The following is a 72,089-nucleotide window of genomic DNA, read 5'->3' on the forward strand; positions in this document are numbered from 1 at the left end:
CGACGGACCAATCACAGCCAAGGAGGGGGATTTAAACTAACGGTGACTGCACTGCAGACGCCATTCCGGTCTGGAATAGCGTGCAGTGCGGTCACCGTACCCCCCTGCCGCCATACTGACCAGAACCTTGCTCCATACTTGCTCCATACTTACCTGATCGCTGCTTCATCACTGCTTCCTGGATCCTGTTGCTACTTGTGCCTTCCTGTGAAATTGTGCTGCTGCAGTGTACTAGCTAGATAGAGAGAGAGATAGATAGAGAGATAGAGAGAGATAGAGAGAGATAGAGAGAGATAGAGAGAGATAGAGAGAGATAGAGAGAGATAGTGTCAGAGAGTGCTATATTTTGTGCTGCTGCAGTGTGATATAGTTATAGATAGAGAGAGAGAGATAGAGAGAGAGAGATAGATAGAGAGGCCTAGTGACAGAGTGCTATATTTTGTGCTGCTGCAGTGTGATAGTTATAGAGAGATAGAGAGAGATAGAGAGAGAGAGATAGAGAGAGAGATAGTGTCAGAGAGTGCTATATTTTGTGCTGCTGCAGTGTGATATAGTTATAGATAGAGAGAGATAGAGAGAGAGAGATAGATAGAGAGGCCTAGTGACAGAGTGCTATATTTTGTGCTGCTGCAGTGTGATAGTTATAGAGAGATAGAGAGAGATAGAGAGAGAGAGATAGAGAGAGATAGTGACAGATTGTGCTATATATTTTTGATATAACTGACTGCTGCCCCCTCCTTTTGTGCTGATCAGTATAAATTAACTGATCAGCAACTTTTTGGGGGCGCAGGTTTTTTTTTATATATAGATATACCTGTCAGTGCTGCTGCTGCAGTGTCATAGAGTGATAGATAGTGAGAGATAGAGAGATAGAGAGAGATAGTGACTGAGAGTGATAGAGAGTGCTAAATTTTGTGTCTGCTGCCCCCGCCTTTTGTGCTGATCACTATATCTGAGGTGATCAGCAACTTTTTTGGGGGTACAGAGGTTTTTTTTTTTTTATATATACCTGTCAGTTGCACCAAAGGTTGTGCACCTGCTGCACCTCACTGGTAATCAGTGTCGCATCACTGATCACCTTTTTTTTTTTTTGTGAGTGCTGTGGGGTCTTTTTTTAATTTTTTTTTTACACACACTGTGATTTTGTGGGTGTCCTGTGGCCGCTGTGCGCTGATCAGTGACGTACATCACTGATCATCTTTTTCGGCACAGGGTTGATCTATATTTTTTTTTTTTTATCAAATTCCTGTTGCCTTTGAGCGCTGTTCAGTGACAGACGTTACTGACCAACATCTGTGCTCAATTTTTGGCGCAGGACCTTTTTTTTTTTTTAACCCCTTAAATTTTTTATTTTTAACCCCTTCATTTTTTTTTTTTTTATTGGTATAAAGTATTTTTTTTTTTTCTGCACCACATACACACTACACACTACATACCCCCCGGATTGAAATAAAGTTTGTACCCCCCCCCTACACTATACACGTGTTGAAACATTTCACTACCAGTAACACAAAAATAAAAATGGCATCCCAAATGTCCTCCCAAATGTCCTCCCAAATGTCCTCCCAGTCATCCAGGAGAATGTATTCAGCGGAGGAGGCATATGCCATGCTTGCTTCTGACTCTGACACAGCCAGTGATGCAAGCGGGGAATTTGAAGGATTCGCCTTAAGCTCCTCTTCCTCCTCTGGTGATGAGGGACCCCCTCAAAGACGCCCCCGTAGAGCAGCTGAGACCCCCCCCCCCAACAATTGATCTCGTATGGACCCCACCACCAGACAATTTTGAGCCCCAGGTTCCTGAGTTTTTGGCCATGCCAGGAATCCAATTTGATTCCACAGGTCTCAGAGAAATTGACTTTTTCAAATTATTTTTCTCTGATGATTTTATAAATTTAATGGTGGACCAAACTAATTTATATGCCCAGCAGTTTATTGCTCAAAACCCCACGTCATCATTTGCTAGGTGGACCCCTGTAGATGCAGTAGAGATGATGACGTTTTGGGGTCTGGTGTTTCATATGGGCATAGTAAAAAAGCCAGAAATTAGGCAATATTGGAGTACAGATGTTCTGTACAGTACTCCATTTTACCGTATGGCCATGCCCCGGGCTCGATTTGAGACAATTCTTAAATTTATACATTACACCGATAATGCACAGTGCCCACCCAGAGATGATCCCACCTTTGACCGGCTATTCAAAGTCAGGCCGGTCATTGATCATTTCAGTGCCAAATTTGAAGAGGTGTACATCCCTGAAAAATTTATTTGTATCGACGAGTCCCTTATACATTTTAAAGGAAGGGTTAAATTCCGCCAGTACCTTCCCAGTAAGAGGGCAAGGTATGGCATAAAAATGTATAAACTGTGTGAAAGCACCTCAGGGTACACTCACAGGTTTAGGGTTTATGAAGGGAAGGATTCAAGAATTGAACCGCCAGAATGCCCCCCCTCCCTCGTAGGTGTTAGTGGGAAAATTGTCTGGGATTTAGTGCACCCCTTCCTGGATAAAGGTTATCACCTCTATGTGGATAACTTTTACACCAGCATCCCCCTGTTTAAGGCCCTTGGTTCAAGAGGTACAGCAGCTTGCGGTACTGTGCGCAAGAACCAAAGAGGCCTCCCAAAAACGCACATTGCCCAAGTAATGAGAAGGGGTGAAAGCAGGGGAATATGCAACGAAAATATGTTGTTGGTCAAATATAAGGACAAGAGGGATGTCCTTATACTGACAACAATTCACGGAGACAGTACCACCTCCGTCCCTGTACGAGGTACCAGTACCCACACCTCAAAACCTAATTGTATCCTGGATTACAATAGGTACATGGGCGGAGTGGATCTTTCAGATCAGGTACTGAAGCCGTACAGTGCCCTGCGGAAAACAAAAATCTGGTACAAGAAGGTGGCCGTGTATATCATCCAGATGGCACTGTATAACGCTTACGTGCTATTCCGTTCTACCGGCCAGAGGGGGACATTTATGCACTTTCAAGAGGAAGTCATAAAGGGCCTAATATTTGGGAACCAGCAGGCAGAGGGCCCCAGTACTTCTAGTACTGGCCCCCGTATTGTACCAGGGCAGCATTTTCCTGATGAAATCCCCTCCACTGGAAAAAAGGGCAGGACACAAAAAAGGTGCAAAGTTTGCTATAAAAAGGGAATAAGAAAGCAAACTATTTTCCAGTGTGACACTTGCCCCGACAAACCCGGCCTATGTATAAAGGAGTGTTTTAAAATATACCACACATCTATGGAATATTAGGTTCATAATTTCACCGTGCTTCGGGGGTCTTGCTAATGCCACATAGCACCCACCATTCATTCCACCAGAATCTGAGCCGCAAAATCCAAAAATCACTCCTTCCCTTCTGAGTCCTGCCATGCACCCAACTGGTATTTTTTGGTCACATGTGAGGCATTGCCGTACTCGGGAGAAATTGGGGCACAGATTTTGGGGTGCTTTGTCTCCTTCATTCCTTGTGAAAATGAAAAATTTTGAGCCAGAACTGCATTTTTGTGTAAAAAAATGTAATTTTTCATGTTCACTGCCCACTTGTATCAAAATTGGTGAAACCCCTGGGGGTTTGAAATGTACACTATACCCCTAGATGAATTCCCTGAGGGGTGTAGTTTGCAAAATGGGGTCACTTGTGGGGGGGTTCCACTGTATTGGTGCTTGGGGGGTCTTGCTAATGCGACATAGCACCCACCATCATTCCACCAGAATTTGTGCTGCAAAATCCAAATATCACTCCTTCCCTTCTGAGTCCTGCCACTTTTTGGTCACACATGAGGCATTGCCGTACTCGGGAGAAATTGGGGCACAGATTTTGGGGTGCTTTGTCTCCTTCATTCCTTCTGAAAATGAAAAATTTTGAGCCAGAACTGCATTTTTGTGTAAAAAAATGTAATTTTTCATTTTCACTGCCCACTTGTATCAAAATTGGTGAAACCCCTGGGGGTTTGAAATGTACACTATACCCCTAGATGAATTCCCTGAGGGGTGTAGTTTGCAAAATGGGGTGACTTGTGGGGGGGTACCACTGTATTGGTGCAACATAGCACCCACCATTCATTCCACCAGAATCTGTGCTGCAAAATCCAAAAATCACTCCTTCCCTTCTGAGTCCTGCCATGCACCCAACTGGTATTTTTTGGTCACATGTGAGGCATTGCCGTACTCGGGAGAAATTGGGGCACAGATTTTGGGGTGCTTTTTCTCCTTCATACCTTCTGAAAATGAAAAATTTTGAGCCAGAACTGCATTTTTGTGTAAAAAATGTAATTTTTCTTTTTCACTGCCCACTTGTATCAAAATTGGTGAAACCCCTGGGGGTTTGAAATGTACACTATACCCCTAGATGAATTCCCTGAGGGGTGTAGTTTGCAAAATGGGGTCACTTGTGGGGGGGTTCCACTGTATTGGTGCTTGGGGGGTCTTGCTAATGCGACATAGCACCCACCAAAATTCCACCAGAATCTGAGCTGCAAAATCCAAAAATCACTCCTTCCCTTTTGAGTCCTGCCATGCACCCAACTGGTATTTTTTGGTCACATGTGAGGCATTGCCGTACTCGGGAGAAATTGGGGCACAGATTTTGGGGTGCTTTGTCTCCTTCATTCCTTGTGAAAATGAAAAATTTTGAGCCAGAACTGCATTTTTGTGTAAAAAATGTAATTTTTCATGTTCACTGCCCACTTGTATCAAAATTGGTGAAACCCCTGGGGGTTTGAAATGTACACTATACCCCTAGATGAATTCCCTGAGGGGTGTAGTTTGCAAAATGGGGTCACTTGTGGGGGGGTTCCACTGTATTGGTGCTTGGGGGGTCTTGCTAATGCAACATAGCACCCACCAAAATTCCACCAGAATCTGAGCTGCAAAATCCAAAAATCACTCCTTCCCTTCTGAGTCCTGCCATGCACCCAACTGGTATTTTTTGGTCACATGTGAGGCATTGCCGTACTCGGGAGAAATTGGGGCACAGATTTTGGGGTGCTTTGTCTCCTTCATACCTTCTGAAAATGAAAAATTTTGAGCCAGAACTGCATTTTTGTGTAAAAAAATGTAATTTTTCATTTTCACTGCCCACTTGTATCAAAATTGGTGAAACCCCTGGGGGTTTGAAATGTACACTATACCCCTAGATGAATTCCCTGAGGGGTGTACTTTGCAAAATGGGGTGACTTGTGGGGGGGTTCCACTGTATTGGTGCAACATAGCACCCACCATTCATTCCACCAAAATCTGTGCTGCAAAATCCAAAAATCACTCCTTCCGTTCTGAGTCCTGCCATGCACCCAACTGGTATTTTTTGGTCACATGTGAGGCATTGCCGTACTCGGGAGAAATTGGGGCACAGATTTTGGGGTGCTTTTTCTCCTTCATACCTTCTGAAAATGAAAAATTTCGAGCCAGAACTGCATTTTTGTGTAAAAAAATGTAATTTTTCATTTTCACTGCCCACTTGTATCAAAATTGGTGAAACCCCTGGGGGTTTGAAATGTACACTATACCCCTAGATGAATTCCCTGAGGGGTGTAGTTTGCAAAATGGGGTGACTTGTGGGGGGGTTCCACTGTATTGGTGCTTGGGGGGTCTTGCTAATGCGACATAGCACCCACCAAAATTCCACCAGAATCTGAGCTGCAAAATCCAAAAATCACTCCTTCCGTTCTGAGTCCTGCCATGCACCCAACTGGTATTTTTTGGTCACATGTGAGGCATTGCCGTACTCGGGAGAAATTGGGGCACAGATTTTGGGGTGCTTTTTCTCCTTCATACCTTCTGGAAATGAAAAATTTCGAGCCAGAACTGCATTTTTGTGTAAAAAATGTAATTTTTCATTTTCACTGCCCACTTGTATCAAAATTGGTGAAACCCCTGGGGGTTTGAAATGTACACTATACCCCTAGATGAATTCCCTGAGGGGTGTAGTTTTCAAAATGGGGTGACTTGTGGGGGGGTTCCACTGTATTGGTGCTTGGGGGGTCTTGCTAATGCGACATAGCACCCACCAAAATTCCACCAGAATCTGAGCCGCAAAATCCAAAAATCACTCCTTCCGTTCTGAGTCCTGCCATGCACCCAACTGGTATTTTTTGGTCACATGTGAGGCATTTCCGTACTCGGGAGAAATTGGGGCACATATTTTGGGGTGCTTTTTCTCCTTCATACCTTCTGAAAATGAAAAATTTTGAGCCAGAACTGCATTTTTGTGTAAAAAATGTAATTTTTCATTTTCACTGCCCACTTGTATCAAAATTGGTGAAACCCCTGGGGGTTTGAAATGTACACTATACCCCTAGATGAATTCCCTGAGGGGTGTACTTTGCAAAATGGGGTGACTTGTGGGGGGGTTCCACTGTATTGGTGCAACATAGCACCCACCATTCATTCCACCAGAATCTGTGCTGCAAAATCCAAAAATCACTCCTTCCCTTCTGAGTCCTGCCATGCACCCAACTGGTATTTTTTGGTCACATGTGAGGCATTGCCGTACTCGGGAGAAATTGGGGCACAGATTTTGGGGTGCTTTTTCTCCTTCATACCTTCTGGAAATGAAAAATTTCGAGCCAGAACTGCATTTTTGTGTAAAAAATGTAATTTTTCATTTTCACTGCCCACTTGTATCAAAATTGGTGAAACCCCTGGGGGTTTGAAATGTACACTATACCCCTAGATGAATTCCCTGAGGGGTGTAGTTTTCAAAATGGGGTGACTTGTGGGGGGGTTCCACTGTATTGGTGCTTGGGGGGTCTTGCTAATGCGACATAGCACCCACCAAAATTCCACCAGAATCTGAGCCGCAAAATCCAAAAATCACTCCTTCCGTTCTGAGTCCTGCCATGCACCCAACTGGTATTTTTTGGTCACATGTGAGGCATTTCCGTACTCGGGAGAAATTGGGGCACATATTTCGGGGTGCTTTTTCTCCTTCATACCTTCTGAAAATGAAAAATTTTGAGCCAGAACTGCATTTTTGTGTAAAAAAATGTAATTTTTCATTTTCACTGCCCACTTGTATCAAAATTGGTGAAACCCCTGGGGGTTTGAAATGTACACTATACCCCTAGATGAATTCCCTGAGGGGTGTACTTTGCAAAATGGGGTGACTTGTGGGGGGGTTCCACTGTATTGGTGCAACATAGCACCCACCATTCATTCCACCAGAATCTGTGCTGCAAAATCCAAAAATCACTCCTTCCCTTCTGAGTCCTGCCATGCACCCAACTGGTATTTTTTGGTCACATGTGAGGCATTGCCGTACTCGGGAGAAATTGGGGCACAGATTTTGGGGTGCTTTTTCTCCTTCATACCTTCTGAAAATGAAAAATTTCGAGCCAGAACTGCATTTTTGTGTAAAAAATGTAATTTTTCATTTTCACTGCCCACTTGTATCAAAATTGGTGAAACCCCTGGGGGTTTGAAATGTACACTATACCCCTAGATGAATTCCCTGAGGGGTGTAGTTTTCAAAATGGGGTGACTTGTGGGGGGGTTCCACTGTATTGGTGCTTGGGGGGTCTTGCTAATGCGACATAGCACCCACCAAAATTCCACCAGAATCTGAGCCGCAAAATCCAAAAATCACTCCTTCCGTTCTGAGTCCTGCCATGCACCCAACTGGTATTTTTTGGTCACATGTGAGGCATTTCCGTACTCGGGAGAAATTGGGGCACATATTTTGGGGTGCTTTTTCTCCTTCATACCTTCTGAAAATGAAAAATTTTGAGCCAGAACTGCATTTTTGTGTAAAAAATGTAATTTTTCATTTTCACTGCCCACTTGTATCAAAATTGGTGAAACCCCTGGGGGTTTGAAATGTACACTATACCCCTAGATGAATTCCCTGAGGGGTGTACTTTGCAAAATGGGGTGACTTGTGGGGGGGTTCCACTGTATTGGTGCAACATAGCACCCACCATTCATTCCACCAGAATCTGTGCTGCAAAATCCAAAAATCACTCCTTCCCTTCTGAGTCCTGCCATGCACCCAACTGGTATTTTTTGGTCACATGTGAGGCATTGCCGTACTCGGGAGAAATTGGGGCACAGATTTTGGGGTGCTTTTTCTCCTTCATACCTTCTGGAAATGAAAAATTTCGAGCCAGAACTGCATTTTTGTGTAAAAAATGTAATTTTTCATTTTCACTGCCCACTTGTATCAAAATTGGTGAAACCCCTGGGGGTTTGAAATGTACACTATACCCCTAGATGAATTCCCTGAGGGGTGTAGTTTTCAAAATGGGGTGACTTGTGGGGGGGTTCCACTGTATTGGTGCTTGGGGGGTCTTGCTAATGCGACATAGCACCCACCAAAATTCCACCAGAATCTGAGCCGCAAAATCCAAAAATCACTCCTTCCGTTCTGAGTCCTGCCATGCACCCAACTGGTATTTTTTGGTCACATGTGAGGCATTTCCGTACTCGGGAGAAATTGGGGCACATATTTCGGGGTGCTTTTTCTCCTTCATACCTTCTGAAAATGAAAAATTTTGAGCCAGAACTGCATTTTTGTGTAAAAAAATGTAATTTTTCATTTTCACTGCCCACTTGTATCAAAATTGGTGAAACCCCTGGGGGTTTGAAATGTACACTATACCCCTAGATGAATTCCCTGAGGGGTGTACTTTGCAAAATGGGGTGACTTGTGGGGGGTTCCACTGTATTGGTGCAACATAGCACCCACCATTCATTCCACCAGAATCTGTGCTGCAAAATCCAAAAATCACTCCTTCCCTTCTGAGTCCTGCCATGCACCCAACTGGTATTTTTTGGTCACATGTGAGGCATTGCCGTACTCGGGAGAAATTGGGGCACAGATTTTGGGGTGCTTTTTCTCCTTCATACCTTCTGAAAATGAAAAATTTTGAGCCAGAACTGCATTTTTGTGTAAAAAAATGTAATTTTTCATTTCCACTGCCCACTTGTATCAAAATTGGTGAAACCCCTGGGGGTTTGAAATGTACACTATACCCCTAGATGAATTCCCTGAGGGGTGTAGTTTGCAAAATGGGGTGACTTGTGGGGGGGTTCCACTGTATTGGTGCTTGGGGGGTCTTGCTAATGCGACATAGCACCCACCAAAATTCCACCAGAATCTGAGCTGCAAAATCCAAAAATCACTCCTTCCCTTCTGAGTCCTGCCATGCACCCAACTGGTATTTTTTGGTCACATGTGAGGCATTGCCGTACTCGGGAGAAATTGGGGCACAGATTTTGGGGTGCTTTGTCTCCTTCATACCTTCTGAAAATGACAAATTTGGAGCCAGAACTGCATTTTTGTGTAAAAAAAATAATTTTTCATTTTCACTGCCCAGTTGTACCACAATTGGTGAAACCCCTGGGGGTTTGAAATGTACACTATACCCCTAGATGAATTCCCTGAGGGGTGTAGTTTGCAAAATGGGGTCACTTGTGGGGGGGTTCCTAACTTTTAGCATCTTATGGTGCCTTGAAACCTACATGGTGCCTAAAAAATAATCTCATAAAAAGGAGGCTCCAAAATCAAGTAGGTGCTCCTTCTATTATGAAGCCTGTGGTTTGGTCACCGTGCACACTAGGGCCACATATAGGATATTTATGAAAACAAAAGAATTGGGGGAATCAATTTTTAGTCACATTTCTCTAGTAAAATGTACTGTGTTCCTTATAAAAATGTATTAAAATTGCAAATCTGCAAAAAAAAAAGAAATTTTGAAATTTCACCTACACTTTGTTTTAATTCCTGTGAAACACCTAAAGGGTTAACAAACTTCCAAAATGCTGTTTTGAATACTGTGAGGGGTGCAGTTTTTGAAATGGCATCATTTATGGGGGTGTCTCACATACAAGTCCCTCAAAGTCACATCAGAACTGAACTGGTCCCTAAAAAAATCAGTGTTTGAAATTTTCTTGAAAATTTGAGAATTTGCTATTCATATTGTAAGCCTCCTAGTGTCCCAAAAAATTAAAAGGAAGTTGAAATAATGATGTCAACATAAAGTAGACATATGGTCTATGTTAGTTATTCACTATTTTGAGTGGTAAGATTATTTGTCTCACAAGCAGAAAATTTAACATTTTGCAAATCGCTAAATTTTCCATTTTTTCACGATATTTTGGTATTTTTCACAAAAAACACAGACTGTATCGACCCAAATTTACCACTAATTTGAAGTACAATGTGTCATGAAAAAACAATCTCAAAACCACTGGGATAAGTAAAAGCAAAAAAAAGTTATCCCCACTTAAGTGAGACATGTCAGATTTGAAAAAAAGGGCTCTGTCAGGAACGCAAAAACTGGCTCTGTCAGGAAGGGGTTAACAAATGATACCATAGTCCAGTACTAATCTAACATTTAGGTATTGGGTCTATAATAACCACAATGCAAATGTCCAACAATATCTCTGAACAGTGCAAGAGCAGACATTCCCCCATAGAGTCTCTCATACCACTTACCTCCTCAGTGTAACTGCCGGGTGTACGCCATTCCGCACATGGGAGTGCAGCGTGTATGCAGCTATTGCACATCCGTCTTTATCCCCGGCTGTGGAACGCATCGCGTGTCTCATGGAACGCATGTGTCATTTCCGCTTTTGCTCCGCCGGTAAGCTATTACACTTCCGTACTTATCCCCGGCTGTGGAACGCATTGCGTGTCTCATGGACCGCATGTGTCATTTACTGCTTTTACTACGCCGGTCACATGATCGCCCACTATTCATGTACCTATTTCTATTGGGCAGCAATAGCTTACTCTGCAAAAGACATGCCATAACTTCATCTACTATTAAACACTATTGCAAAAGTGTACCACAGCACCATCTCAGGTCACTTGTGTTTCTACAACACTATAGGGTAATTTGTATTGCTGCTAACACCCGGTCATAAAGTTATCCTATTTTTTAAAATAGTCTCTATGGGTAACTGTCGTCTCATGCACTGCACAATGAAAAATACAGTACCATAATTCCCAATGACACAACACATGCCAAACAAGAAAATATACAAAAAATACTATACATAAAGATCTTTTATATATACATGCATTACACAGTTTATATTCATTATTGTGTCACCGTTCAGTCTCCCCAGTATATTCTAACAACCTAGCCTATAGAAATACTGATAGTAAAGTATTTTCATTAAGACCTTTTGGTGCAACAGTCTCCAATTTAGCTATCCATCGCGCCTCACATTGTAGCATGCTCGCCCTCGGCCCCCCCCCCTCTCAGACGGGGGTTCCCAATCAATAATCATATACTGTAAAGCAGATATTTGTTGGTTAGATTTAACAAAATGGATGGCCACAGGTTTATCTGACGTGCCGACACTCACAGGATGCAGAGAAATATATTGCCGGGTGCCCTCCAAAGGTGCATCCGCAGGACGCTGATGTCCTAAGATACTTGCAGAGTGTGGCGGCATTCCAGTCATAAAAAAAAATACTGAAAGCCAAAACTTGGTAGACAACATTTCAGCACCTTTTGGCCCTTATTCAGATCTGATCGCAGTACAACTATGTTGGGAAAATATGCACTACAGGTGGGGCAGATGTAACATGTGCAGAGAGAGGTACATTTGGGTGGGATGTGTTGAAACTGAAATCTAAATTGCAGTGTAAAAATAATGCAGCTAGTATTCATATGCATGTCATTTATCTGTGACTGCAGTGCTATTCTCTTACTAAATATTTCTTTTTATTTATTTTTATATAGTTTGGTTTCTATGTTTTAGCTCATGGAGAGCTGGAAAATAGGTACCTTGTGCAGAGGCGGCCCCAGCCAATTTGATGCTCTATTTGAGATTTTGGCTAGTTTTGCCTATGCCTATGGCTGCCTCTGACCTTGTGTTATGGTTTCTAAAGGTGCGCAATGTATTGGACTACTATCCTTTATACAGCATACACTGTTACAATAAAGAAGGATACCCCATTAGCTGGTTTGGCCAGGGCTATCCTACTAGCTCCGATGGCGGCATCCTTTCCCCTGATAATCGCTGTTACTGAGCATTATGATTTGCGTGATTGTGGCACGTGAAGCATAATCCCTAAATTTATGCCCTATCCTATGTGTTTTCGCACATGTGTGATCGTGGGGCCATTTTCATGCCAATAAAAATGGCCGCTAATTGGGTACCCACGATTCATTGTGGTAACCAATTAGTGGCCATATTTATTGGCCAAAGCAATATGATGCAATAACTACATACCCTCCAACATGACCCATTCCATTAGGTACAAAATGCTCTGTTCCTGGACTTCCCTGCCAGTGGCAGTTACAGATGTGAGCCTGCAGCATAGTCCAATATTCAAAAAGGGGAGCCACACCAGCTGCCATCCCAAACATCACTGAGAGTTGATGTGACCCCCCCCTCTTTGAATATTGGACTGTGCTGTAGGCTCACATCTGTAACTGTCACTGGCAGGGAAGTCCAGGAACAGAGCATTTTGTACCTAATGGGATGGGTCATGGTGGAGGGTATGTAACTAGTGAGCGACACAGGGAAGTGTGAAGGCCATTAAGATCATCATGCTGCCATGCCAATTGCACTTGCCATTTGGAGCGCACCTCGGGAATATCCTAATTCTGATCCTGATTCTGCTGTATGTGAGTTGAAGTACCGCAAGTGACCACTAGAGGCCACTCGACGGACCAAATTACTCCTTTGTGTGCTAAAAGAGGTCATAACAGAAAGTGAAAGCTATTTTTGAAGGACACTGGTCTGTTTCAAACATGATAGACCTAGAAAGAGGGAGCTGTGAAGACAGAGATTGGAGGTAGGGGCAGAAAGGGACTGGGGTGGGTAGTTTGTGGGCTAAAAACGATCACAGCTCAAAGTGAAAGTACATTGCAGAAGCCATCATATTGACAGGCCTTTAATTAGTACAACATAAAATATGAGTCTTATGTACTAAGCCATTGAGAGAGATAAAGTGGACAGAGATAAAGTACTAGCCAATCAGCTCCTAACTGCCATGTTACAGGCTGTGTTTTGAAAAATGATGGTAAGGAGCTGATTGGTTGGCACTATATCTCTCTCGACTTTATCTCTCTCCAAGTACATAAGCCTGTCAGTAACAGCTGGAGCTCTGAAGCTGGTTTCTACTGATGGATGTAATCTTGTGTCTCACCTTAGATTATCAGACATAGAGCATCACATTCATGCAGCTGAAAAGGTCCCAATAGCTGTCCAAGTATATGCCAGGACATGTAATTTTCCCCATCTGTTCACAGGGCACATAATATACTTTTTCTGCATGAGACCTGTTTGTGTCCACAGGAGACTGACAGATTTGACAGGAAAAAACTTTCCTGTCAGAGACTGACAGCAGCTGTACTCTCTCCCATGCCTCTGGCTCCAGTACTCCGAGTCTCACGACAGCCGTGACATGCAAAGCCCATTTCACTCTCCCTGAGAGGCTGGGACTCGTGCAGGCAATATGGAGGCCGCCCCTACCTTCAGCTCTCTCCTTCTTCGGGGACCACCTGAGCCTGCCACTCAGTTACAAGCTCTGCCCCTGTGTCACACGAGGAGCTTCTGCTGCATGAGGTCTGGGACGACTATGTAAGTAATTCTATAATGGCTACTTGACGAGTAGCACCTGATAAGTGTGTGTATATACTGTATTGTTTGTATATACTGTATGTGTGTGTGTGTAGTCTGGACTGTACTTTACTGTGTGTGTGTATATCAGGGTTGTCAACCCTCCCGGAATGGCCGGGAGGCTCCCAAAAATCGACAGGGGCAGGGCTAATATGCAAATCACGCATATTTAGCCCCACCCCCTCATTGGAGACCCAGGATTTGCATTACTGGGGGCAGGGACTGATGATGTCTCCATCAGGCCCAGCCCCCAGAAGTGATGCTGACAGTCTCCTCTCCGGGGTTCTCCCGAAGAGGAGACTGTAAAAGTCGGCAACCCTGATGTATGTGATGCATGTACAGTATACAGTATGTGTGTGAATGTACATGGAGCTACCAAGGGTGTGTGGTGTCTCAAGTACAGGTGAGAGGGGAGCCAGGGCTGGGCTATTTTCCTATCTGTGTGCTGGCAATGGATCAGGCAGGCAAGCGTCTGATGTATGATGCTGACACTGCTTCTGTCCTACGTCACCCAAATCTAGAAAAAAAGTGCTCCCTTACCCACCGTAAGGGAGCACTTTTTTTCTAGATTTGGGTGATGAAGCTGGCACCTCTGGAGGGGAAGGGGAGAATGTGTGTTCCTGCCCTATGTTCCCTCCTTCTAAGGGGGGTTGTGCTGTCTCTACTCTATTCTCCCCCCTTCTAAGGGGAGTTGTTATGTTACTGCCCTCTACATCACCCCTTCCCTCTGGTGTAGACTGTCTAGAACAGGCATGTCCAACCTGCGGCCCTCCAGATGTGCTAAAACTACACATCCCAGCATGCCTTGGCTATTAGGGAATGCTAGAATGATGGCAATGCATGCTGGGATGTGTAGTTTTAGCACATCTGGAGGGCCGCATGTTGGACATGCCTGGTCTAGAAGATCCCTGCAGCTGTATACATGGCAGTAGTACAGCTGTTGGAGCGGACTGCAAAAGGATTTTGCTCTCCCTTTGGCAATGAGCAATTTCATTCTCCCTTGGCAACAAGCTATTTTAGTACCCCTTGGCAACAAGCAATTTCAGCCCCCCCTGGCAATGAGCTTTATGTGTAATGGGTATTACACAGTACCCAAAAATGTGCAATGGCCATTACGGTGTGTGGTCTAATGCTAGGTCGTGCCCCCTTTTTGCAGCGCAAGAGCCTTGCCTACTATAAATCGGGGGAGGGGCGCAAAACATGCCCTTGGTCTGGGCACCGTGGCACCTAGCTGCACCGCTGACAGTATATGTACTGTATGTATGTAGAGTGTACTGTGTGTACAAATGTGTGTATGTATGTATGTACTGTATGTACTGTGGTGTGTGTATATGTGTACTGTGGTGTGTGTGTGTGTGAATGTATATATGTGTACTGTGGCGTGTGTGTATGATATATATATATATATATATATATATATATATATATTATCCAGGATGGTCCAGCACTGCCACAGCATACATACAATCCAGAAAAGAATGCCGCACATATATATATATACTGTATATATGTGGTGTGTGTGTATTGTGTACATATGTGGTGGGGTGTGTAGTGTGTGTGTGTGTGTACTGTATGTGGTGTGTATATACAGTATGTGTAGTGTGTACTGTGTTTGTGTATATGTGGCAGCAGTGGATTTGTGTGTACCATGTGTATGTATGTATGTATGCATTGACAGATTCAGGGGGGGGGGGGCACCGGGGTACTTGCCCCCTCTGTCATTTCAACAACGCTTTCCAACGAGCCCAGCCCTGTGTCTCTAGCCCCCGGGGAACCGGACAATGTCCCAGTTTATGAAGCGTATTGTGAATTTTAGCTTAATCTGAGGTGGCATTATGTTAATTCTGTCTCAATACGTGTAGCATTATGTGAATTTTGGCACAATCCATGTGGCATTATGTGAATTTTGGCTCGATCCGTGTGGCATTGTGTGAATTTTGGCTCAATCCGTGTGGCATTATGTGAATTTTGGCTCAATCTGTATGGCATTTTATGAATTTTGGCTCAATCCGTGTGGCATTATGGGCCTTATTTTGGTTCATTCTTTCTGACAAAATCCTTCTTAGATGGACAAAACCATGTGCACTGCAGGGGGGGGCAGATGTAACATGTGCAGAGAGAATTAGATTTGGGTGAGTAATTTTGTTTCTGTGCAGGGAAAATACAGACTGCTTTATTTTTACACTGCAATATAGATCTCACTTTGAAGTAAAACCCCACACAAATCTAATTCTCTCTGCACATGTTACATCTGCCCCACCTGCAGTGCACATGGTTTTGCCCATCTAAGAAGGATTTTGTCAGAAAGAATGAACCAAAATAAGGCCCCATGTGAATTTTGGCTCAATCCATGTGGCATTATGTGAATTTTCACACAATCCATGTGGCATTATGTGAATTTTGGCTCAATCCATTTGGCATTGTGTGAATTTTGGCTCAATCTGTGTGTTATTGTGTGAATTTTGGCTCAATCCGTGTGGCATTATGTGAATTTTGACACAATCCATGTGGCATTATTTGAATTTTGGCTCAATCCATGTGGCATTATGTGAATTTGGGCTCATTCCATTTGGCATCATGTGTAAGGGGCAAGTATAATGGGGTCTAGTGTTTTGTTGCATAATGTGTAGAAGTTGTATATGGTGTGGTACACTACACTAAAGGACACCCCCCTGTTGAGTGGCCACACCCCCTTTTCCTAGGGGGTGTGGCCCCTTTTGCTTCACTGTTGTCACCATGGTGGGCCTGTGTACTTTAAATGCCAGGGCCTATTTTTAATCTCATTTCCACCCTCTCTCTGCCAATCTCTTAGCATGTACACTGGCACTACTAACACCGCCCTCCCCCATCCAAACCCTCTTTTATCATGGTGCCTCCCCTGTCATTTTATCCTGGATCCGCCCCTGTATGTATGTATGTATGTATGTATGTATGTCTATATATATATATATATATATATATATATATATAATTGTGCAAAAACGCTGGCACTCAACTCCAGAAGGAAACTTATTGCCCGGTGCCTTCAGTATAAGTACAGGCAATGCTGTCCCATGTAGATAATAGGAGAAGACTGCGTCACTCGGGACTGGTTCAGTAACAAACAACTCATAGCCAGACAATGGTTAAGTTGACGTTTCAGCCCTCAGGCTTTTTGTTTTGATAAAAGCCTGAGGGCTGAAACGTCAACTTAACCATTGTCTGGCTATGAGTTGTTTGTTACTGAACCAGTCCCGAGTGACGCAGTCTTCTCCTATTTTTTATATATATATATATATATATATATAGCAATATGGGATCCGGCACTCCCTTCAATCAGTAATAAATGCTGTGGTGCCTTCCAAAGCCCTTTGTGGGGGCAACATACCAGTGAGGTGGGCGGCACTCAATCAGTCTCAGACTCCAACTTGTAATAAAACAGCCTTTATTCATCCAACGGCGTTTCGAGGTAACAACCCCCGTTTTCAAGGACAGACAATCAAAATGCATCAAAGAAACATATATATACATAAAATTCCCGCCACCAACCCCCAGAACTAGCGTGGAACCGCCCCGCTCACCTGTCCAGACAATCACCACAGAGTCTGTCATTGCTGGCAACCATCGTGCAGAGGTGCAGCACCACAAAGCCTCCCCACGGAACCTGAATACTGCATAATAGTTCCGGGTCCTGCGCTGTCCAGTGCACACTTCCGGGGTTTCAGCCACATGATACAGACCAGCCAATGGCTATGTCCTTACAGGGAGCTTGTAGCGTTTGCCAGGCGATCTGAAGCAAAATATATACAAAGAAAAAACGTCAAAACATTTAAACCAATGATCAATCTAAAATAATTAAAAAGACATGATAAATGCTGCTGTAAACCACTGTTATCATAAATGTGTGCTGTAATACAAAACTTTCAGCATATAAATACCATCAAAAACGGACCTCTATTTAAATTGCTGACATAATTAAATTTCATAATAATAATCTTGTTGGTTGCAATATCACAGCTACATGGGTCAAAGAACATATATGAACAAGGGAACAAAGTCACATAATAGTATAACAAATACCTAGCATGAATAAATATGAATAATCCTGTGAAAAAAACACACGAAAAAATCATGAAAAACTCATGCACACAAAAATCTTAACAAAGTTACAGCTACAAAGGCACAGCTGATTCATAGTGAAAACACATTAAGATAGTTCATCAAAGGTGATGAATGAAACACAAGTCTATACCACAATTGCTCATAGGAAACACTGTAGTCCCAAATTCTCGTTTAAGCCATTGGGGGCCACTGTCCCCAAATAATGGATCCAGCGGCTTTCTTTCATCAACAGTACCTTGTGTATTGGCACAGATCTTGAGGAGCTGCAATTTTAAAATTGATATTTGCTGCTGCATTGCTGTTTATCATCAGACATTTATATATACATCCTAAATGGCTGCTAGCCAAGCAATGGACACTGCATTAGAGTTTATGCAATTGGATGTACGCAATTTGCTCTGCTTCAGTGAATCTGAGGCCGAAGCTGTGCTGTCCAAGCAGCGATTGGATGAAGATTTGCCTAATTTGTCACCAGAGGTTTTATACAGGCAATTGTTGAAATTAAGACAGAAGGAGTGTGATTACTTGTATCACAGTGTGACGCTCTCTGAATACTACCGTTTGCAACAAATTCCGCGGGGCTTCCGCATTAAAAACATGCCCACGATTGGACGATACAGTATTAATTTTTGTAAAAGGTGGTGCGCTGTCTTGAATAAATGCTCTATGGACCTCCTCCTTTTGGTTATTGAAGAGGCTACGCGGGAGCAAAATGATTATAAGGAGAAGGTTGCTGAGTTTGAAAAATCCTATAAACATGTCTTTATTGAGGAAACTGACACCAATTGGTTATCCAAACTCCAATTGGAAATGGATAAGTACAAAAGGGATCTTGTTGCCTTTAAGCGTGAGAAAATGAAGAAAGTGCAACAAGATTATGACCAGCGACAAGTGTACGGTTGGCTATCCTCGACACAACAACGTGATAATCCTCGACCAAGCTCCAGACGCCGCCCGAGGCGCTTTCAACATCTCAATTTGGGTTCAAGCACATCGCAGAGTGATAGCGAGGCATCTGGTTCCCAATTACCCTCTGGTTCAGGCCCTTTAGGCACATCCACAAGAGCCATGATCACAAAAGGCAAAGGCGTGCTACTCGAAGGGCTGGACAAAACAAAAGGCAGATACCATCAAAGACCCCCGAACAAGGGCAAGAAATAGTCTTCAACCTTTCGTCAACTATATTAACAAAAGATGAACAAGATGTCCTGGCTTTGGGCTTAGCGTTTGTTCCCACCACCAAATATGATGCCTTTCAATGGAAGGTCGATACCTATAAACTTCACAGAAATTTGCGTTTAAAGGATCACTTTGGACGTTTCAAGTCACCCCCCAAACAACCTGATGTTGAGCAGAATAAGATACCCCCGCAATTGAAAAAGGTGTCCGCAACTTCTAAATTTGATCCTCCATCGATGAATCCATCTATCAAGACTTTTTCACGTCTGATGGATCAATTAGGTGAGCAACCTTTATCTCTTAGACCCCGTGATAATCTGAGCCCTGGCCAAAGGGCAGCCCTTAAAGATTTGTCCATGCGAAAGGACATTGTGATAAGAGGGGCGGATAAAGGGGGCGCTGTCATTGTGCAGGACACTGTTACATATAGACTGGAATGTCTTAGGCAGCTGGACGATATCTCCACCTATACTAGGTTGTTGCGAGACCCTACTAATGATTATAAGAAAGAGTTGGGGGAGTTATTGTCTAAATTTGTTGTTGAAGGTCACATTTCCAGTGATATCTGCAAAGCTTTGACTGTGGAATTTCCTAGGTCACCACTGTTTTATACTATTCCAAAAATACATAAAGATGTGAGCAAACCCCCTGGTAGACCCATCATCTCTGCCAGGGGGTCTTTGTTCCATCCTTTATCTGTGTACCTAGATAGCCTATTGAATCCATGTGTTCAAGGTATGTCATCTTATTTGCAGGATACCACCGATTTGTTAAGAACGCTACGGGGTGCAGAAGATGGCACAGCCATGGTTGATTTCCAATGTATTGCCACCGCTGACGTGACCAGCCTATACACCTGCATCCCCCATGATGCAGGTGTTAGGGCAGTCGGGGCATTCTTGGAAAACAACCCTCACTATAATGGTCCGCCAATACATGTGTTTTTGCAATTATTACATTTGATTTTGACCAAAAATTATTTTCTGTTTGAAGGTAAATTTTATTTACAAATAGCTGGGTGTGCAATGGGGTCCTCGGTGGCCCCAGCATATGCAAATGTATTTATGCACCACATTGAACAGCAGATGTTCTACATCAATGGCCAGTTGCGTTCTGAGATTATAGTGTATAAACGGTTCATCGACGATCTGTTGATTGTTTGGCGTGGTGAACAGGAATGTCTTGGTGACCTGATAGAAATGCACAATGTGTCGACGAGTGTGGTGAAATTCACATACGATGTTGACAAAACATCGGTCCATTTTTTGGATGTGTCTATCAAGGTTAATGATGGACATTTTATTACATCTTTGTTCACTAAGAAAACTGATAGGAACACACTCCTGCGCAATGAGAGCCACCATCCAGCTCCTTTGCGTAGGGGTTTGCCCTATTCTCAGTTGATAAGGGCTAGAAGAATCACTTCAGACCCCAATCAGGTTGACTCTACTCTTGATTCTATAGTCACTAAATTCCAACAGAGGGGATATCCTCTGACTGAGTTATTGTCAGCAAAAGAAAAGGCACTGTCGATTCCACGTGAGAAACTACTCAGTTACAAACCTAAAGAACCATTGGGGAATAAGGTCATCCCATGGGTGAATAGGTACTCCACTCATTCTATACGTAACACCAAACAAGTAAAGGGGTACTGGCCAATAATATCTTCTGATACAGATCTCCCTTTATTGTTTAAATCTAAGATCATGCCTAGTTTCACACGAGGACGTAATATTAAAGATACAGTTGTGAAATATGACATCACAGGTTGGGACAAGAATGAAAGGAGTCATTTCCTGACTAGGAGGAATGGATGTTACCGGTGCTTAGGGTGCACTACTTGCAGTGCCATGAGCACGGGAGGTTCATTCAGTCATCCTCAGTCAGGAAAGAGGGTCCCTATCAATTTCCCACTAACTTGTAGTTCATCTTATATTGTATATCTTTTAACTTGCCCTTGTGGCTTAAGTTATGTGGGAAAAACCCAACGGACCTTTAAAGAACGAATGGCTGCACATAGATCAAGTATACGCATTGCTTTGGAACAGGGGTGTGCAGAACAACCAGTCCCCCGACACTGTTTAAAGATGCGACACAGTGTAGCCAGTATAAAGTCTATCATAATAGACCACGTCCCTGCCAATCTCAGAGGTGGTGATAGGAACAAGGTACTGTTGATGAAAGAAAGCCGCTGGATCCATTATTTGGGGACAGTGGCCCCCAATGGCTTAAACGAGAATTTGGGACTACAGTGTTTCCTATGAGCAATTGTGGTATAGACTTGTGTTTCATTCATCACCTTTGATGAACTATCTTAATGTGTTTTCACTATGAATCAGCTGTGCCTTTGTAGCTGTAACTTTGTTAAGATTTTTGTGTGCATGAGTTTTTCATGATTTTTTCGTGTGTTTTTTTCACAGGATTATTCATATTTATTCATGCTAGGTATTTGTTATACTATTATGTGACTTTGTTCCCTTGTTCATATATGTTCTTTGACCCATGTAGCTGTGATATTGCAACCAACAAGATTATTATTATGAAATTTAATTATGTCAGCAATTTAAATAGAGGTCCGTTTTTGATGGTATTTATATGCTGAAAGTTTTGTATTACAGCACACATTTATGATAACAGTGGTTTACAGCAGCATTTATCATGTCTTTTTAATTATTTTAGATTGATCATTGGTTTAAATGTTTTGACGTTTTTTCTTTGTATATATTTTGCTTCAGATCGCCTGGCAAACGCTACAAGCTCCCTGTAAGGACATAGCCATTGGCTGGTCTGTATCATGTGGCTGAAACCCCGGAAGTGTGCACTGGACAGCGCAGGACCCGGAACTATTATGCAGTATTCAGGTTCCGTGGGGAGGCTTTGTGGTGCTGCACCTCTGCACGATGGTTGCCAGCAATGACAGACTCTGTGGTGATTGTCTGGACAGGTGAGCGGGGCGGTTCCACGCTAGTTCTGGGGGTTGGTGGCGGGAATTTTATGTATATATATGTTTCTTTGATGCATTTTGATTGTCTGTCCTTGAAAACGGGGGTTGTTACCTCGAAACGCCGTTGGATGAATAAAGGCTGTTTTATTACAAGTTGGAGTCTGAGACTGATTGAGTGCCGCCCACCTCACTGGTATATATATATATATATATATATATATATATATATATATATATATATATATATGTGGTTTCAAATGTGTACTTTATGTGTGTGTGGTGTATACTGCTATATGTGGTGGTGTGTGTACTGTCTATTTTTAGTGTGTACTGTGTGTTGTGGTGGTACAGTATGCAGGGTTTAAAATGTGCCAGAACAACTCAAACAGTTGCGTATGTTGTATTTGGTTCCACTGTCGCCAGCTTACCTTTCCCATCCATCTATTTGTAACGGAGTTGGGACATTTATTTGGCATGCATTATTATGCGTATAAGTGGTACTGCTACTGTGAGGATTTATTATGTGTATAAGTGGAAATACTACTGTGGGCATTTATTTTGTGTAGAAGTGGTACTGCTACCGTGGGCACTTATGTGTATAAATGGTACTGCTAATGTGTGTATTTATTATGTGTAGAAGTGGTACTGCTACCGTGGGCACTGTGTATAAATGGCACTGCTAATGTGGGCATTTATTATGTGTATAATAGTACTGCTACCATGGGCACTTATTATGTGTGTAAGTAATACTGCTACTGTGGGCATTTATTATGTGTATAAGTGGAAATACTACTGTGTGCATTTATTAAGTGTATAAGTGGTACTGCTACCGTGGGCACTTATGTGTATAAATGGTACTGCTAATGTGGGCATTTATTATGTGTATAATGGTACTGCTACCATGGGCACTTACTATGTGTATCAGTGGTCGAAGTGGAAATTTTGAAGTGGGGGTATGGAAATTTTGAAGTGGGGGTATGGAAAAGTAAAGAGTGAATATAGTGCGCACCTTCGGACACCCCCCTGTCCATCAACGTCCCCTGCCAGACTGCCCCGTTGTACAGGGGTATTACAAAAGCACAATATGCGCTGCTGAGTGATCTTCAGATTAAAGTGGCGGTATGGCATACCCCCGTATACCGCCCCACTTCGACCACTGATGTGTATAAGTAATACTGCTAATGTGGGCATTTATTATGTGTATAATGGTACTGCTACCGTGGACACTTATTATGTGCATAAGTGTTGCTGCTACTGTGGGCATTTATTATGAGTAAGCGCCACTACTACTGTGTCAGCGGCATGACTAGCACAGACATAATAACGCATGTAAGAGGCACTGCTACCTCACGCATAAATATGTGTATAATTATATGTATAAGTGGCACTGCTACTGTGGGCATTGTGTGCAAGGGGCACTGCTGTGTTGCATATTGAGAATATGGTTCAGTACGTGTGTATGGCGTGCAGTGTTACATTAGACAGTGTGGGGGTGAGGCCCTTTGTAAATTTCAGCTTCAGGAAAATGTGGACCTTAATCTGGCACTGTTGCCAGGGGTTAGATTGATATCCAATTTATTAACATTTATAATGTCATTATGCCAACAATTAACATGTTGACACTGAAATTGTTGACATTCGGTATCAGAATATCATTAATGTTAAAGTTTATCCCTAACGCTAACCCTTAAACCATTTTTCTGTAAATATTTATATGTTCCAGGTGTTGACATTCAGGTATGCACTTAATGAATGTAGACACTGTCAACAATCTGACTGCATAGTGAAAAGCACATACATAATATAATCTGCCAGGGTACAAATGAAATGTTTCAGTGGGATGAGTTGTGTAGATTTATTTATTTACTTATTAACAGTTTCTTATATAGTGCATTCATATTCCGCAGCACATTACAGAGAACATTTGAACATTCACAGCAGACCCTGCCCCAGTGAAGCTTACAATCTATATTCCCTACCACATGTACACACACACACACACACACACAAATTCTAGGGTTTATTTTGTTGGGAGCCTACAAGTATATTTTTGGATTGTGGGAGGAAACAGGTAAGGAAACCCATGCAAGCCCAGGGAGAATATACAAACTCCGCACAGTTAGGACCATGGTGGGTATCGAACCCATGACCTCAGTGCTGTGAGGCAGAATTGCTAACCATTACACTGTCCATGATGCCCGTGAATGGTGATGTTTTTATTTATATGGAGTACGTGCACAATTGCACTGCGTTTCGCAATGAAGTGGACAAGTAGATTTAATTTTGAACAGTGGAAATAGTTTAATTGCTTACTGGAAATCACAGTAATTATATCATTATTGGGCATAGTCATAAAATTGTAGAAAGGTGGAATTTACAGGGAAGATCTTCTTGTTTTTATTATTCAGTAGCCACCTTTGCATGCACTGGAAACTGGGTGTGCCTTTAAATGCACTTTGGGGATAATTCAGACCCGCTTTCACTGACTTTTGTTTCTGAAGGGGAAAAACAATCATTTGATGGTCGACGATCATCGCATGATTTCTGTCCCCTTCAGCTGCATGCGAGTGTACATGTGGTGTCAGGGGCTGGCTGGCAACTTTCAGCCTGGGGGGCAACACAAGCAAGTGGCCCACCACCATCACCATCGTTTCACCACCCTACCCTCTTCCCGCTATCTAGTATGCAGCAATTATTAAACAATCAATCCGCCCACACACACCCGAAACAGGGACAGCGCGCGGCGAAGGTGCGCTGCAAAATTTTACACTGTAATGCCCATTCCACATAAAGCCAACACCGTAATGCCCATTAAACATGCCACACACCATAATGCCAATTAAGCTTAATGCCACACGCTGTAATGCCAATTAAACAATGCCCATTACACATAATGCCATCACCGCAATGCCCATTACACATAATGCCACAAACCGTAATGCCAATTAAACAATGCCCATTACACATAATGCCAACACCGCAATGCCCATTACACATATTGCCACACACTGTAATGCCAATTAAACAATGCCCATTACACATAATGCCGATGGTATGTTATGTAATATGAACTGCATGATAAATGCCACTGCTCCATTTTCCCGGGGATGTTTGCAGCGCCGCTGGTGCTGATGCAGGACACCGGAGTGCAAGTATGGAAAATAGAATAGATGCAGGATGTGCGGTGTGGGGCTGGATACAGTGCAGTATAAAGAGCAGATAGTATACAATGTGGGATACAGCGCAGATTAGTTATTGGGCCTGATTCACACCTGATCGCATGGCTGCTAATTTTTCAGAGTCCATCAATCAGGTATACGCCGCCCGCCAAAGTGAAATATATAAAATGGGAAGTAAAACACATCCAGGAAATTACAGACCCGTAAGTCTGACATTAATAGTGGGTAATTTGCTGGAGGGTAATGTAAGTGACAGCATTCAGGAGTACTTAAGATTATCAGTGGGAACCAGCATGGATTTCTGAGGGATAGGTCATGCCAAACGAATTTCATTAGCTTCTATGTGGAGGTGAGTAAAAAATCCCTCACCCCCGAGGGGAGAAGTCGCACGTGACCTACTCGGGAGGCAGGAGCACATGTGATATAACGCAGGCTGTCCTTTTCCATGTGATATATTGCAAGTGTTCCCACCAAGTGCTGTCGGGGGCTGTCCAATCCTACAGCATGTGCCGCACTAGCGATCTGGGGGCACCGATTCGATGCATACGGGACCGTGCATCAAAGTGGAGCTGATTGAAAACACTTGTGATTTGCCTGATTTCATCCGATTACTCGGCCGATGCCTCAGAACCGGGTGACACCTGACAAAATTACAGTAGTGTATGGCCACCTTAAGAGGGGATATGGTTAATGTATAAGAATACATAAAGGGTAAATACAGTGATCTGATTACCAGAAGGACTGTACACAGGACACGCGGTCACCTATAAGGTTAGAGGAGAGGAAGTTTCTCACCCAACGCAGGAAGGGATTCTTTACAGTAAGTGCAGTTATGGTATTGAATACTCTGCCAGAGATGGTTGTGATGGCAGATTTAATTGATACATTTAAATATGGGTTAGACAATTTTTTTACTTTGGGTCATTGGCAGTGGTGGCTCTTACCCTTGCGGAGGAGGGGGGCTGCTGTGATGTGGGCCCCCTCCTCTGCTGCCGCCGCCAATGCGGTGCTCCGCACTGCTGCCGGTCCCAGCCACCAGTCCCCTGCACGGGGCCAGTGCATGAAATTCATACATGCTGTGCATGCGCTGGCCCAAACCTCCATGGGCTGCCTTTGCAGCAGCTACGGGTACGGCGCATGCACAGAGGGAGGGAACACCTCCCAATGGGACTGCCTTGAGTAACTGGCAGGTCGGACTTGCAATAGGAAGTCACTGCCAGTCACAGTGAAGCCAGTGCAGTCTCACAGACTGCATCTGGCTTCACACAGTGGCAGATTTTATCTGGGGGGGGGGGGGGCTGCAGCCCTGCAGCCCATAGGTAAAACTCACCACTGGTCATTGGGTTTTAATGAATAGACAGTAACATCATCCTCTTCTTTTACACCGCAGGAGATTAATTATAGGTTACACTTGATGGACTATTGTCTTTATATAACCTCACATACTATGTTACATCCCGCACCGTGCAAGCCGGATGCCGGACAGGGTCCCTACAGTCAGGATCCCGACAGTCATTTACCGACGTCAGGATCCTGACTGTCAAAACACAGACAGCCGGGTTCCCGATGGCCACAGGCTATTCTCCCTTGTGGGGGTCCACGACCCCCATAGAGGGAGTATAGAATTGGTGTCGAGCACAGCAAGCCCGCAAGGGGCTTTGTTGCAGTCGCCATGCTCTCTGAGTCCAGCCAGTCGGGATCCCGACTGTCGGAACCATATACTACACACATGCAATTCTGCAAATTGCTTAGCATGGCTTGTGAAAATATTGCAGGCCTGCAATCCACCATCGAATGATTTTTGCACTGTGTGCAGTTTGTGCGTAGCCCAGGACCTATTGGGAGGCTGTAATACAGAAAGACAGGCTGTTTGGGGCCGGGGGTGAGGTCACACGACTTCCCCTAAAATACTTGGGCACACCTGTGTCGTTTCCTGACACTCCCAATAAATGGATGGTTACCACCCACAAACTCTGGCTTCCTGTCAATCACCTTCGATATGGCCAGCCTTTAGAAAGAGTAGCAGGCTTTTATCACAGGATGGCCTCGCGCATAATCGACAATCCCCCAGCCTGCGAATTTGCAGCTCCGAATTAGGCCCAAAGTGCAGGGCATTACTGTGTAAGGCATAATAGACCTGATTCAGACCTGATCGCTGTTGTGTCGCTGCCCAGTTAGAGTTTAATCCCACCCAATAATTGCATACTGTATCTCCAGGAGGGACAAAATGCTCTGTTCCTAGGCTTCCTTGCCAGTGGCAGTTGCAGAGGCAGGGGTGTAGCACAGTCCAAAATTCAAATAGGGGAGCTGCACCAGCTGACAGTGAGTCCCGGCTGGTGATGTTTGGCAGTGCTTGCGGTGGCAGTTGGTATGGCTCCCCTATTTGTATTATGGACTGCGCTACAGCCCCACCACTACAATTGTCACTAGCAAGGAGTCCATGTACAGAGCATTGTGTCCCTCTGGAATGGGTCATGTTGGGAGGTATGTAATTGTGTGGAGCAATACTGTGTGGGCATAATGTGTGTGGGCATTACTATGCCGGGCAAAATGTGTGGGCATAATGTGCAGGGCAATACTTTGTGGGGCATAATTTTGGGGTCATTGCTATGTAGGATATAGGGCCTGATTCAGCATGGATTGCTAATTGGAGAAGTTGCAGATGACTGTAAAGTAAATAGCCGCTGCCCAGATAGATATTCCGCCCAATACAAGTCTGCAAACTATCCATCCGCAGATCTATAGGCAATTTCTGAACCATCAAAAAGCATTTTGCCACCTGTGCAAATGTGAGTAGCTCTGAGGCTTCACAGAGTGATGATGTCACAGAGCACTGATGTCACATGACATTACTGATCTCACAGTCTGTACCGTTTGGCTTGGTGCTCATTTCTCTCTGGCTTGGTGCTCCTTGCTCAAGTTCTTTGTGAAGATGGGTTGCGGTCTCAGTAAATGCTGTGGTGACGACGATGATGTGTACTGCGCTGCACCTGCGATAGCCCAGAATGCCGACATCTGCGATAGTGACGGCGAGTTCTCCATTGAAGATCAGGGATACATCTTATGGAAGATAATTTCCTCACGGCCAGCGTTCAGCAGAAGGCATAAGCTCCATAGGTTTAAACCTGTACTTACCCCCATATATGAGGAGGAGGAGCCGGAGGCATCTGATTTGGAATGTGATGACAGCGGAGGAGATAGTGTTGGCACAGGGAGTGGCACAGTGGCACCTGGCACCAGGAATGCAGAACGGGATGATTATGACCCTGATGACATTATCATTTTGATGCTTATTGTAACCTGGATAGTCAGGATGTATATATATTTCTTTACTACTGCTGGTCGGTGGTGAGAAGGACAGTATTGCACACTAATTCTTCACAAGAACCGGATGGAAGAAGAAGTTCTTTGTGAAGATGTGTTGCACTGTACCTGCATGTATATATGTATATATGTATATAATTTGTAAATATTGTACATAGTTATAGATAGATTATCTATCTATCTATCTATCTATCTATCTATCTATTTATCTATCTATCTATCTATCTATCTATCTATCTATAGATATCACTAACTATCTATGTACAGTATAAACATTGTACAATAAACCCCTGTAAAATAACGGAACGTGCGTGTGCGTGTGTGCGTGTGACACAACCCTGGCGCATGCACTGCTGGTGCACACCTACACACATCCGGCAAGTGTTGCTAATTACGCCAGCAATTGTGCTGACTTTGTTAACTGTTTTACAGCTGCAAAATTTTATTCAGAGACTCTGACTCCGAATTAGCTGCATAGTGTTGTATAGTTATTGGTACTGATACCACAACGCCATAAGATGCTGCTAATGCTGAACACAAATCCTGTTACTTACAAAGTGTAATGAGATTGTGTGTAACAAGGTGTAATATCCCCCTACTGTACATTACTGTGGGTATAAGATGTCACCCTAGAGGTCTGTGCCCTGTATAATAGACAAGGCCTAGAGAACTGACCATGGTCACATCTCCCCGGCCAATGCTAATATCTATGTAATTTATACAAAAGTGTTCATTACCTTGATCAGTAGCCGTACATTATGTGCAGGGCGCTCCTCAGTAACTTATTACACTTAAGGTGACCATACACTAGTAAGATTTATCGTCAGATCTGGCTGGTTGGAACAAAACATGGTTATGGATGAGTGACAGTTTGTCAGTTTTCCAGCATTTCCAAGCAAATGGTCAAATGTCATTTGCTCTCATCCATAACCATGTTTTTGTTCCAACCAGCCAGATCTGAAGATAAATCTGCATGTGCAGTGCCAGATTAAGGTCTAAATGGGCCTGGAGCTGAAAATTATCAAGGGCCTATTATGCGCAATTATAGGGGTTGTGGCCAGCACCTAATCATGTGGGGTGTGTGACCAGTGTTCTGGTTGGGTGGTCTGCTCATGGGTGTGTCTCTATTTGTGTAAATACTTTCAACTAATTATATATATATATATATATATATATATATACATATATATATATATATATACATACATACATACATACATACATACATACATACATACATACATACATACATACAAGGAGAAGGCCGGCACTCCGCTTCTTGTGGTAGAGATTACTTGCCTAGGTGCCATCCAAGGCACAGTATTCTGTCCGGAAACATATGGATTAATAAAAATTCTGACACTTACAGGATGCAGAGAGATATATTGCCGGGTGCCCTCCAAAGGTGCATCCGCAGGACGCTGATGTCCTAAGATACTTGCAGAGTGAGACGGCATTCCTGTCATAAAAAATACTGAAAGCCAAAACTTGGTAGACAACATTTTAGCACCTTTTGGCCCTTATTCAGATCTGATTGCAGTACAAATTTGTTTGGAAAATGGGCAAAACCATGTGCACTGCAGGTGGGCAGATGTAACATGTGCAGAGAGAGTTAAATTTACGTGAAGTGTGTTGAAATTGAAATCTAAATTGCAGTGTAAAAATAATGCAGCCAGAATTTACCCTGCACAGAAACAAAATAACTCACACAAATCTAACTCTCTTTACACATCTTTACATCTGCCCCACCTGTAGTGCACATGGTTTTGCCCACTTTCCAAACAAATTTGTACTGCGATCAGATCTGAATAAAGGCCTTTATGCAGGGTTGCCTGCCCTCCTGGAATGGCCGGGAGTCTCCCAAAAATCGCGTCCCCTCCCGGCCCCCCGGAAAGGTGGGCAACCCTCCCGAATTTGCGGCATTTACATGCCGCATTCCGCGGGTCTCAGAGGAGGGGCGGAGCTAAATGTCACAATCGCATCATTTTAGCCTCGCCCCCACCACGGAGAAATGTGAATTAGGCTATTTACCATCCTGGGGGCAGGGCTTAATGACATCAAGCTCAAGCCCCCGAACGGCTGCTGAAAGTCTCAACTCCGGGCTTCTCCCGGAGAGTAGAATCTAAAAGTCTCAACCCTGCCTTTATGTGGTCACCTACGTTTACCACATAACATACATTATACAAATTATACAAATTAGGCAACACTATAGTAACCCCCTTATATAAGTCCCATGAAACTGAGCCATTTGGTTCCAGAGAAATCTACCCTCCAAGAGAATAAACAGCCATGAAATAACTTTTTAGAAATAGAAAAATCAGTTTACCCGCAATATCTCTGGAACCAATTAACCCAGCCTGATATAAGATTGAAGGCTCAGCGATTTGGGTTCGAATAAGATTCACTTCACAAGCTTCTGTGATGCCAGGGGGGAACTGGCAGCCCTCGGAACTGGGTGAGGGTCGGAATTAGCGGGTCCCATGTTATCCTATGGGGAAAGGATATTGGAAAGCCTCAGTCCTCATCTACAAAATGGGCCTGTATGGAGAGTGGGCCTGGAGCTGTAGCTCCATCAGGCCCATTGTTAATCCGGCCCTAGGTTGGGGCCAGGGTTCTCACCAGAGAACCCTGGCCCTGATTGTTCGCTCAGCATATAGTGATGTGTAGAGCTGTGCGCTGAGCAATGTGAGCGTTCTGAGTGGTCTAGCATCGCTCAGAACGCTTTCTGTCCAGCGGCATTCCATGTGCATGGGGCTTGACTTCAGGGGAATAAAAATTATATAAACATCTAAACATATATATATATATAGAGAACAAAAAATGTGTATATAGAGAGCGCTGAATGAGAACCTCCACCTTAGTGTGTTATACAATAGTGGGTACAAATTTCGTTTAGACTTATAAAACGATTTTATTAAAACATATTGTAGTCAGATTTTACTAAAACATATTGTAGTCAATGTCAGACAATATCAATGGTACATTTGTGGTACATAGATAACAAATGAGTCGGGACCCAACGCGTTTCGTCGCTGTACGACTTCCTCAGGGGTAGTTGACTCAATTTTATTTGGACTTTAGAGGATATATGTGGAGTTTTTAGAAAAACTTTTGTTTGACGTTATGGTGACGTCCTTGGATGCCGGAAATAAAGATCCTGCAGAAGGGCTGATTGGTTGTCCAAAAAACGTAATGCGTACCGGAGGTGTAACTCTCGATCCTATCCTGTGTCTGACTGCAGTCAGACACAGGATAGGATCGAGAGTTACACCTCCGGTACGCATTACGTTTTTTGGACAACCAATCAGCCCTTCTGCAGGATCTTTATTTCCGGCATCCAAGGACGTCACCATAACGTCAAACAAAAGTTTTTCTAAAAACTCCACATATATCCTCTAAAGTCCAAATAAAATTGAGTCAACTACCCCTGAGGAAGTCGTACAGCGACGAAACGCGTTGGGTCCCGACTCATTTGTTATCTATGTACCACAAATGTACCATTGATATTGTCTGACATTGACTACAATATGTTTTAGTAAAATCTGACTACAATATGTTTTAATAAAATCGTTTTATAAGTCTAAACGAAATTTGTACCCACTATTGTATAACACACTAAGGTGGAGGTTCTCATTCAGCGCTCTCTATATACACATTTTTTGTTCTCTATCTATCGATACTGGCCTCCACTAACAGGGAGGTCTTATAGAGTAGCTGCTTACAATAGCGCAAACGAAGGTCTTCGTTCTATATATATATATATATATATAAACAAATAAACGCAAGTAAACATTGGTGGCACAGTGGAAAAAAAATACTTACCAAGTCCTGATGGTGGGAGAGGCAGCGTGGATTCAGGACGGCTTCCTCCAGCGGCTTCAGGATGGATTCCTTCTCACTTTGCTACAAACTATTATACAGAAAAATTTACAACTATGTTAGCTCCAAAATTAAAGCAGTCAGCAATGTCAAACATATAAGCGTTGGTGATATAGCGTTCCCCCACCCCCCCAAACATTTTAACATTGGTGGTATAGGGGTCCCCCCAAACATGTAGGCATTGATGATATAGGGGTCCCCCACCCCCCAAACATATTAATGTTGGTGGTATAGGGGTCATCCCCCAAATGCAAGCGTTGGTGGCACAGTGGGAAGAGAAAAAAAATACTTACCAAAAGTCTTCACCGGGACGTCCTTCTCCACTCCAACAGCAGCGCTTTATGAAGAGTCTCCGGCGGCTCCCAGGGTCACTTTGTGCGGCGTCATGGGGGCTCTGGGCAGCTTCCGGCGCTGGTCTGATCACTCAGAAGGCCACCACACATGAAGAGATGTGTGGGCCTTCTGAGCGAGTCTAACAAGTGGGGCCATGCCTCCCTGTCACTGGGCAAAGCAATAGTCAGCCACTTTCTGAGTGATTATGTACAATCGCTCAAAAAGTGGCTGAATATCGCTCAATGTATAGGGCCCATTTGTCAAGGAGAAAACAGCAGCGAGGGATCTGAAAAGATAACAGCTGGGTTCTCTAGGAAATTACTGTGGGACAATTGTAATCAGGAGATATCAGTGATATCTCTTAAATTACACAGTTATTGAATGACCCTGAAACTTTTTATACAAATATATATGAAAAAGATAATTTTCACCTACTTTTGTAGAAATTAAAATATAATGAATAGACCCCTAAAATACCTTTTTCCCTAATCCTGGAATATACTGACTCAGAGTATCCCATAATTGAAAGAGGGGAATACTCTATTGCAAAAATAGAATTATGACTACACTGCAGAATACATTAAGAGACCCACCTTGGGGAACCCATATGTGAAGGGGGTGGATCACCTTTTTCACATTATGTGGGCCATTATTATCTTGTGATCATCTGTAAACAACCAAAAAATATCACTCTGATTTTCAAATCATGGTAGAGACATTGAAGTGAAGTTTGTGCCATTTTAAAAAATCCACTCAGGGGCACACTCCTTTGAAAGTGAGGCATCCTATTTAACAAAATCAAATTAATTGAGAGAGTGCACTGTTTTGATTGTAAAGATTATAATTTAATAAAATCTTAATTATACCATTTATTAATTAAACAGTCAATATACAACATATAATTGAAATAAAATAAAACCATTACACAGATACTGCAATATACCCACAACTGGATGTCACTCTGAATGACCAATGTCCATATTAAAAATGACTGAGTTATTAAACAATTTGTCCGTAAAGCTCTTACCCACTTGTGTGGTAGATGGTGGGTCAAATATACTCGCGGGGAGCTGTTAGTGGTTCAACGGTAAGTAATGAAAAAATAATAGAATGAATAGTATGGATGAATTGAGATAATAGATATAACGAAATAATATGAAGAACCTGGCCAGTTGAGTGCAGTTGGAGATTCTCCCAAGCCGTAGGATGGAAACACAGGCTGACTCGTTGAGATGTAAATCACGAGAGGGGGGCAGTTCAGCTGATGATCTTATTAGAAGTCACTACAACCGTTGTAGCACTTGAGGTGAGCGCTGATGCCGGGAGTGAACTGCATACAGCCGCACAGCAGGAGAGAAAGGGGCGATGCTGCCTAGATGAAAGGCGTCTGTCTCTTCAATCGGTGTAGCGCTGCTGGAGACCAGCATTGGCGCCGGGAGTGACCTGGATTCAGCCGCTTTTCTCCCTCCAAACATCCAAGCTGCTTCCCAAGGACCTCCTGTATGGCAGATGGTAAAGGGATCTCCGCAGGCAACAAAGGGTCCAACTTGAATTTTTGGGAAATGCAGGGGAACAGGCAGTGGTGGGTAGAAAACAGGCATGGATTTCCCAGACTTTACATGTTTCTCAGTCCTTCACATCTGACGGTTTCCTCACAAAATAGATTTCTTAAGCAGCTATTTCCAGGACAAAAAAACAAAAACAAATAAATACTATAAAGAGTGTTAAGGAGTCTACAGATTATCTTGCCTTTAATTAACTTGGGTTTACCATAATTTGAAATGTCTACTTTTGAAACTTCAAGTATTATAATCTTGGTGCTATTTTATTTCGGCACTATTCTGCCTATACCTACTGTAGGTAATTTCCTGTGTTGTGTGTGTTATATAGTGTATTGCATTTCTACTTGTTATTCCGTTGTTTTTCTCTATTCAGTGTGCTTGAATGAATAAGAGTTAACCTTTATTTTCAAGTACTTTATAATAAACCACAAAAGAAAGAAAAGAGTAAAACATTGTCCTCAAAATGAATGCAATGTTGATTAAAATTAGCTTCATTAATGCAAAATGTTAATAATGGGTTATGTTATCTAATGTAATACTTATTCATAACAGCATGTGTTAATTATACCACATCTCTATAAGATGGCAAAAAGAAAAAGTAATTAACTAAATCAAATAGAATAATAAGGTCATGTCGGTGCCAAAACATATCAGTACTGAACAAATATCAAAATCCAGATTATGTAGATACCTTTGAACAATAAATGCTGTAATTTTAAACCTAAAAATGGATGAATAAGAAAATTAAATTGTAGTAAAATATAACTGAATGTATATTTTGTGACGAGGATCACAAACAAGGGCACTCAGATGAAGACTTTGATGTTTATTTTAAACAGCAGGACAAAGCATCTCAGGTTAAATCCATATGCAGTCATTATTACAGGTAGTAGCATCACACAGGCAATCTTAGCATAACATACTCTTGTAAGGCTCCAATAATTCCTACCATTAGCCCATACACCCCAGCCTTTCGCTTAGACCAGGGGTTCCCAATCTTTTTTAAATTCCGGCACCCTACAATATCAGAATTTTTTCACGGCACCCCTAGGCCAAAAAAACAAACAAAACAAAATTAAAAACAGAATGCATATAAAATTAAGTAGATTGGGATTATATGTGATTCCTAGGGTTAGTTATGTAGTAAAGGGCAGGATTTTCTTCTGTTTGTACACATTTTATTATTGGCAGCCACCAGCACTGGTTTTGCCCATAAATATATAACCATAAATAAATTGTATTGGTCCAGGACCACCAACTCGGGGCACCCCTGGAAGTGTACCGAGGCACCCCAGGGAGCCACGGCACACAGTTTGGGAACCACTGGCTTAGACGGTTAAACCACCATCAAGAGCAAGCTGACTCTGCCCTGAAAATCCTTATATCAGGAAATCCCAGGTGCTGCTGATTACACACCTGGGATTCTGCTACTGCTCCCAAAACCTGGCCTGAATCCTCCACATTACTTTTATGTGGGGAGATACTGTCTCTGCCACACTCCTCCCCTTGCTTCAACCACCCTGGTGAAGCTACACAATTTTCAGGTGAGCTCTCTGCCTTGCCAACCCCTACTTGTGTCATCCGCCCAGGTACACAGCCCTCCACCACTTTCCAGAGGTCACCCAGCTTACCTTATTCCTCCTCCCCTAGCTTCACAATAGGGTTGCTTGGAAAATCAGGACCAACAAACCTCCTGGAAAGGGCATCGGCATTGAGGTGCTGTTTCCCCAGATGATGCCTCACCTCAAACTTAAATGGCTGTAAGTCTGAAAACCAATGGGTCACACGAGCATTCACCTCTTTTTATACTTTCACTGTAAGGGTGCATGGTCTGTGACCAACAAAAACTCTCATCCCAACAAATAATGTCACAATAATGGCACAATTCTCAGAGTTGGCGGTAAACCTGTGTGCCTGAAGAGACTTTAAAACGACTTCTACCTTTGGTAGGTGTGACTCCCATTCAGAGCTAAAAAAAACAATGTCATCTAAATATGAAGCTACATATTCCCTGTGGGGCCATAACAACTTCATAGCTCTCACTTTTATCATTGTAATGACTACTGGCTACATTTTCTACCAACTTATCAACCCGGGGCATGGGGTAAGAATTAAACTGAGACACTTGATTTAGTTTATGGAAATCATTCCAGAAACGTAATGCACCTGAAGGCTTAGGTACTAAAAAATTGGGTTACTCCACATCTCTTCCGTCTCCTGCTTTACCGCTGCCCACTTTGCTTCGGGTATGTGATATGGCCTTTGTTTAATGACAACTTAATGACGCTGAAACACCTAGCCGCTCGGAAGGAGGTTCGTCGACTGCGGTCACCACTGAATGACAGGAGGGTACTGGGGTGTATAAGTATAACATCTCCGATGCCCTGTCCGCTCTGAAATCAGCAGGCAAGCGTATATACACACAAACACACACACACACACATAGGCTTTATAAGTGTAGTACAAAAAGGGTAATTTAATAATGTGGTGATTTTTTTATGTTATAATGATATTGATAAAAAAAATATATTGGGGCTGATGTAAATTTGTTGGAAAAAATTGTTTCATTAATAAAAAGTAATATAATAAAAAAGATCTGTATTTGCAGAGCGATACACACTTCAAGATGGTTTCAGCTCCACATTGTCCATCTCTTTATCTTTAGTATATGTGTACTTGTACAATGGTGGGTGCAAATGATATGCTTACCAGCAGGAAATTATACAGGTTTTTGAATCTCTGTGTTGACTTAATTGTTCTCCTTTCACATTGAAGCTTAGGCTCTGACTTGTGTCTGATTAGGAATACTGAACACAGGTCTGGATGATCACAGGTGGCCACCATTCACACAGGATGCTTGGAGATGACATCACCTCCAAGTGCTCCAGAGCCTGCATATCAGCAGCATTTTAGGCCTGACCAAGGTCATGTTTGACCCCTGATCTGCCTTTCATAATGCAGATGACTTGGGTCTGACTCAGGTATACCCTGGTCATCACCAAGTCGCAGACCTGGGATGCACGACGTGTCATTCCTATCCCACCAAGGCAGGACCCGGGTTGTGCTGGCCTGCCCCTGGAATAACCAGGGTTCTGAGCTAGTGTTAAAGGGGTATCAGTGTAAACACATACTTACTATACTTGATGTACAGTATATACTGTAGTACATCAAAGCACTCCTTCCCTCCCATCTCCAATTCCTAGGAGTTCCAGATCCAGACATCTCTCTCGCAGTACATATGCATTCTCTTGCTGTGTGAGCAAATGCATAGTGATATCATACAAGGTATGCTATGCAAACTACTGTAGTATTCACTCTTCATCAGCTCCATAAAGAATAAGTGAAATTTATTATTTTAAAATTAAAAGAATACATATGTTCTTTTTAAACTTTATATTGTTAACTTTAGCAGTAGGGTTTAACTTACTTTTGTAACATTATTTTGTAACATAATTTTGTAACATTATTTGCACATAGCACAAAGTATGTTTGTATTAAATTTACAGAAGCTATCAACACAGGGACTGTCACAGGGCCGTCTTAAAGCATGAGCTTGATGGGCACTTGTCCAAGGGTCCCATAATAAAGATTTTGGTCCTGATGATTGGGTAACTCACATTAAAAGAGGTTTTTTCACTAAAATCCCGGAGTGACGCCTCACATTTCCATATTATATACGGTGGATTCCCCACCTTTAATGGCACCTGGGCACTACCGCTGTGAATGCGAGGAGTGCCGGACACCACTGTGACAAATAGTTATATATATATATATTTATTTATTTACAGTTTCTTATATAGCGCAGCAGATTCCGTTGCGCTTTACAATAGTAGACAGTGATAAAACAAACTGGGTAACAACAGACTTGGAGGTAGGAGCGTCCTGCTGCAAGCTTACAATCTATAGGGATATAAGAGGGAAACACAAGGACAGGCACCAGTAATACCACAGCAGTCCCACCAAGTTACAAGTCCAGAAGGGAAGCTATATAATAGATAAGTGCCTCAGAGGGTTATGCGCAGTGGCGTAACTTTGGGTCCGCAGCCCCAGCGATGGCGGGGGGGAAGCAGGCTCCACCGGGGCGCAGGTTCAGAGTGTTGACTTGTACACAGCATTGTACATTCGCTGCCTGGGATCCCGGATTACTCAGCAGCGCTGGAAGGGCAGCAGGCATGGTGGAAGGGGGAGCGCTCTCTGGCTGTCTGTGTGAGGACGCAGTGACAGGTTCACTGAGCATCCTCACACAGACAGCCAGACTCGCCAGAGAGCACTCCCCCTTCCGCTATGCCCGCTGCTCTTCCAGCTTGCGTGCAGCGCTGCTGAGTATTCTGGGATCCTAGGTGGCGAATGTACAATGCTATGTACAAGTCAGCTGACGGGGATTGTGCAGGACAGCGCTGAGAATCTACATTTTTGCCACCTGCCTCGCCGCTCCTGGCCACAGCGGTCAGATAGGCTGTCTGATCACTGTGGCCAGGAACAGCATGGCAGGTGGAAAGCGGGGTAAGGACCTGACAGGACGCGGTAGGGGAGAGAGATCACGCTCACCTCCGCTGGGCTGGCTATTAGCCGGGGATTGTGTGACACATGTCAGTGTCCAGCTTCCCCTGATCCCCACTCACCAGGCGGCGTTGCCTACTCCTCTTGATCCCCGGTGGCTGCTAGGCTGGCATTTTAAAAAAATGAAGGGGGGGGGGGGGGCGCCAGAATTTATTTTGGCAGGGGGGGGCAAGATTGCTAGTTACGCCACTGGTTATGCGTGTAGAACTTAAATATGATAGGCTTGCCTGAAGAGGTGAGTTTTCAGAGAATGCTTGAAAGATTGGAGGCTAGCGGAGAGTCTTATTATTATATATATATATATATATATATATATATATGTGTGTGTGTGTGTGTGTGTGTGTGTGTATTGTGCAAATCAACAGACCGATGATCTCTGCTCACAAACAGTAGCATGTCATTTATGAAGAACAAATCAACTGTACACAGAACTTATCCCACTTTTTATAACTGGATTTCAGCTTCTAGGAACAGAATGGGAGCTTTGCAGAGGAAAGTATTCCATGCAGAAAGGAAGACGAATTTGAGAAAAAGGAAGGTGTTCCTTACATAGAACAGAATGGGAGCACCAATATAGTGTACCATACGTAACTCCCAACTGTTCTACATTTAATGAGACAATCCCATTTATTTGCTGACAGTCCTGCAACCAGGAAGATTGTCCTGAATCATGGGGAATTTGGAGTTCTGCAGTGCCACATGCTTTGAAAGAAGTTGTTTGAAAATCATGCAGTATAAAGATGTAAGACACCAAGGGAAAGATGTTTTAAGACTTGAAAAGTGATAACACCTAACTGTCATTTTCAAACAGTCTGTAACATGGTAGTTAGGAGCTGATTGACTGGTGGTTTATCACTCTCAATTTTATCCCTTTTCAACATTAGTACATTTGGCCACCAGTGTGCCAATGTCACGACCCTTGTGTGCTGCAACAATACGGGATGCAGTGTAAATCCCGGCGGTCGGGATCCCGGCGGTCAGAATCCCGATGCTGGAATCCCGAACGCTGAAATCCCGACATTTTCTCCCTCCAGGGGTGTCCACGACACCCCCGGAGGGAAAATAAATTAGTGTGCCGAGCTTTGCGAGGCACCGGGCCCGCTGCGTGGCGATCGCAGCGAACCCGCAAGGGGGGGGGGCGATCCACTTCCCCCCCTTGTCGGGATTTTGGCGGTCGGGATTCCAGCGTCGGGATTCTGAACGCCGGGATCCCGACCGCCGGGATTTAATACTGAATTCAACAATACCCCCAATGTGCTGTGACATGCTCTCTGTCTCATTAACAGGGTAAGTTTTGAGTGTGTCTTGTTTTGTTAAAAAGGGAATAGCTTGTTTGCTGGAGGCAGTGCTTTGCCAATCTTATACATCAATTTTTACAAGATTTTTTGCCCGGCTAAGAGATGGCAAATCTTGAGTATTATGTTGTAGTTTTAGTGGAACTCGGCATGTCACAGCACATTGGGGGTATTGTTGGATTCAGTATTAAATCCTGGCGGTCGGAATCCCAGCGTTCAGAATCCCGACGCTGGAATCCCGACCACTGAAATCCCGACTGCTGAAATCCCGACATTTTTTACCTCCGGGGGTGTCCACGACACCCCCGGAGGGAGAATAATTTAGTGTGCCGAGCGTAGCGAGGCACCAGGCCCGCTGCGTGGCGAGCGCAGCGAGCCCGCAAGGGGGGGCGATCCACGTCCCCCCCTTGTCGGGATTTCGGCGGACGGGATTCCAGCGTCGGGATTCTGAACGCCGGGATCCCGACCGCCGGGATTTAATACTGAATCCAACAATACCCCCAATGTGCTGTGACATGCTCTCTGTCTCATTAACAGGGTAAGTTTTGAGTGTGTCTTGTTTTGTTAAAAAGGGAATAGCTTGTTTGCTGGAGGCAGTGCTTTGCCAATCTTATACATCAATTTTTACAAGATTTTTTGCCCGGCTAAGAGATGGCAAATCTTGAGTATTATGTTGTAGTTTTAGTGGAACTCAGTTTTTGCTTTTGCATTTTAAAGAGCATTTCTAGGTACACTAAGAGCCATGGAGTAAGAATATACATTACATTTAAAAAAGACAGTTCTGAAATTCCTCACTATCATGATTATCTATAGCCATAAAATGCTATAAAATAGTATATTGTAAAACAAACAGTATGTTACTTTTTTAAATTAATTTTTATAATTTAATTGATCAATTATAGTTTTAATGAAAAGTATGTTACAAATATGAAATGAGGTGGAATTTTTGAGGATAGTCTCTTGTGGACTGGTTCTGATTGCCAGGAGAACTCAGTCCACTGGATGATGTTCTTATGAAATACCAATTTTCTCTCCTCTGCCACCCCTCCCCCCCCTATAACATATAACATATGTACATATAAAAGTATAAATGCTTGTTCCCTTTAACAGAGATTCAAATACCTAATACTGCAGCCATTTAAATTACAGACCTACTGCACTTGTCTTTTTCCTTTCCAACTCACGTTTTAATCACCCCTGTTCCCTTTCTGGATCAGCAGGATCAAGAACGCTCAGTATCAAATTGTCTGCATCTTAAATACGTTAAAATAATTGATGGTTGAATTTATCCATAAATACGTATTTTCCTTGTAAGAATATTTTTATCTCTGCCAGAAACAAAATAAAAGTATTTTTAAAAATGAATAAAGATAAATTTTTCCGTTCTTTTGGACAAACAACAATCTATCCTTAAGGACACAACTTCATGCAGCAATTTGCTGATTTGTATTTGTATACATTTTATGAATCCCTACTTAACGCAGCAATCTTTCTGCAATGCAATGGTTGTCTTGGGTTTCTGCAATATAATGGTTGTCTTGGGTTTCCACAAATCAGGCATTATGGTTTAAATGTTTAGATTCTACAACACTATATTATAATTCCTTTAGTGCTGACAAAAAAAGTTTTGATGAAATTAAGCACTGTGAGTGAAATGTAAGATTTACTTCCACAGATGTGTAATATATCACAGGCAGTAAACATTAATTAGTCACCAGTGACTTCAGTCTCCTAAAAAAACATCTAACAAAATTGTAGCTGCCACAAGTAGCCAATTGATTTCTTCACTGGTGAACTAATTCTGAACTAAAATACTTCCTATGGGCCAAATCCACATGTAATTAAACCTGACAATTTGTTACAAAGTTAGACATTTTGAAATATATTCCTGTCTATAAATTAAACTGGAGGATTCTTAGTCATAATGTACTTTCCAGTGTACATGTGGTCTTTTGGGAGTATTATTTTAGGTTTAATTGTATTTAATTAAAGAAATATTTAATCAAAACAGAGAAAGTTAGACTACAGTACAAGGCCAGTGCGTTGATTAACAATAACAATAATAATAATAATGTTAACAATTGTAGATGTAATTATGTAAAGAGTTGAATCCATTTAGTTCTTAAGGTCCATACACACTGGGCAACTACGCCCGGCTTGTATGGACAGCGATGATGTTAATCACCGCTGCGGGGAAATTCGCTCAGTGCATACACACTGAGCGGCTTGCCCCCTGCCTTTGCATAGCAGAGCTATGCAAAGCCATCCTCAATGCCGCTCATACATAGAAAATTTAAAAAAAAATGTATCTGTATTCTCATAAACTTACATTTTATGTAATGTTTGAAAGTCATCTAACTACTCAAGTAATTATTCCATGGCTCAACAAACTTATAGCCTGTAGGCTTAGAACAGATTTTGGTTTCCAGTGTGTTATCACCATACACCTTGTTGTGAAGTAGATCCACTAGGACTGCTCAGAAGATTTCCCTGTCCACAAAAAGCAGGGAGCTTCCAGCCTGGATAAGTGTTTATTGAACTCTGTGCACCATAACCATCTTTTATTCTATATGCTGCCAAATGTTTCCAAAAAACATATAAGGTAAAGACATAAGTCAATATAGAAAAACATTGTCTATGTTTGTAATGTAATATATGTAATGCATTACAGTATATGATAGCTAGATCCTGTGTGTAGGCGCCACTCCAAATGAAAACAAGAAACTGAGGATAGATACAGTATCTATAAGCCCACACACAAGATCTATCTACATGGGCGTAGCGTAGCTGATAACTTCTAGCGGGAGGGCACCTAAGCTTTGTGGTACAGTAAGTGTAGTGCCGGCCACCCCCATAAATATATATTATATATATATATATATATAGCTTGTCCTTGCTTCGGTACTCGTGGCGTCCCCTATGGGACAGCCTGCTATGGTGCCATCAAATGGGGTGACCCCCTAATGCAGACCGACGACAATCAGGTGGCATTCAGAGTCTTCAAACGGAAACAAGCGTGATTTAATGGCTTCTCAACATTTTGGGTGGAACACCCCTTCTTCAGGAAGAAGGGGTGTCCCACCCCGAAACATTGAGAAGCCATTAAATCACGTTTGTTTCTGTTTGAAGACTCTGAGTGCCACCTGATTTTCATTGGTATATATTTATTTGTCCAATAAGCCCGTCACTCAGTGCATTAGAAATACACTAGCTGCGGTGCCCTCGTGGGATCTTGTGTTAATCCTGGTACAGTCAACGAACAAAGGCGTCACTTACCAGACTGCATGTTAAAAAGTCCTTTAATCCTACGTCATGTTTTGGTTTTGTACCCCCATTGTCAGGGACAGGATACATTCACCCCTCGTCAGGGACAGCATATATAAAAGCCTGTCAAAAGTATCCTGTGCCATCAGTGTTATAAACATGTGTTTAATCATTTGAATTTTAAATATGCTGTATAACCAATGACTTACGTACACTGGTAATACAATTCTAGCTATTCAAGTACCTTACCATCTCTTTATGCACTGAAGATGTTAATAGTAGTTGCAGCTACCATTACTCGGCCTACCACATACCAACCAAACTTGACAACTCTACGCAATGTGATAATATTATTTTCCCACTTGTTTTTAATTTATATAACCTACGGTGAATTAATTAACTAGATTTAATAGACGTTTTAACATCAATTAATTATTCAGCCCAGGTTACTGCTATCATAAAATAGGTGACAATTGCAAAACATATTTCACACTGTGAAGAGAAGACAGGCTGGTACTTTTATTACTGTATTCCATTAAATATATGGAATAGCATAAATGCTGCAGCGGCCTAAATGTAAAGGATGTTAAATTGAACCAAACTTATGAAATGAGGGCATACTCAAGTATAGTTCAGACAATTGTGGCTGTATTAGGTCACTTGTAGAAAAGATAAGAATTAAGAATTTAAATAATTCACCATTTTTTCATTTGTGCAACATTTTATCTGTATTGTCTCCTGTATAATTGGGTAAGTATTTTTCGTCAACATTCATTATCTAGACACCATTTTGTCGACAATCAAAATATCAGAATGTTTAGAATGTCAGCAAATGCAAGTTCCATATGAAAAATGTCATCACTGATATGACCTGTTCACCCTATCAACCTAACCCTTACCCTAAAAGTGTGCCATCAGTATGGGTATTGACATTTGTTTTAATCATGTTGACTTGACAGTCCACATTATGGAGTCAAAATTGTTCCTGTTAACAGGGTGAAATTATAAAAATGTATATACATTATGAGAAAATAACATTTTAGATTTACATTAACTACAGCATAAAGAAATACCTGTAACAATAACTTGTAAAGACTACTGTGGCGAATGTACATTGATCATTTGATGTTGACAGAACCAATTAACAATAGTTTATTGAATTTGCTGAACTAGCTTATGAAATTTGGCTTGGCCTTATTCTGGTTCATTCGATCGGACTCCTTCGTTCGCAAGGAGTCCGATGTTCGGCGTATGCGCATGTGCAGCAGCATTTCTGCACAAGTGTGCATACACTGGGTGCGTGTGAACTCGGCGGGAAGTCTGGTCGCTGAGTGCATGCTCCTGGCCTTGCAAGCAGGGGGTGGAGAGGGGCATGCGGTGCTGGGCTGGAGCATTAGCATATGTGTACTCCCTGTGTTTCATGGGCATTCCCATTAAAACGCTGGGTGTTCATATGCTAACGCAGTCATGACGCACATGCAGGGGGCGGACAGCTGACATAGCCAGATGTCAGCTGCCCGCCCAATTCCCTGCATTTCTTCACTCATATGTACGAGCGGTCTGGGCCACCCTTACATATGCATGCACCTTCGCCATCATTCGATGGTCGGCGACTATTGAAAGATGGGGATGTTACCACTGGCATGCGAATGGATGTTCATGTAAAACATCTGTTCGCATGCCTTGCGAATGAATTCAGCATGCGAATGGGTGGTGCCGGCTAACCATTCACATGGTGGGGTTTGGGTAATTCGCAAGGGAGTGTGCAAGCGTCCGAGCGAATTAACCAAAATAAGGCCCATTGTGTGCAAGGGATAGTCACTGATCCTGGCAACTGGCCAAATTTATTAAAATGTAAGGAAATTAGATCAATAGTGATAGTCTATGGGTGCTACAACATATTCATTCCATAGTACTCAAGAATTGAAATACTCTAGCTCATTTTACCAGGGTGACATTGCATAATAGAATTGTAATTATGAAAAATGGAACCCTAAGGGCAGCTGCTTCTGAGTAAATGAGCCTTTTGTAGCTAAGTGCATCTACAGATGTGTCCCCTTATTTTTGCTATGATGCAAATGCTCATGTCCTCATAACCCTGCACCCTTATATATCTAGTCATACAATGCAATGTGATATAACTGGAATAATTAAGCAGCCAAGTCTAAAACGGCTCTGTGTCTTTTTTTCTTTCTTTCCAAAAATGCATCTTAATAGTAATGTACTGTGACTAGCATGTACAAGAAGACTTTGGTGATTAATTTATATATGATACTGTACAATATATTGGGTTCTGTATATAGAGAACAGAACTACAGCAGCTACCTTTTAGTAGTACTGTATGTATACAGATTCAGAGACACAGTCAGACACAGCTATAGAAGTGTCAAATTTAAAATTAACTGCATAGTCCTTCTGCACTAGGACTGCTATTGCCAGAAAAAAATAACCTATACTCTGGGATCTGCTAGTGGTGGCGATGATGAAGAGTCAACTCAGTGCACTCACATGAAGCCAGACATCTGGTCAGGTTTAAAATAATTTCCTATGATTAATAATGTTGATAATGATCTTATCAAAAGTGAGGTAATGATAAGGATGATGAGTCTGATATTCTCCAAATGTGGCAATGAACAATAACACTGTTAGCCATCATAAGCCCATTGGTACAGTAGCTTGATTTGTGGGGGCCCAAACAAACCAAGCCCTTCAGCCACTAGTGACAATCCTTATTGCTGAAGTTCTTAGTTTGTTAAACTTTGTATGTATTTTTCAGTAATATACTGTACAAAAGAGAAATTATTCACAACAGTATACCAATCATAGATAAAATTAAGATCTCTCTGCTTGTGGACTCAATTTAGGAGACAAATATGGTATTTTTTCTTTAAAAACAAACTCTGGTGCAAATTAAATGTTCTTCATCAATCAATTAATTTTTTACCTGCTGCCACTACATTCTTCACCTTCATTTTGCTGTATTGCTCTTGGACCATAGGTCTAGTAATTACTTGATAATAACATTATTTCTTAAAGTTTATTAAACTGCCATCCTGCTTGCCACTACTGTACTGCAATTTTTCATAGATGTGTTTTATTCTATTAAACTGCCATGTGTTTTTCTTGCTGCTAAGGTTGCTTAGTTTAGCCAGCCAGCCTTTGGCCAATATTGGTGAACAATATTGTGAGCTGTGAGGTGATCAAAATTGACTGAAACACTGAAAGTTAATGTTATTGAGGTCAATAACACTGGGAAAGAGTTTATCTGTTGCCAGGGATTTGAGTCAAGTTCAATTAATTGTGTGCTCCTGATGATCCATGAATTAGTAATGCTTTTTTTCAATTGTCTAGTTTTTGAGAAATGCATATGTTTTTAATATTTATTAAAATTAATATAAATAATGATAAAATATATATTTTTAATTCTGATTAAATTTGAATTGTAAAATGTTATAAAAAGACACAAGATAATTACATAAGTGTTAGGAAGCTATAAAAACAGTTTTTGGTATGATTTTCTTTTGTGTTCTTTTTGCTGGCAGTCCCTCTGCAGACTCCAACAGTAATGTGATGATCCAACCTTCCTTCATATCTTTCTTGCATAACCTAAATATCCAGGGGAACTGTTCACCCTATTCTTCATCTCTTAAATTGGACAGAAAGTGATCTAAATGGCTATGCAAAATGTACTTTAATACTCATGTTGGCACCTACTTTATCAAAACATTTTAGCATGTTATGGACTAATTCCTGATAGTTGTCTGCCTTGTGATTGCCTAAAATTAGATTATAGTAACATCTGTCTCAAGACTGCTTTTCTTGAAGTCTTGATGCTAAAAGCTCAGCTATTTTTTTCAATAAATTCAAATCACAAATGAAATCGTTTAGTTCTTTTTGAGAACATTTGTTGGAGTAAAATAACTTTCATTAAACTCACTTTCATCTACTGTATGTTGTCCCTTGCCCTCGATGAAATTAACATTTCCACATATTCACTTTTAACTTTAAACAAAGAACTGCTTGATGGTTCAGGTAAATCTTTGCTATGTGGTATCTGTTGTTTTGTAGAATATATACTTAGGTATTCTCATTTATGTTTCTTAAATCAATTGATACATCTTTTGGCTCACACCACCTCATAGGTATGCCAAAGTGAAGTACTTTTTCGATCACCCTTAGTCCACTTGTAGAGTGATTCCATACTGGGAGGACTAAAAGTTTTAACCCTAGGGCTATGCCTCGTAGGGTAGTCCTTCCGTTTAACATAGAGATATGCAGATTATCAATATTGAACATGTCATTGGCTGTCAGATCCATCTGCCCATCACCCCAAGGAGAAGACTAAGGAGGAGATACACGCCTACATCTGGGCCAAATATTAGAGCAAAAGGCTCAACATGAGTTAATTCAACTTTTCCTATCCAAACTTAAATTACTGGGAACAGCAGTCTTAACTCAGAGAACAGTCTTTGACCAAGTCCAATTAGCAGACCGTAATTGTGGTATCAGTTTTGGCATTGAGACCGGATATACTTGTGGGAAAAAAAAATGTAGAAACAGGGTTATAATAAAGGTGATTGGGGTCTCAGGTAATTCTGTAAACCTGTATAGCTTCAACTTTCTTCATGCTTCTCTCCCCCCCCCCCCCCCTGCTGTCCATACTCCTCTCCATTTTCCCAGGTGACTTAATATACTTTTTAAAGATACAACCTGATGTTAGACTAGCTGCCGCATGATGGTTTCTTACAAGACTCTCAGTCCTGTCATTTGATCACCGTTTTATCATTGTTATACATTATGCCTGAGCTCACAATATGCTCCTGGAACATTGGGGACATAAACTCACCAGCTAAATGTAGGAAAGTATTGATGTATTTAAATAAAAATAACATTGACCTGGCTTTCTTGCAGGAGACTCACCAGACTCAGCCTGAGACCATGAAATTGCAAATGCTTGGCTGATCTGTGGTGGCTTCCTCATCCTTTTCTTCTAAGGCATGGGGAGTGGGGATTTTGAAACTTCCAACACAGTGGTAGATGAAAATGGCAGGTACGTGGTGGTCTCTGTCTGCATTGCCAGCAAGAAATAAACACTAGCAAACATTTATGCACCATCTCCATACTGTAAATCCTTCATTCGCTCCATAATTGCCACCCTAACCCCATATGTAGGAGAAAACCTTATAATAGGGGGTGATTTCAATTTTATCATGTCCTCTTTACTTGACAGATCCATTGCTAAGATTATGTCCACACCACTACCAAAACTAGGTTTACCCCTGCTCCAAGACTCCCTTTAGGTCATCAATGTTTGTAGAGCCCACCATCCCTTAGAAAGAGACTATACATGTCTATCCGCTGCACATGGAACACTCTCCCATATCAATTATATTTTCACTTCACACTCCATATTCCCACTGTCCACACGCTCTTCTATAGCTCTTTTTATACTCTCTGACCACCCCTGTGGGGAATTCTATAAACTTCTGGCCCCAACACTCTCCCCTCTTATAGCTGCAACCTTCAATAACATCATCTCTACACAAATCCCTTCCCCACACTTTAATTCAGCTACCCTCAAAATACTCCCCAAACCTGACAGAGACTTATCCTTACCCGGATCCTACTGCCCAATCTCCTTACTTAACCTTGATTACAAGATTTTAGCGAAAATTATGGCGGATAGGCTCAAACCCTTTATGCCACACATCATCCACCCTGATAAGAGACAGGGTTCATTACTAGAAGACACTCAGTGGTAAACGTTAGAAAGGTTATCACAGCTCTAGTGGCATCACAAACCATTTCACCTCCTCTACAAAGTGCAATCCTCTCCTTAGACGCAGAGAAGGCCTTTGACTTCATAGGATGGCCCCATCTATACGACACCCTTCGGAAATTCAAATTTCCTGAACCCTTTATAAGTACTATTAGCTTGCTCTACCACAAGCCCCAAACCTGAATCTCTTGTAATGGACTTCTATCAGACCCTTTTGTAATAAAGAAGGGGACTCGTCAGGGATGCCCGCTCTCACCTCTGCTGTTTGCCATAGCCTTAGAGCCTTTAGCTATGCTGCTACGGACATCAAACATCTAACTCCATCCCAGAAATTCTCCGACTTATAGCAATATTCGGAGATATCGCATGATATAATATTAACGTAACAAAATCTGAACTTTTACCTATTAACTTACCTAGCACTCTACTCGCCTCCCTAAGCACCGATACTTCACTCAAAGTCAACCGAACACATTTCAAATATTTAGGGGTATTAATACCTAAATCAGCTTCTGACATTTACACATTAAATTACACAAAAGTCATCACTGACATAATATATAAACTGGAGGGATTGATGGATCTTCCTTTATCCTTGCTGGGGAGAATAGCAGTATTAAAATCGATTGTCTTGCCCCAAATATTTTATGTCATAAAATTTCTGCCATTTCGTATATCTAAAGTTGACAATCAAAAAATCAGGAAAGCCATGACACGTTCTATATGGCGGGGGGGGGGGAAAAGATAGCATACTCTAAAATGGTGATGACTAGAGAGGAGGGAGGAGTGTCCCTGACTTTATATCCTATTCCATATCCATTCTTACATGATACGCTGCCGATTGCCGAACGGTTACTAGGTCACAGCAATTATACTGACCTGACATTGGAGCGGGAGGTCTTCCACCCATATTTGCCATATTTTCCAAGCGCATTACTACACACCAAGAAAAACCTCATACCAAACGAGATTTTACACCATCTTCGGTTTCATGACACTTGTACAAGTTGAATTCAGCTACATAAAAAACTAAGGGGAAAACACACTGCAACCCCATACATCCATCTCTGGGGTAACCCCTCTTTTATCCCTTCATTACACAACTCCATCTTCCTCCAATGGTGGGAGAGGGGACTACACACAGCCAACCAGGTATTCGACCCTGGTGGCAGCATATTCCCATTTTCTGACATACGTGAAAGGTTTTCCCTTCCTAATTCCCACTTTTACATGTACCTTCAAACACAGCATTACATACAGTCACTGCCTCACCTACAACACAATCAACCACATGTCACATCTTAAAGACTTTGAAAAGGTGGGAATTGCATCCATACAAGATAAAAAATATATACAACCTAATAGTTAATAAATAATCCAAAACAAACCTAATAGTTAACATGCCAGCGGCCACACTTATGGCACAAAATGTAGACAGATGGCACCATGAAGTGGGAGGCATTAACTCAAATGAAGATTTAATGGGGAATTTTACAACCACTATGCGTACCCTCCTTAGCCATCTGCCATGCCTTGACTATGTTTATGTTTTTCTTTCATTAAAACCAATGAAAAATGTTTATAAAAAAAAAAAAAAAACAACAGATATTTAAAAAAGTATATTGATCCAGTGTTTAGGTGCTCACAAATCTCATTGTCTTGATGTATAAAGTGCCATATCCATTTTTATGTTGCATGCTCTGGTAGAAAAGACTCCCCATTTACTTGTGACTGCCCCCCAGGTTTACTGATGCCAGCTAAACCCCTGCATACATCTACAGTAGCTTCAATAGCTTCTACAGTAGCTTCAATACTCCATGAGGAACAGAACACAAAGGTGTCTTTTATCTGAGGATGGCACTATGTGTTACTTTTAATTATAAACAAAAAGAAAAAAGAAGAAACTCGGGTGGGGTGCTCTTAATCCCCAATCTAAATGGCTCAGCTGCTAGAAATTTTTTTTTTACATATTTTTTATTATTTTTAATGCCAAGTGAATAAAAGTTGAAAAAATTGAAATTTTTTTTTAAAATTTATTTGTACTTTCTATATATTATGTGCTTTAAAGTCATAAAATGCAAAAAATTGGTAACTTCAAAAGGACTCCAGAAGGAGTTTTCTGCATTATAAAATTGTATCAAATCAATGATTATATCAATACAATCTGATGCTGCGCAAAAGTTCAATAAAGTGATTTTTATTGTATATTTACAAACTACTCCAATAGAAATAATTTATGTATATACAAAGATATGCCTCTATTTGCGAATAATTTATTAGACAATTATGATGGGGCTGGTATCAGGAATTGGTGCAATAAATTCCCATGTGTGTATCACTACATGTGATCCACATATGCACCAATACTATATAAAGCTGACCTTCATAAATCCTTAATGCCTTTACCATTTGGCATTATAGTTTTACTCTCAATTGAATGAGATAAGGATTATAATTATAAGTCAGCAAAATAATTTTTTTTTTTTCAAATAAAGTATGTACACATTATTTACATTTATGCACGTGCGTTAGTTCCCTTCATGGTTGACTGATTGCTGTAAGGCTATAAGTTAGCCAATTTGCCTGATAATATTCACAGACACAATTGTAACAAAAGTCAGACTCTAATGTCACAGTTTTGCAGCAAAAATATTCACTCAAAAACAAACAGCCCGATTAGTGTGTCTCAGATAATATTGATTACATACTCATGCGTATCCATATACATAGCAATTATTGCTGGGCCAGAGTCATGGCCAGAAAAACACAATTGCACTGAGAAAGCTGTAAAATTATTATGCCTCTCTAAGTTTACTAAGGCACTGTAGTAAGCACAATGTGGTTATAAACAGTTGTAATCAGTTAATTATGTATGCAAATGCCGGCTGCGTCTGCCTCAAAGCAGAGCAGCCAATCCCTATGAATGCCTACACAATCACTATAGCTTACACAGACACAACTATGTAATATGAATAAACTTGCTGTACAAGATTACACACAATGCCAGTCTCAGAACGGCTAATTTAAGCAGATGAACATCAAAGCAAGATAGTGCCACAAATTAGATACAATTGTGTCAGGAAACAACCAAGAGACTATGTTTCAATGCGAGAACAGTCAATTGCACGGCTTTTAACTTTAAATGAATGAAAGGGGGAAGGGGGGAGAGACCAAAATGCCTGTAACCAAAGCTGAGCCGGCAATGACAGCGCACGGCTGCTTTGCAGGGTGAGGTCTACGTTACCAGCCCTGGATCTCTGAGATGCAGGGACGCCGGGAGCGCTTGTCTCGTCTTGAAGCTCCAACTTGGAAGCCGCTCCTGCGGTCACGTGTGCACACGTGATCGCGTCTCTGTCTGTCTGGGGACGTACGTTTCGCAAAGCTTGATCACCCGGCAGCCGATGCCCACAAGGATTCAATATGTTTCACATCAGCACTAGGCTCAGCCATGTAATGTATTAGGGTATTTTGGCCAAAATATTGTAGATCCACTGATTGCATATGAAGACGCAGACATTGGATGTACATTGGCCAATTATTGTACTTCTGAGTAGCCCTATGGTTCTGTAACATGCCTGCAGGAAGCAAGACATCAGAACCATTGTATCTCCATATGGTATCACAGTCACAAGTTATAACATGCCAAGAAAACAGTGGCAACACACCAACATTTCAGATATTCCTCTCCTGTTACCTCCCATATACTGTATGCTCCTCTGTCACTCACTTTGCAAAAATATCCTCACTCCAACCACAACCACAAGAATATTGTGACACATGTGTGGCGCAACACTTCACAGCATATATCAACAATGCATACATCTCCAAAGTTTTGCAAAATATTAAACTTTAAATAAGCTCTATAAAATTTTATGTGGCAACACTACGGGGGTATGCAATGTGCGAGCTGCAACCTGGTGTTACCCACCAATGATGATGCAAAGGTGCCGACTCCTCCATAGTGACAGGAGCAGGGTGCTGCACTATAATAATAAGTGCAACATCTGACTTCTGTCATAATGTAGGAGCCAAAGCAACCACACAGGCTTTCATAGGGATAGGGTTGGCTCCAGAGGTGGGGGTGAAGTTCAGTTTAAAATTCTAAAAGGGGAGGCAACAGCAACTGCCACCAACTGCCATTCCAAACTGATTTACTTGTAGTTGGTTGGGGTTCTCCTATTTGAACTATGGACTATGCTGCAGCCCTACAGTACCACTGGAGCCACCACAGTTCAGGGTATGATGCCACCTCCACCATTCCACAAGGCCATGCCCCTCCCCATAAAGCCACGTCCCATTTTTGTTGCACATTCATAGCTGCACCTGGTATCCCAAATTTTTCAAATTATAATAACAAAAAGAACTTGCTATAAATGGTCTTTAGCTAAAAGGCTCTTTAAATATGATGCCAAAGTATTTATTTTCATTTGCTTTCTTGTATTAGTGAAGCTAGAAACTATTTGCATCCTGTTCTTCTTGCAGATGTGTCATTCTTCTATCAACCTTTTTGAAAAGTTATCTTCTGTGGAGCATAGCTGAAAGCTTTTGACACTTCAATGCTTTCATTTTGATCAGGTGGAAGATAACAGCACTATAATGGCATTTAATAACCTTTCTGACATTTCTGCAACATATGTGACTTTTTCGAGGATCACAATACAATGCCATTTGAGATTTATTTAGTCATGTGCATGAGAATAGTTTCATTTGCAAACATAGAGAATATGCGCTGTTTAATATTTTAAGGAAATGCTGTAAATTGCTATGTGAAATTAAGTTTAATTTCTAAAGACCATAAAAGCAAGATGAGGAATAAGTGTTAATTGGTTCTGGCCATGACAGAATTATTAAAGAGCAGAATGAGCCTCCAGTAAAATGTACGGGCAGAAGACAAAAAAAAAAAATCTTAAATAAAAGATCACAGATTACAGGCAAACAGGAAAATCCTTATTATAATATCATGTTGCCTTCTAGTGTAATGTATAATTGAATGAATATGTAATGACATTCAGATTACAAATGAAAAAATGGCTGTACAGTACAATGAAATGTGCTACTAAGTTTGGAATATCTGATAGAGGAACTACAATTTATCATGCCAAAGGAATAATAAAGTAAATTATTAAGGGTAAGTTAGAAAATGTTCCATCTATTACAGCAAAAGTTTTTTTTTTTTTATCTTTCCCAATTTTTTATCTAGGAGTTTAGTAGACAGTGAAAAGACTTGCACAAAGATCGGTTGCAGAACCAGGCAATCTCACAAAATATGTGGGGAATCGGCATGGTTACATCCCCAAAAAGGGGAAGAGATGGAAGTACCACCAAGACAGGACCTTAAACTGTTTCTATCATGGACAAACTCACAGAACATTAAATGGTTGCACTTTAAACTTTCTGCCAATCATTCTGATCTAATTGTATTCCCAGCTCCCAATCCCAATCCTCCATAAATTTAGCAAGCATTAGAAAGGAATGCTCAAATGGGGTAATATACTATAGCTACTGGAGAGGAAATATTCCAGACATACAGAAGCCACATGTTCTCAATAGGGGACCCCGCTCTGGTCAAAATGCTTAAGTTGAAGGTATTGAAAGCTTCGGAAACTGGCAAGACCAAGCAGCTAGCTTACTAAAACGCAGCACACTCACATTTCTAATCAGATGGTTGACACATATCACCATCAACTGTAACCACACTTTATAAGCAACAGTCAAAGTACTCAGGGAAAAGTTGAGGCTTGGATTGCCATGGGTATACAGATATTGGGACCAGGAAGGAATGGTTTTCTATAATGACCCACTGCTTGAAGCTGGAGCCCTCCAAACTGTTTGCATTAAAATAGAATACCATGTTTGAAACAGAGCTTCTAGTCATCCCCCCCCCCCCCCAATAAAAAAAAAATCCTTAGGAGCCTATTCAAGTTAAGGACCACTGTGAAGGAATATGGATGGTAAGGACCTGCAACAAATAAAGCACCCCAGGCAGAACATTTATTTTCACTATACTGACCCTTCCAATTTAGGAAAATGTTAATTTCTGCCATATCTTACAGTCACGGTAAGTCAATATTTCAAACCATCCCTAAGTGCTTTAAACTAGGCCGGTGCCAAATGTAAAAGACGGTTTCAACAAGGCCAGTAAATAAGGGGTCATCAGATTGATAGCCACTGATTTTTGAGTAATTGACTGTTGAAATGAGAAATTAGACTGAGAAAAAAATAATGACTTTCTTGAGAAAAGAACCTCATATGTACAAATATCGTGTGTTAATGAGAAGGTAGTAAGCAGTCTATCTTAGGAAAACCTTCCCAGCTATTATGAATATACACAGTCTTCTCACGTACTGTAATCCTTTAGAACAAATGTAATATGCTATTATGTTTATTATCCCTCTATGGGGGGTATTCAGACCCAGATGCTATTTTTGCCAGCAGTAAAAGCATCATCGCCTACTCAATGCTACCATTATTGACAAGGATTCATGGCTGTTTTTCAACAGTCCACAGCCCGTTTTCAATGATTTGCTGACTTTCCTACAGTCATACATTGAAAACCAAACAAGCAAATACCCAGATGGGTAAATTAGGCGCAATTATAATATATAAAAAAAAGAAATAAATGTATGTATATACAGTATATATATATATATATATATATATATATATATATATATATCTAATCCACAGCTCATATGCTGCTCCCAAAAAAGACCATTAGGTCTTTGTAGCAATACAAAATACGACAAGATAAAAGAGAGCGCACTATGTTGATCTTTGTTATTATTCTTTACTTAATATTATTCAATACAGTAATTACACAGTAAAATTAAAGACTAAAAATACATACATATACACAATAAAATATTGGTTCCGACTAACACCACTTAGAGCCCATGCTGGTATTGTGTTGCCAATAATAAAGAAGTTCCAAAATGGATAATGGCAATATAGAAGTTACCTTTATAATACAGTTGCTGTAGTAGTTGTTAGTTGTATAAATTCAATGTTTATATTGGTTTATATTACCGGCTGGTGTGAGTGATGGAAATGCGGCAGAGATCCAGTGCTTTGGTGTCCGCTTCCACCGGTGTTGCTCAGATGGTAAGGGAGCCGGTACCGGGAGCAGACACTCCAGATGCAAGTGGTGGCCGGTCTGCTATCAACCAGCATAGCCCCGATGTTGAGGGAGCCGGCGCTGGGAGCTGACGCGGAGATGGAATGGTAACTCTCGCCGGGGGTAGACACTCTGGAAGCGGGTGGTGACCGGTCTGCTGAACAACCAGCGTGGCCCCGATGATGGGGGAGCCGGCGCTGGAAGCTGACACGGCAGGATGGTAACTTTCACTCGGGTGTCCGAGATGGAAGGACGCCTCTTAGCGCTGCTGTGCCGCTGTAACAGGATGGGATCGGTCTGGCTGGGTTGGGAACCGGGCAACCAGTGGGTGGTAATTTGGGCTGTCTCAAAAAGAAGCGGGTGTCGGAATAAGATAGATTCTTGACGCGTTTCTCCGTCTGTAGTAAATCTGACGGTTTCCTCAGAAGAAACCGTCACCCGCTTCTTTTTGAGACAGCCCAAATTACAGTATTCTGATACTGTATTCTTTATTGCATCGATTCCACCAGAATGCAAGGTTCTGTGACTGGTTCTGGAATTTGATAAGCTTACCTTAAGAGATAAGTTTTTAGGGAACACTTATAGATTTGGAGACTGGGGGAGAGTCTAATTGTGCTTGGGAGGGCATTCCACAGAATGGGTGCAACCTGAAGAAAGTCCTGCAGTCGGGAATGGGAGCGAGTAATGAGTGTGGATGAGAGACGCAGATCTTGGGAGGAGCGTAGAGGTCGTGTTGGATGATATTTTGAGATAAGAGAAGATATGTATGTTGGTGTAGTTTGGTTTATGGCTTTGTGTATAAGTGAAAGAATTTTGTATTGAGTACGGTAGAATACAGGTAACCTGACTGACAGAGTAGCTTTGCAGACGATGAACGTCTGGCTAGGAAGATTAGCCTCGCAGCTGCATTCATGATGGACTGTAGTGGTGAGAGTCTGTATTGGGTAAGGCCAATAAGGAGACCATTGCAATAATAAATGAGTGAGATGATGAGAGCATGGATTAGAGTTTTTGCAGTGTCTTGTGTAACGTAAGGGCAAATTTTAAATATGTTTTTTTAGGTGCATGTGGCATGATTTTGAGACAGATTGAATGTGGGGTACAAAGGAAAGCTCAGAGTCAAGGATAACACCTAGGCAGCGAGCTTGAGAGGTAGGAGTGATTGTCATCTTCTCAACAGCAATAGAGATATCAGGTTGGTAACTACTGTTTATTGGCCGAAATATACTTAATTCTGTTTTTGAAATATTAAGTTTGAGGTGGCGAGATGACATCCAGGATGAAACAGCAGAAAGGCATTCAGACACATGGCTCAATACAGATGGGGACAGGTCTGGGGGGGATAGGTAGAGCTGAGTATCATCCGCATACAGATGATACTGAAATCCAAAGGAGCTGATTAGTTTGCCAAGAGATGAGGTATAGATTGAGAAAAGCAGAGGACCTAAAACTGAACCCTGAGGTACTCCAACTGAAAGAGGTAGCGAAGAGGAGGTAGAATCAGAGAAACAAACACTAAAGGAGCGGTTAGATAGGTAGGATGAGAACCAAGAGAGGGCTAGACCTAGGAATTGTAGTGTTTGTTTGAGAAGTGTGTGGTCAACATTTTCAAAAGCAGCAGAGAGATCTAGAATAATTAGTAGTGGATAGTGGCATTTAGACTTAGCAGTGGCCAGATCATTCACAACTTAATCAGTGCTGTCTCTGTAGAGTGTTGGGCACGAAAGCCTGACTGAAGCGTGTCCATTAAGTTGTGCGAGTTAAGAAAGTGTGTGAGGCTAGTGTAGGCAAGTCTTTCAAGTAGTTTGGAGGTGCATGGAAGTTGAGAAATGGGATGGTAGTTTGAGAGAGAGCTAGGATCAGAATTCTGTTTTTTTTCAGAATCGGAGTAATAACTGCGTGTTTGAACAATGAAGGAAAGACACCAGTAGAGAAATAGAGGTTACAGATTTTAGTTAAGATTGGGATGAGCACAGGAGACAGAGATTTACTTATTTGTGAGGGTATAGGGTCAAGAGGAGAGGTAGTAGATTGGGAGGAAGAGAAAAGTGCAGATACTTCATTTTCATTTGTGGGATCAAAGGATGTAAATGCGTCAGAGGGCTCAGGTATGGAATTGAGCAGATCACCATCTGAGTTGGAGCATGCCAATTCATCTCTGATCTTGTCAATCTTATCCCTGAAGTAGGAAGCAAGATTTTGTGCATGGATAGTGGCTGGTGGCTTGGGTGAGGGAGGGTTGAGAAGGGATTTAAATGTATTAAAAAGATGTTTTGGGTTAGAAGCTTGAGTAGAAGTGAGAGTTTGGAAATATGTTTGTTTGGCAGTTTCCAGGGCATAACTATAGGACTGGTAGAAAGTCTTATATGTAAAGAAATCGATTGGACTGTGAGATTTACGCCATTTATGCTCAGCTTTGCGTGAGAGATTTTGTAGGCATCTCGTTAATTTAGAGTGCCATGGTTGGCGTCTAGGCCTACGTGGAGTGTGGTGGGTAACTGGAGCCACTTCATCCAGGGCTGTTTTGAGAGTTAGGTTTAGGTGTGATACTGCCATCTCAGAAGTTGTGAATGCAGAAATAGGAGGAGGAGAGTACTTGAAAATGAATATCATTCATATTTCTGCGGGCTTGAGTTGGATTAAAGGATTTTAGTGTTTTTGAGTTTGAAGTACTAGAGGACAGCATGCAGGTGATAAGGTCGTGATCTGAGACAGCAAAAGGAGTACTGGTGAATTCAGACACTGAGCACAGCTTAGTGACTACTAGATCAAGGCAGTGGCCCTCCCGATGAGTAGAGGAGTCAGTCCATTGTGAGAGGCCAAGAGAGGAGGTTAGAGAGAGTAGGTTGGAGGCATGATCACCAGATTTTGGGATATTAATAGCAATGTTGAAGTCACGTATGATGATGGTTGAGATGTCAGAGGAAAGGAAGTGAGGGAGCCAGCAGAAAAATCTTCCAGAAATAGTGTTGGTTGCCCAATAAAGTGGAGGGGAAGCTTGTACATGGAAAGTATGAAAGTTTATACTTGCACACAAATCAAAAACATGACTGTATTGGAGCAACTACTAATAAATATGGCTCCAGATATTAAAGAATGTGTATCATGAGCCACAGACTCTAGTGGTAGTAGTATATAATCTGATATCTTTGTATCCAACAGTCCCTAAGGGAGTCACAACTGTTTCCAAATGCAGTGAAAAGAAAAACTCCTACAGTCTAAGGCTATTACACAATGGTACCTGCCAAACACGTAACTAGCACTGTGTGGGCCCCATAGCAAACTACTGCTATGGGCCCCCCACCCCACCATTTTCAAGAAAGAGAGAAAGTCAGGGGAAGAGAGAGGGAGTGAGAGATGCCATCATGGAGAGAAAGGGGAAAAGACAGAGTGAAAGATGGTTTTAGGTAGAGGTGGTTTCAGTTAGAGAAAGAGTGAGTGAGCGGAAAGGAAGGAAAGAGAGGAAGGTAGGAGAGAGAGGAGAAAGAGAGAGACTAGGGCAGAGATAAAAATAGAGGGGAGATGGAGGGGGGGGTAAAAGACAGAGTTGAGAGAAAGAGAAGGGAAAAGAGACAGCAAGGGAGAGAAAGGGGGAAGGGGAGAGAGAGGGGGAAGGGGAGAGAGAGAGGGGGAAGTGGGGATAGAGCAGAGGATTAAAAAGAAGAGAGAAAAGGGGATGGGGAGAGAGCAATTAAGAGGAAAGGGACAGAGTGGGGAGAACAAGGAGAGAGAGTGAGGTGTGTCATGTCTCCTGTGTGCAGAGGCTCCTGAAGTGTGTGCCGGGTGTCCTGTGGGGAGGGAGTGAGGTGAGGAGGGGAAAGAGAGGGGTGAGGCAGTAAAAGGATTATGACAGGCATATTTCCCCCTCTCACCAGCCGTCAGGCTCCAGCAGTGGCGCTTCTCTTGTGAATCTTTAGCCGGGCCCCTGTTCTTCCCTGCGCCGAGTCTCTTGCAGCTGCCGTTCTACTGTGCTCCAGCTTCTGTGCGCCGGGTGTATGTGCACAGAATTTCCTGCTAGCGGCTCAGGCATCGCAGGCAGCAGCCAATCTCCTGTGCCCTAGGTGTATGTCCTTTGCGCAGGGGCTCTAGCCTCCTGCAAGCACCTCAGGCAGCCTCTGATATCAGTACACCAGAAGTCCTGTGGGCTGGGCATGGGCTCCTGCAAGCGGTCCGCTGATTTCCTGTGTCCGGTTCCCAACAGCGGTGCAGGCACAGTATGTGAAAAAAATAAAATAAAAGGGTGCAGGGGATAGCCTGCTGGGTCTTCTGGCCATCCAAAGGCCCGGGCCCCCTAGCACCTGCATCCCCTGCACCCATGGTAGTTACGCCACTGGTACCTGCCTCATGGCGAGATCTAATCTTCATTTTTTAATGTTTGCTCCAGAAGGTTGTAAAAAAAATAGGCTGCTAATATATTAGAACAGTTAATATTGTTTTACTTCCAAGTGTGGTTAAAATCTAAAGCTTTTTTACTTGGCCCATAACTACAATTTTTATGTCAATCTAATTGCGAAATGACTATGTCTACTTTTACACACATAATTATGCACCTCAAAACCAAGTAGAGAAGACATTATCATAAATAGTGTAATCAAGAAGTTTTGGTGATAATCAGATATCCCCCAAAAGCAGTTTTAGAGAGATTTCACCAAAAGGTTAAAAAATGGGCACTTACTGTAGTTACAAAGCTCTGTAGCCTTGACACTGAACACTTAACGTAATCATAAATTAGGCAGTTTATTATTATTAATATTAATAACAATAACAATAATAACAATTACAATTTTAGTTTTTTCAATAGAACTCAAGGCACTTTCCAATTTAGCTGAGAGGATAGTGAGACAAATTTCACAGGTTTTGTTGCCAAATTGCAACTTCTTGTTGGCAATAAATTAGTTGAAGGTTTTTTCATTTTCCACCAAGCCCTGAAATAGTCTACTGTGTTTTGTTCCAATACAGATTGAGTTTTTTTTTATTTTTGGCACGTTCAGAATCATTTTTCTCATTTTATGTCTGTACTTTCGCTTTTGCTAAAGCCTAAATTATAAAGTAGCTTAAACATAAAATGTGTAAATTTTTTTTTTATAGAAAATAACTTTTTTACATAATGACCTCTTATATGTCTGTATGCTGTCATATTTTATCTGGTTTATTTAAAAAGTTAGTTTGAACAGTGTGATAATATCCAGGGGAGGATTTAATGTATAAACATAAAAAGATGTAAAATTGTAATTATCACCTGAACAGTTTGCATCTCTCAGTAAGAATTCAATCAAAAATGTGTTTATTAATTAATTTTCTAGGGACAGTAAGCATGTGTATAGTACATTATATAATAGCCTATAAATACCACAACATGGCAGTGGAAGAGAAGACAACTTTACTTAAAATGCACTGAAAACACAAAAAAATATCAGCAGTGTAATACAGTAGCTATAATCAATCTACTGTACAATGTGCATAAATATTTTGGTGGTTCCCAAATCTGTGTGCTGTGGCACCCTGGGGTGCCTTGGGGGACTTTTAGGGGTGTTCTGGATTGCTGTTCAATGACCAATTCAAATGATTTATAACCAATGTAAAAGACAAATTGTGGACAAATGGAAGTGAAATCATGTCCATTACCACATAATTGACCCGAAGGATGAGATCTAAACATCATTTACAATATTTAACTTAATATATTTTTCTAATTTTCTCAATGATAAGTTTTGACCTATTGGTGCCGTGAAATAAATGTTAATACTAAGGTGCGCCGCGGCGTGAATTAAAAAGTTTGGGAACCACTGGTATAGTAGAATACCAGAATTGGCCTTTGAATAATTCCAGCAAAAAAAGTTTGAATTCTAACATTTTAATAATTGAGGAGGAAGAGGCAGTTAGTGGATTCCTAATTAAACACACTCTGTAGTATAGAACAGAAGAGATACTGTACATTATGTTCCAGTGAAAACATCAGTTAGTACTCAAGACAATGTTAATTTATCATTAATAAGCACCAGAGGCGCTATAAAAGAGGAGGGGACCCATGTGCATGTTCCATTTGGACCACCTCCTCTCTGGCAGTGCAGATAGGAGTCTCTGGGAACATGACATCTGTGCTGCTTTCCTGAGGACACTTCTATTTTTGCATGTTCGAATCACCGGGAAATGGCCATGGCAGCCATTTTCCTAGTGATTTTTGTGCTGTGCAGCTGGCACCGGACCAACGGAGAGGTCAGCATTGTTAAATGGGTGCAGTGTGCGGTATGTGGGCCCCCTGGACCCAGGGGCCTGTGTGAACCACACATCTTACCCCTATTATAGATATGCCATTGTAAAAGAGCATTACAATTTTGTTGTGGGCAAATTGAAGGTACTTGTGTATTACCTACAATAATGCCATTTAATGGTAAAATGACATATAATTTATAATGTCATTTATTCCCCCCCCCCCCACACTATCCACGTCATCCCGAAGCGTGGCGAGTGCAGCGGTACGCGTCTGACCGAACTTTTCATACCCCCACTATCCTCGTCGGCATGGAGTTGATTTTATGTAGTGTGGCGAGCGCAGCGAGCCACCGTGCCTGAAGTGTGGCGAGCAGACGCGTAATACATGTAATATAATACACGTCCCCTTGCGGGGAGCTGCCAGGATTCAAACAAGCGCTACACTGATAACGTAGCTTAGCCTTGAAACTAAACAAGTACCTTTGAAATAATACCCAGGGCTGCAGGCAGGGGCTGTGGGAACAGCTGTCCAGTGCCCCAGCCTGTGGAGGGGCCCGGGCAGCTTCCCACCATGACAGTGGCACGGTGCCACCCCCCACCCCCTTGGCCGCACACCGCCTCCCCCACCCAGCGGCCCCCCAGCCAGGCATGCACAATACACAGTGCAGCCTGCAGAGTGATGAGCCTAGGACACAGAGGGGCTTGGCTCTCTGCAGGCTGCACTGTGCACAAGTGCCTGAACAAGGGAGATGCCGCAGCTACTGTAGGTAAGTAATGGTGCGGGGTGTGGTTTGCAGGGGGTGAGGGGGTGGTGCGGGTGTACAGGGGGTGCCCGGACTGAAGATAAGTTCCAGGTGGACGGGGACTGCCTCCTGGGCCCCAAGATTACTAGTGGCAGCCCTGATTATACGCCTTTTACACCAGAAAAGAGATTGGCCCCTTTTACACCAGCCTAGTCCCTGCATTTTCTGGTGTGAGGGGGAGAGAAAACCACACACCCCTTTAACCAACCAGCTAAACAGTATCTTTGGAACCAACTGACCCATTTACATGAGACCAGTATCATATAGAAGAACTTTTTAAGTGGGCTTCGAATAAGTTTGGTCCGTTTGGTTCCAGAGAAATCTGCCCTCAAACAACATGAACAGCCATGAAATAAAATTTCTGAAATGAAAAAAAAATAATAGGTGTACCCGCAATATCTCTGGACCAATGAACCCATATGACTAGCCTGGTATCAGATTAAAGGCCCAGCGATTTGGGTTCGACTGAGATCAACCTCTAGTTTCTGTGATGCTGGAGGGGAAATTGGCAGCCGTTCCCATGTTATCCTATGGGGAACAAGTTCCAGCTTTGCCTGGTGGTATCTCCGGTTCCCGGGGGCTAGCGACGCGGGGCCAGGCTCATTGGAAAGCCCGGCCCTCTGCTACAAAATTAAGCTCCATCAGGCCCATTTTCAATCTGGTTCTGCATAAACAGACACATGTAAAACTACATACCTTTATAGAGAACAAACATCCGAATATGCAGTGCTCACCAGGCTCTAGTGTTTGTTTTCTAGAAAGGGGTGTATAAGTACAGTATGGGCATACAAGTGACAGGACCGAACTGCAGAGCAACACCGACACAGGCTTGCAGAAGTACAGTATCGGACTATGGAACAGCACCGGTTACCCTGCCTTATAATAACTTTCCTAAACTCACTTCATCATTGATAAAAACATATACAAATAAACAAATCTTGTCATCTCTTGCAATTGAATGAACACTATAATTACATTTTCCTATTATGTGATTTAGTTCTGTCTAAATTATCATTTGGCATCTACAATATAATAAAAATTTAATTAATAACCACTATATATTTTTTGAAATCTTAATCATTTGGCTAAATGTCACTGTTACTGTTACGTCATTATTTTCAACAGTTTGACCATTTTGAAAAAAAAAAAAGAAAAGATTATAAAAAAAACAAAAACAAAGACATAATCCTTGTGTATCATAATTAAAAATGCATTTTCTACAGTAAATAATATAAGATGTTACCTTGGACTTCTCTATTGAAAGATCATATGTATATTTATATCATTCATTTTATTTACTGTATAAAGAGTATATATTTCTTTGGGCAACTTAGAAAAGCATCTCCACATTTAAGAGTCCTCAAATGATATTTCCTTTAATGATTACTGCATGGACATTTACTGAAGTGAACATTTTTTGCCTTTTTAATGTGGTAATGCAGCAATAAAGTATTCTGTAGTGTAAGTACATTTCAGCATTTTGGAGTGGAGAAGTCTGCTGTTGACAGTCATCCAACATAATGATTACTGCAATTAAATTCATTTATGCCTTAAAATGGTATATAACACTGACCATAAAGACAAATACAATGTACTGTAGTAGAATCACTAAGCAATTTAAATCACTTCAATTATGGTAATAATATCTAGCTTAATGCATAATCAATGGTATGTTTAGTATTATGAAATAATAAAAAGCTGGATCCAAAAATGTGCATAAATGTTGATGTTTTATCTGCAAAGTGAATTTTGAAATTTCTAAAAGTTAAATAATTCTCCCCTGATAACAAGCATGTAACCCACCCTGGGTAACAAGCGTGGAACTTCCCCCTGGACAACAAGCATGTAATCCCACATGGCAATGAGCAGGAAAACCACAATGGCAATTATGATGTAACCCCTGGCAATTAGCATGTAACCCCTGGCAATGAGCATGTAGATAACTGGAACTTATGTTGCATAATACATAATAAGTATTATGGTGTTCAGTATAATATGTAATAGGGAGTACGGTGTGTGGTATAATATGTAATAACCATTAGTGTGTGTGGCATAATGAGTAAAAGGCATTACGGTGTGTGATATAATGTGTAATGGGCATAACGATGTTTGTCATAATGTGTAATGGGCATTTTGATGTGGCATAATGTGTAACAGACATTTCGGTGTGTGGCATAATGTCTAATGGACATTACGGAGTGGCATAATGTGTAATAGTTATTATGGTGTGAATTTTTTATGCATGCCTACAGCATGCACTGTCCCTCATAGTGTATACAGTATGTATGTTGGGGGTGCACTAATTCTTTTTCTGACATAGTGTAAAATGTATAGTTACAGGCCATATTAGGTGTATGAAGAATTACTACTACAGGCATTATACACCCTTTTTTTCAGCGTGCGCCTTCACAGTTCACTGTCTCTTCTTAATGTATGGGAGGGTGCCCATTTATAGTTTAGAGGAGGGCCCTGAACACCCCAGCACCGGCCCTGAATAGATGTACAAACAAAATCAGTACACAACTTAACTAGCACTGGTGTGTTCAATAGGGTTTCTCTTTTCCTTTCCATGTAAATTCAGCAATGGACCATGCGGAGGAAAGTAGAATTGAAAAAATAGTTTAATATTGCATTATAAATAAACCATGTTGAGGAAAGTAAAATGGGAAATAAAGAATTCTATACAAGCATCTTTTGAGGACACTTCTGAGACTCATCTTTTGTTATTTAAAATAATAGAATATAATACTCTTCTGGTTAATATATATAATATTTTTTTGTATTCATAAAATGCTTAATACAGGGTGCTTTTTACAGGGTGATTATCAACAAATAGGAAAAAAACAAATATATGGTCTTGGAGTTTAACACTCACAAATGATAGACACTAAAAAAAAATGTTTTTAAACACAGTATAATATTGTAAATTAAAATGTATACATTTATACGCGTTGACATTAGAAAGTGTTATTTAGGTAGAACAAGAGGTGAAAGTACAGTATGTGACTTTCTGTATCTCCACTACTACACATTTGTATGTAATATTCTATTTAAAACCCATGCATCCTTTTATTTCAGCTTATTCGCCAAACCACTAAAAATTATATTTGCATAATTTTGTATAATTTGCATTTGAGAAAATCTTGCTACTAAAGCTGCTTTTGTGTGTGTCCTCACTTTTTATCATGATCTATATATTAGATTAATATGTTTCAATTTGTGAATTTAACATATAATACAATTTTTATTAATTAATTCATCTTCAAGAATACAACACTAGCACTGATGAATCTCTGCACTTACATATACATCAAAGGTAGGTTTTCACTTGAGAAGGTCGTTGGCCTGAATTTTTGGGGGTTTCCTCCCATAAGTGGTCATCCTCCCATGATAACTAATCATAGATAGATTGGACCAAGTGTTGCACCAATTGTTGAACATACTGCTCATATATTGGTTCATTACATGGATTCATGTCAACATACTGTAAACCAAAAGAAAAAAGTAATCTTATTCAACTGGCTGAGTGAAATTATTTCAAATATTGTAGGTTGCTGATATTTGCCGATACCAGAGTTGTAGTCCTGTAACTTTGAGTTAAAAGCCCATCCTTAATGCCCCTATGAATTGGTAATCATGCAGCATTACCTCCTTACTTTATGGTATCATCTAGGCATTTAAAATGCATAGAAAGTAGTTAGCCCCCTGAATGACAGAAACAGCATTTGTAATTATAGACCTTTCACTTGCTGTCTATGTTATCTAGTCATAGGAACATAGTTCTATTCTCAAATGACCAGCTTTAACAAAAACAAACTTGTATTTTCTGTTTAATTCTGGCCTTCTGTAATATCATTTCACAATATCTGAATCTATGCTTTTCAGGACATTTAGCAACATGTACTGTATTAAACCTACTGTAAATAATCATTTGTATCATCATTGTCATCATCATTTACTTATACATTTGCAATAAAGTATGTAATGTACATCATGGAGATTATATATATAGAATGTAAGGCAGTGGTTCCCAAACTGTGTGCCTAGGCACCCTAGGGTGCCTCAGGACACTTGCAGGGGTGCCTTGGGTTGGTGGACCAAGATCAATTCATATTATTTATGGTCAATGTACCAGGCAAAACCAGTGCTTGTGGCTGCCAATAATAATATATGTGGACAAACAGAAGCAAATCCTGTCCCTCACCAGATAACTGTGATATACAAACACAATGCACTTAATTTAAGATTTTTTTTTCTGAATTTCTCAATAAGAAGCATTTGGCCTAGGGGTGCCTTGAAAATATTTTGATGCTCTAGGGTGCCGTGATTAAAAAATGTTTGGGAACCACTGCATTAGTGCATTCATGTTTGAGTCTGACATCTGTATGGCCCGCCTCCCCTAACTTGTTCTGCAAGAGTTACAGGTATAGGGGGCAGCTGCAGACTGCTCCTGAGGAAGCCGGAGTGTTACAGTACATCTGGGGTAACGCGTTGAGCTTAATCCCAATCACTCCTAACTGGTATTTATCATCTACTGGCTGCTATTCTGAGAACTCCTACATCAAACTGGACATTGTATCTGGGACATTTTCTTTGCCCCTAATTAACCAGTAAACAAAGTTGCAGTTTGTCAAGGACTCCAGAAATTCCTGGTTATTTTTAAAGTGCACTTTACAAGAGGATACAAAGGACACGTTTGCAGACGTGGGACGATATAATTCCCATCTCCTCCAGTTTCTACCTATGGATACCTTATATCCAACTCCATGCCCACTTGGATAGTAGGGGTATGAAAAGAACCCCTTTTCCCATTGAATTCCATGTTAAAATGGACTCAGTCCATTTTAACATTGAATCCTATGGAAAAATCGGGTCCATCGCATCGCATCGCATGCGATATGGTCGTATGCGATGCGATGCGATGGACCCGATTTACAAATCGGCAGCCCAGATACTACATAAGTACCGAAAAATGTTCTTCTGTTAGAAATTAAAATACTTAATTTTTAAGAAAACCTTATTAAAATACAGAATGCAGCCAGCCAGCTAAAGGATTCAATAAGCCAGCACTGGCACATTCCTCTTTTTTCTGAATACAATTTTGTTAGGGAGTAACTACCCCGTACCAGCTGCTGATAATTGCGCAACATGCAACCTTTTCCAGCTGCAGACTTCTGGTGGTTCAGACATAGGGACAAGTCATAGGGACAAGTCATGTAAGAGCAACAATGGTGTTACGGGGAGAGGGTACCGGTGACACACACCCCTTTCTCACTGTCTTAATTTGGATTAATGTATAGGGATTCGGTATGAAATCCCGATGGTCGAAATCCCGACAAGGTCAAAATCGACAATCGACAGTCGACAGGGACACAGTTGGAAGTCAACCGCAGCCCCTCGCATCGCTTGGCTTGCAATGCTTCAGGCACGGTGCCTCGCTGTGCTCAGCACACTATTTTATTCTCCTACCATGCCCTAGTAGATGTTAGGGCATGAAATACCGCCTGTCAGTACATGTTGGGTCAAAAAACAGTGAAAAAACCCATGTCGACCTCGCGACCTCTTGATTGAAAGTCATGTTGACTTTTTTACCTGTTTACATTCTATATGTCGGTATTTTGACCGTGTCGGTATTTTGACCTTGTCGGGATTTTGACCTTGTCAGGATTTTAAATGTTGATATTTTGACCTTGTTGGGATTTTGACCTTGTCGGGATTTTGACCGTCGGTCAATGGTTGTCGGTATTTTGACCGTTGGGATTTTGACCGTCAGGATTTTGACTGCATCCCGTGTATAAGAAGTTACACATGGAGTAATGTGTATAATTGGTTCTCCATGGAGTAAAGTGTATAAGGGGCTCTACTGTCCTCTTTTTGTCAACAGGCTCTCTCCTGCTGTCCACTCCAATCAACACTTATCAGAAGATACAGAATGGGTACTGGTTCGGCCCGTGGACATACTGCATAGATGCAGATGCCCTAAAGAAAGCCTGTATTTTGATACCCATTTCTGGCGGTCTACCTGCTTCCTGCTCTTACCATTTGCTTGTGCTATTCATTATTGCACAAGACAGTAGTGGAGCCCATGGAAAACAACTATCAGGTACATATCTAATTCCAACAAAGCTTATGACTCCAAAAATATAACTTACCATTTCTATATGTTCTGTATACTGACTTCTTACATCGCTGTCCTGAGCAGAGCTGGGAGGCTTTTCACATCTGGTCATACAGTACAGGAGCCATTCTGAATGACAGTAACATACAGTGCTCAACCTGAATGGCCGGGTCTGATGCGGCATTACGATGACTGAATAATCACATGGTTGGATTGAACCCTGACCCTCCTTGGCATGTATACGTTTGGGATGTTGGCTGTCAGGATTCTGACAGGTGTCGGGATTCCAGTGTCGGTCTTCTGACTGCCGGTATTGCATCTTTCGGGATGCCCACTACATTTCTTTTAGAAGGTTGTGCTCATAACCACATAAACGTATCCATTCCTGCAGCATGGGATTAAAGGCCTAATACAGACCAGTTTGCACGGCTGTGAATATGCACGACGGCCGATTATCGATACACTGCGCATGCGTACAGTTTGCAGTATGCATGCGCGAGGCCATCCTGCAATGTAATCCTGCTCCTGTTTCTATATGAACATCGCTTGCAAGGTGATTGACAGGAAGTAGCATCTGGGGGTGGAAGCTGGACGTTTAGTGGGAGTGCTAAGGAAAATGCAGACAGGAAAAAATGCTGGGAGTGTCAGGCAAAAAAAACCCACTAGGCATTCCCAAGCTGTTTAGGGGAGGGTGCCCACACATCTGCAGGTTTGATCTCCAAATACTCCACTACTGGATGTGCCAATCAGCTGCCAGCAATAATAGCACTCTGTCGGCGATTGGGGATATTAATCATGTAAACATTGGGTGATCAGGATTTTTACACGTTTAATATCCCCAATCGCCTGACACGACCATTGGGGATCGAGGGTTTTGCAGACTCTCAATATGATGGACTGCTTTATGTATAATTAATTGATTAGTTCATTGGTTTATATTTTTACATGTGTGACAGAAGCATTTAACCCCTTCCCGACATTTGACGTACATTTACGTCATGGCCGGGATGTACTTCCCGACGCATGGCATAAATGTACGTCATGACTTTAAACTGTCACCGCGTCTATAGACGCGGTGACAGAGGGACGATGGCTGCTGTCCCTGACAGCAGACATCTTCCCTCGTAGCCCAGGGGGGGCAGCGATGCCCCCCCCATCGGCGATCGCTGCGATTGGCTGTTCAAATGTGAACAGCCAATTGCAGCGTTTTCTGTGTTCTGTGTATAATTTTGTCTCTGCTGCCCCCTAGTGTCCAAAAAAATTAAAAGGAGGTTGAAATAATGATGGTAAAATAAAGTACACATATGGTCTTTGTTAGTTATTAACTATTTTGAGTGGTATGATTATTTGTCTCACAAGCAGAAAATTTAACATTTTGCAAATTGCAAAATGTTCAATTTTTTTACGACATTTTGGTATTTTTCACAAAAAAAACCAGACTGTATCGACCAAAATTTACCACTAACTTAAAGTACAATGTGTCACGAGAAAACAATCTCAAAATCACTGGGATAAGTAAAAGCAATAAAAAGTTATCCCCACATAAAGTGATACATGTCAGATTTGAAAAAAAGGGCTCTGTCAGGAAGGCAAAAACAGGGTGCGGCGGTAAGGGGTTAAAGTGTTAAATACTTGTAGGAGAATTAATTGATAACCGATAGTGACCTTTATAGTTACATATATCTACACATGATCCTGTCCTGAACAGCACGGCTCTCTAACATGACACTGTGTCTCTCTCCCTCTCTCTCTCTTGTTCTCTCTGTCACACACTGTCTGTCTCTTTCCCTCTCCCTATAAAGGGTATATAATTAAGCTTCTAAAAATGAAAAGAGGTGATATTGCCCATGGCAACTAATAAGATTTATGTCTATCATGTTCTACGATCCAATAAATTAATGATAGGGCAACATCACCTCTTTAGTCAATTTGCCTCTATCTATCTATCTATCTATCTATCTATCTATCCATCCATCCATGGCCCTTATTCAGATTCGAGCGGTACGGCCCGCGTGCGGCCGTACCGCCGATGTTTTCCGTCTGCACATGCGCAGAGGTCAATCTGCGCATGTGCAGGCGAATTCGCCGCACATAAATTTACTACGCCGCAAAGGGGGCGTATAGGGGAGTGAGGGGCTTCATGCCCTCATTTCCCTATGTATACGCCCCGCGTTTCATGGGCGTTCCCATGCAAACGCGGGGCGTACGCATGCTAATGAGGGCATGACGCAACTCATGGGGGCGGAAAGCTGACGTCGCCGGATGTCAGCTTTCAGCCCCCATACAAGCTACCACACGGACGATTGTCCGTGTGGTCTCAGCTTGCGGGAGCTGCCGCGGCGTGCGGACCTGCCTTCGATGGTCGACGACCATCGAATGCAGGGGGCAGCTCCCACCATGGTGGAGGCGTAGCCTCCACCATTTTTATGCGGATCGCCAGCCGTCCGTGTACGGACGGCCGTGGCGATCCGTAGGGTGGGCGGGGATTCGTCTGGTGCGGTCGGAGCCGCATATGCGGCTCGACCGCACCAACCAGAATAAGGGCCCATGTGTGGATCATGAATGTTAACGGGCCTTAGGGGGACACATGAAAAAGGTCAACATGACCAAAAAGTCGACATTTGGAAGGCCGACAGTCAAAAGGTTGAAACTGTTTTTTCACGTTTTAATGTTTGTGTCGAGCTATTGACCCTGTCCACCTTTTTCATGTGTTTCGACATGGTTGACACATGCAAAGGCCTGTGACCTTCAATGTTCTACTCAAAGCATATAGACCTTATGACTGTCGCCCTAGTGACCGTATAACACCATCTATCTATCTATCTATCTATCTATTTATCTATGGCTA

General features: G+C 41.9%; 1 long non-coding RNA gene across 1 annotated transcript; it reads left to right on the forward strand.

Moving 5' to 3' along the window:
• The first annotated feature begins 13,495 nt into the window (after window positions 1-13,495).
• Window positions 13,496-53,911, forward strand: LOC146059019 (uncharacterized). The gene is made up of 3 exons (XR_014470098.1): window positions 13,496-13,555; window positions 48,126-48,264; window positions 53,476-53,911. It is a non-coding gene; the product is annotated as an uncharacterized LOC146059019 (long non-coding RNA).
• Window positions 53,912-72,089: the final 18,178 nt, after the last annotated feature.

Source organism: Crinia signifera, chromosome 2, assembly GCF_055691185.1.
Source record: "Crinia signifera chromosome 2, ASM5569118v1, whole genome shotgun sequence".
NCBI classification, from domain to species: Eukaryota; Metazoa; Chordata; class Amphibia; order Anura; family Myobatrachidae; genus Crinia; species Crinia signifera.